The sequence below is a fragment of the Leptodactylus fuscus genome, chromosome 6, assembly GCF_031893055.1.
Source record: "Leptodactylus fuscus isolate aLepFus1 chromosome 6, aLepFus1.hap2, whole genome shotgun sequence".
NCBI classification, from domain to species: domain Eukaryota; kingdom Metazoa; phylum Chordata; class Amphibia; order Anura; family Leptodactylidae; genus Leptodactylus; species Leptodactylus fuscus.
In genome coordinates, this window is record NC_134270.1 from 41673328 (window position 1) to 41745416 (window position 72089).

Genomic DNA, 72089 nt, shown 5'->3' on the forward strand with positions numbered 1-72089 from the left:
AATCAATACCTGTTTCCTTCCAGCTCACATACATATTTGATCATGTGAGTCCAGTCAAAAGCTTCTGGATCCTTCTTCAGCCATTTTTGTAATTCAGCAAGGTTCTCTTCAAGGAGATCTGAGGCAATGATTTTATCAAACACTTCACAAGCAGAGAGGAGTGGATAAATGGTGGGTCCGGTTCCAAAATCAAGCAGAGTCTCTCCTCTTACTCCACCTTTAAAGATAACACAGAACTTAAAGGGGACATGTCTGCAGAAAACAACTTATTTTTTTATCTAGTTTTATGTTAAACATATTTTTAAAAAACGTTTGGTGAGGGTTTTAAAAATAAATGTCCATGTTATTATCTATATTTAAAAAATTCCAAAAAAATCCTGCAGTTCTGACTCTGGCCACAAAACCAAATATTACGCTGAAACTTCCTCTTTTCTGTAGGAGGTTTCTTTGCAGCAGCCACTTCAGTTTTCAGCACACCAATGATCAATTCACAGCTATCATGTATATGCAGATAAGACACAGAATCCAACAATAACAATAGAGGCTATCACTGTTTATCTACTGCCATCATGGTGCAATGACCTCTACAGGGGCCACAGAGTAGGTCTAGACTTCACCCATGGAAGTCTAGTGTCATAGACCGCTGTGTCTATGGGCCATGGTTCATCTCCAGGAGATGGGAAGTCACAAACTATTTTAGGCTTAAAGGCAAGAGTTTTAATTTCAGGAGTTTTAAGATTTTTTTATTAAATATAGGTAATGATATGAAACATTAAACTCGCTTGTGTCAATCTAGAAGCATCTGGAACTGAACATACAGGAATACTAGATGGGTATAGATCATGTCCTCCCAGTCAGCAGTAAATTATCTGAGTAGTAATTATTATATCCAGTGTAATTGTCTTACATATAATTGGACCTTTTAATACATTGATATTACTAAATAAGAAATGTTACCTTTAGTGAAAGTTTCATGTAGATGTTGCATTACAAATTCTGCAAATTCTCCAAAATGTCCTTCTTCTGCATCATAGAATGCAGTTAAGAAATCTTTGGCATTGAATGCATTATGGCAGTATTGCTGAAAGGTCACAGGGGTGGCCATGATATTCTCTCCTTAGAATTATTCTCAGATTCTCTTTTAGATACTTCAGACCTTATGTACTAAACCCTGTACTAAACACAAATCACATACATTATAGCAATAGACGGAATTCTTGAATAGAAGCACAGAAAAGCAGAACATAACAGGAGCAAAGTATTAGAACAGCAGCAGAGTACTGGCCATAGAGCATCCAAGGTGGTGGATTTCCTAGTGGTGGTGTCAAAGTTGGAGACTGTGAAATTAAAGGAATTTTCTGGGCTAAAATTATTAATGATCTCTCCAACGAATAGGCGCTCAATGTCAGACTGGTGGGGGTTTGACAGACAACATTGCCACTGGTCGGCCATTCTCAGCAGCTGATTCTCTGTGTATTGGCTGAACTGAGTCACTACAGTTTATATCAGGGGTCCTCAAACTTTTCAAACAAGTGGAGGACCGAAATATAAAAAAATGTAAGATTATATACTCCACAGTAGCGCCCCACCACCACAGTATTATATGCTCCTCAGTACGCCCCACACACCCCACTGTATTATATTCTCCTCAGTACGGCCCCCACTGTATTATATACTCCTCAGTACACCCCCCACCCCACTGTATTAAATGCTCCTCATTACGCTCCCCACTGTATTATATGCTCCTCAGTACGCCCCTCCACCCCACTGTATTATATGCTCCTCACCCCCCCCCCCCACTGTATTATATACTCTTCAGTACAAACACACACAAACACAATCACACACTCTATTATACTTACCCATCCTTCTCCTTCAGACTGCAAGCGCGATGACATCATCACGCCTGCGTCGAGGCAGAGGTCACTCTCTCATACCTCCCAACTTTTGAAGAACTGAAAGAGGGACAAAATTTAACCCCGCCCACTTTTGTATGGACTCCGCCCACTCGTTAATTTTTCATGTTCCCGTACACAGTATAATCCTCCTACAGTCACCCGTAAATTATTATATGTCCCCCCTCTCTCTCTCCCCCAGTTTCATATACACCCTTCATCTGCCCCCAGTTTCATGTCCCCCTTCCATCTCTGCCCCCAGATTCATGTCCCCCCTCCATCTCTGCCCCCCAGATTCATGTCCCCCATCTCTGCCCCCAGATTCATGTCCCCACATCTCTGCCCCCAGTGTCATGCCGTCCTCTCCATCTCTGCCCCCAGTGTCATGCCGTCCTCTCCATCTCTGCCCCCAGTGTCATGCCGTCGTCTCCCCCAGATTCACGTTCCACCTCCACATTAAACTTACCTTCTCCTCCGCTCCCTCGCCGCTCTCTGCGCGCCTCTCTCGCTGACACATATGCAGCTGAAGCGAGGTGCTGACCTGTGTCAGGTCCTCACTTCGCCGCTGCCGCCGGCTACTGGCTTGTAGACGCGATGTATCACATCGCGTCTACAAGCCGGGAGCCGGCGGCAGCGGCGAAGCGAGGAGCTGACACAGGTCAGCTCCTCGCTTCAGCCGCATATGTGTCAGCGAGAGAGGCGCGCAGCCACATCGCGTCTACAAGCCAGGAGCCGGCGACAGCGGCGAAGCGAGGTGCTGACACAGGTCAGCTCCTCACTTCAGCCGCATATGTGTCAGCGAGAGAGGCGCGCAGCGGCGAAGCGAGGAGCTGACCTGTGTCATTTGGCCGGGCCCCTGACGCCAGTAGCAGTAATACTGGCCTATCGGCGGCCCTGCTGGGGTACACCACTATGTAACAGAGGACCCAGCACTGAACCCTGGAGTACACCACTATATAACATCTATCTATCTCCTATCTATTTATCTGCCCTTCCATATCTATCTATCTATCTGTCTATCTATCTATCTATCTATCTATCTATCTATCTATCTATCTATCTATCATCATGAATCCGTATCTCTTACCTCTGCTCCTCTTGTTTCTCCAGTCAGTGTATATTTATTAGTAAACTAGTTTGACTTGACTTTAATAGTGAAATATTTCTTTGCCTTTTCTGATTTGCTGAAACAAACACGTGATATATTATGTAACAAAAGCACATACATTACGTTTTCTCAGAATCCTAGCTAATATATATGTTTCTACAAGTTTCTAAACTGTGGCCAAACATTCAGAACCTTAAACATGTTACCTAACAACTTATAAAATAGTTAATTATTCATTCTAGAGCGTTCCTTCGTCAGGCTCTACAACAAATGTGATTCAACAATAATAGGTTAATCTGTGCACTATGTAGAAATGTATACAAAATGAATATATGCTATGTATATAGTAAATATATAAATGTATAACGTAATAGATAGGATACTAACAGGAGGACCCTGCTTCGCACGGGTATATTACAGTTTATGTTTGTGTAGTGGTCCCAATTTTGCACTGGTGTATTTTGTATGTGGTTTGTGTGTATGTCCATAAGCGTCATGTGATTATGTGTATCTCATTTTGGATATCAGTGAAAAACCTGTGATCAGTTGTTATGGATACCTGGAGTAAAGCTGTATCTAATCCTTCCCCATGCAGTACTGTGTTTAGACGCAAGTATCTAATCCTTGTTGGTGTGGTACTGTGTGCAGATGTGTGTATCTAATCCTCCCCCATGTGGCATTGTGTGAAGAGGCACGTATCTAATCCTCCGGTAAATGAAACTGTGTGCAGACGTGCATATCTAATCTTACAGCATGTGGTACTATGTGCAGACGCGTGTATCTAATCCTCTGGCGTGTGGTACTGTGTGCAGACAGGTGTATCTAATCCCTTGCGTGAGGTACTGTGTGCAGATGCGCGTATCTAATCCTCCCCCGTGTGGTACTGTGTGCTGAGATGCGTATCTAATTATCTGGCATGTGGTACTGTGTGCAGATGCATGTATCTAATCCTCCAAAGTGTGGTCCTGTATTCAGACGTATGTATCTAATCCTCCCCTGTGTGGTATTGTGTGAAGAGGCGCGTATCTAATCCTTTGGCGTGTGGAACTGTGTGTAGACGCGCGTATCTAATCCTACAGCATGTGGTACTGTGTGCAGATGTGTGTATCTAATCTTATGGCGTGTATAACTGTGTGCAGACGTGCGTATCTAATCCTCTGGAGTGTGGAACTGTATGTAGATGCATGTATCTAATCCTACGGCATATGGGACTCTGTGCAGACGTGTGTATCTAATCCTATGGCGTGTACAACTGTGTGAAGACACGTGTATCTAATCCTCCCCTGTGTGGTATTGTGTGAAGAGATGCGTATCTAATCCTTTGGCATGTGGTACTGTGTGTAGACGCGCGTATCCAATCCCCCGGCATGTGGTACTGAGTGTAGACGCGCGTATCTAATCCTCCCCCGTGTGGTACTGTGTGCAGACACGTGTATCTAATCCTCCCCCGTGTGATACTGTGTGCGGAAACGCATATCTAATTCTCTGGCTTGTGGTACTGTGTCCAGAGGCATGTATATAATCTTCCAAAGTGTGGTACTGTGTGCACACACACGTATCTAATCCTCCCTTGTGTGGTATTGTGTGAAGAGGCGCATATCTAATCCTTCGGTGTGTGGAACTATGTGTAGACGCGTGTATCTAATCCTATGGCATGTGGTACTGTGTGTAGACGCGCGTATCTAATCCTCCCCCGTGTGATACTGTGTGCTGAGACGCGTATCTAATTCTCTGGCTTGTGGTACTGTGTGCAGAGGCATGCATCTAATCCTCCAAACTGTGGTACTGTGTTCACACACACGTATCTAATCCTCCCCTGTGTGGTATTGTGTGAAGAGGCGCGTATCTAATCCTACTGCATGTGGTACTGTGTGCAGACGCGTGTATCTAATCCTATGGCGTGTACAACTGTGTGCAGACGCGCGTATCTAATCCTCTGGAGTGTGGAACTGTATGTAAACACGTGTATCTAATCCTACGGCATGTGGTACTCTGTGCAGACGTGTGTATCTAATCCTATGGCGTGTACAAATGTGTGCAGATGCGCGTATCTAATCCTCTGGAGTGTGGAACTGTGTGTAGATGCGCGTATCTAATCCTACGGCAAGTGGTACTGTGTGCAGACACGCGTATCTAATGCTACAACATCTGGTACTGTGTGTAGACGCGCGTATCTAATCCTACGGCATGTGTTACTGTGTGCAGACGCGTGTATCTAATCCTATGGCGTGTACAACTGTGTGAAGACATGTGTATCTAATCCTCCCCTGTGTGGTATTGTGTGAAGAGGCGCGTATCTAATCCTATGGCGTGTGGAACTGTGTGTAGATGCGCGTATCCAATCCCCCGGCATGTGGTACTGTGTGCAGACGCGCGTATCTAATCCTATGGCAAGTGGTACTGTGTGCAGACACGCGTATCTAATCCTCCCCCGTGTGGTACTGTGTGCAGATGCGCGTATCTAATCCTCCCCCGTGTGATACTGTGTGCGGAGACGCGTATCTAATTCTCTGGCTTGTGGTACTGTGTGCAGAGGCATGTATCTAATCCTCCAAAGTGTGGTACTGTGTGCACACACACGTATTTAATCCTCCCTTGTGTAGTATTGTGTGAAGAGGCGCGTATCTAATCCTTCGGCGTGTGGAACTGTGTGTAGACGCGTGTATCTAATCCTACTGCATGTGGTACTGTGTGCAGACACGTGTATCTAATCCTATGGTGTGTACAACTGTGTGCAGATGCGCGTATCTAATCCTCTGGAGTGTGGAACTATGTGTAGACGTGTGTATCTAATCCTACGGCATGTGGTACTCTGTGCAGACGCGTGTATCTAATCCTATGGTGTGTACAAATGTGTGCAGTTGCGCGTATCTAATCCTCTGGAGTGTGGAACTGTGTGTAGACGCCTGTATCTAATCCTTCGGCATGTGGAACCGTGTGCAGATGCGCGTATCAAATCCTTCAGTGTGTAGAACTGTGTGCAGAAGTGCGTATTTAATCCTCTGGTTTGTGGGACTGTGTGCAGATGTGTGTATCTAATCCTGTGGCGTGTGATACTGTGTGCTGATCTGTGTATCTAATCCTCTGATGCGTGTATCTCAGTTTGGAGATCAGTGTTGTGTTGTGCATGTGGAGTGACAGTGTGTATTGCAGTTGGAATATGAGTGAAGGACTTGCAGGTTTGTATTGGCTAAGGGGGGCATTGTGTTTGGAATGATGTATCTCAGCAACGGTACGTCCGAGCGAGTTGGAGTCTCATCTTAAACCTTCCCGGATACCTTAAGTATCTCAGTACCAAATTTGGTGAAGATCGGTCCAGTCGTTTGGTTTGCATTAGAGAACAGAGACAGACAGACAGAGACAAGAATTCTTTTTTATAATATAGAGATATAATCATTGCCTGGTATAAATAGGTACATGGATAAATGTAGAGATTTCTTCATGGAGCAGGTAAGGCAGAGTTCACACTACCGTTGGATTCCATTATGAAGGTGTCCGTTTAAAATGAAATAAACGGATACTTATCATAACAGACACAGTAACTAATGGCTTACAGCCCATTGGCCACAGACGTCAATGTTAAAAAAATAAAGGACACTTGCTGTCCGTTTTTTCTAACGGACAGAAAAGTCCTGGATGTAGGATTTTTTTTTCTGCTGGAAGGAAACGGACTTGGGTGTGTAAAAAGACAAAAACGGACAAGATAAAATCCTTTTGAAATTAATGGAAATTTTAATAGATTTCTGACGGTTCAGCTAGTGTCCGTTGCTAAAATCTTGAAACGGACACTGCTGACGGTCACCAACAGTAGTGTGAACGCCCCCTAACTCCTTCTTTTGATGTTACGTAACTAGTTAAGAATAAGTCCACTTTATGTTACAGTAATAAGGCAAGGTATGAATCACAGTGATATGCTATGGTAGGTATGTATAAGGGTGCATTCACACTGAGTAAACGCTAGCTTATTCTGAACGTAAAACACGTTCAGAATAAGCGGCGTCTAAAGCAGCTCCATTCATTTCTATGGGAGCGGGGATACGAGCGCTCCCCATAGAAATGAATGGGCTGCTTCTTTCACTCCGTGCAGTCCCATTGAAGTGAATGGGGAGTGCCGGCGTATACGCTCCGGCATGAGCAGAGCTTGCCGTATACGCCGGCACTCCCCATTCACTTCAATGGGACTGCACGGAGTGAAAGAAGCAGCCCATTCATTTCTATGGGGAGCGCTCGTATCCCCGCTCCCATAGAAATGAATGGAGCTGCTTTAGACGCCGCTTATTCTGAACGTGTTTTACGTTCAGAATAAGCTAGCGTTTACTCAGTGTGAATGCACCCTAAGGCTGTATTCACACAGAGTAACGCCAGGCGTTTTTTGTGTGCTTTTTGCACATAGCGCCGCGTTAACGCCGCGTAGCGCCGCGTTAACGCCGAGTATACGCGGCGTTAACGCGGCGCTATTTTGCGGTGGCGTTGACCGGCGTTAACGCAGCGCTATGTGCAAAAAACACACAAAAAACGCCTGGCGTTACTCTGTGTGAATACAGCCTTAGATTGTGAAATATGGCATTCTTATCATATATCTACAGAGATAGAACATAGCAGTGTCTGGACAGGGGGAGGGTTCAAGTTCATTGTTAATAATACAGTACATAGTGAATGAAATTGAAGCACGTGTCAACTAGAGATGAGCGAGGGGTATATATGTTGAAAACCCCTCCCACCACTCTACGTCACGTAGGAGGCGCGACCAATGAACAGATCACGCATCACCGTGACATGTATTACACACCCATTCAGGTGTCATGGCAACGGAAATAACAACAACAATTGCAGCGCGAAGATCACGTATAACAACCTGGCCAGACCCCACATCGCGGATCAAGGTAAGTACGGGGGCCACACAGAGTAAGGGGTAATGAACGTAAACAGAACCGGCAATCTAAGAGAGATAACCCTAACAGAAGAACTCCGAAGTCAGCCATGAACACGGCAGATTGTCCAACGCAAGACAATGGGATACAGAATAACACTATAGCTATTACAACTATAAAACACCTGCTACAAAGTATGCCACCACAAACTAGCAGGATTACTAAAATAAATACAGCCATAGCGTAATATAAAAGTAAATATTATATAAGGCCAATAACGCAGGGATAAAGAAGGCGAAAAAATGTGTAAAAAGAGTAGCTAAATTAGAATTAGTAGTTATCAAAGCTTGGATATAACCAGAGTAGGATTTGCCCCACAGGAGAATAGATGGAAAATATTGCTAATAACCTAGATCAAATAACTAGTACACAAGTCCAGATGGATTAGAGAAAAGAGGCATAAGAAATATATTTATTTAATCCTCTAGGTTGTACTGTATCAATCAAAAAAATCCAGTGAATTTCGTGTTGAAGTACTTTCCTGTCAAAATCTCCCCTTCTGGGAGACTTGAATACTTTCTCAATTCCCTGAAAGCACAATTGATTACTATCTCCGCCATGTTGTTCCCTAATGTGGCGCGAGATAGAGGTAGACTCTTTCCTCTGTATATCCGTATATGTTCTCTGATCCTCCTGCGGAACTCCCTTGTTGTTTTTCCAACATACTGGAGTCCGCAGGAGCAGGTCACAAGATATACCACACCAGTGGTCCTACAATTAATGAAGCTACCAATTTTATAGCGCCGTTTAGAATTTGTTGATACAACTACGTCCCCTTTTTGAATCGATGTGCATGCTTTGCAGCTACCACAGGGGAACGTACCTACAATCCCCCTGCTACTATTATCCAGCCATGTGTTGTTTCCTTCCAAAGGAGCTAAATGGCTTTGTACCAATTTATCCTTTAAATTCGGGCCACGTGGATATGTAATAGACGGCGTGGCATTAATGAATGATCCTATGATGGGATCCGTTTTGAGGATACTCCAAGATTCCTCTAGGATCTTTCTAACGGAATCTACCTCACCATCATATGTAGCTATGACCCGAATTGTGTTGTCCTGCGACGTTTGTGTTCGTGGATTGAGCAACTGTGAACGACTCATACTGAACGCATGCTGGTATGAATTTCTCAATGGTCGTTCTGGATAACCTCTTCTAGAAAAATGACCTTTTAGGTCTTGAGACATGACCTTAAATTCAGATAAATTGGAGCAATTTCTCCTAATACGCATATATTGTCCCTTACGGATCCCCGCTTTCAGGGGCCTGGGATGCCAGCTGTCCCACTAGAGCAGGGCATTTGTGGCCGTGTCTTTACGATGAACCACCGTCCTAAGACGGCCAGTCGGTTCCTTGGAGATCACAAGATCTAAAAATGTGATCTTTTCCTGTTGGATCTCTGATGTTAAAAAGAGCCCAACATCATTTGTGTTAAGTGTCCGCACAAAGTTGGTAAACTCCTCTCTGGGCCCATCACACAGAATGAAAATATCATCTATGAAACAGGCCCAGAGTAGCACATGCTGGGTCCAGTGCTCCATTGACTTGCAGAACACATATTCCCTCTCCCACCAAACCAGGAAGAGATTAGCATACGATGGGGCACAGGGGCTCCCCATCGCAACTCCCCTGAGCTGGTGGAAGAGGCGGCCATCAAATAAAAATGTCCAACTTTGTGCAGAGACTGATCTTACCCCTAAGAAATCCGATCTCACGACTTTACTAGTTGAAGCAGCGAAGGCCATAATTCCTTATTATTGGCTCCAACCCATCACACCTCCTATTGATCATTGGATTGAGAAAACTCAACAGATAGCCCGTTTCGAGGAACTATTGAGCTGGTCCAGAAGTGCCCATGACAGATTTAAAAAGATTTGGTCTCCATGGATATCTTGCTATGGCACTAGACTGACCTCAGATGCGTGATCATGGGGATCCGCTTACCTGAACCCACACCCCTCTTTCCTATGCTTCCTTCTCCATCCTATCTCCTATTCTATTCCCTCTTCTCCTCCCCCCATCCTTTTTTCCCCTTTTTATCTTTCTATTTCCCTCTTGTCTCTCCTTACTCTATGTCTCAACTTATTATTTTTCCTTTGCATTTGTACACCCTTACACTTGCACATCTACACTTACAGCTGGTAATATGACTGTTCCTAGATCATGTCTCCTATCTATTGATTACAATCTTGGCCTCTTCTAGGCCTGGATATCTTTGTTTCACTAGTCCTCAGAGTTGCCTCTATATTCGAACTTGACGAGTTGCTTCAATATGTATTATTATTGTATTCTTTTGCTGTTATACATCTGAGTTTATAAGATGTAACTAATTTGTCACATACTGTTCTCTTGAATTCTGATATGTTTGTATAAAATGTTGTAAAATTTCAATAAAACAAGACTTAAAAAAAAAAAAAAACAGTCTGAATTCATTGTCTCAGTAGCGCATGTTCTGTTTGTTGCCACATCCACTCAAATGAAAATAACATTTACTGTATCACTGAAAAAAAAACAATTGTGTTTGAGAAGCGCCTCACATGCGCTCCTCCGAGAATTGAAGTCAGGTTCAGAGAGTTCCTGCACAATTGCCATCATGTACGTAATGAAGGTCATCGTGAAGAATTCGCCTCACTGAATGATCAGAAAGTCCAAGGACAGACGCATGTTACAGGGATTGCAAAAATGAAGCTTTCACTGCCTCAATGTTCTCAGGTGATCTGATGGACAAAAGGACTCCAGTTCTTTGTCTTGTCGCACTGGCGGTTTGTCTGAACCATGTAACAATTGATTTCCGGTCCCGGACAGGGTCCAACGGAGCTACATTGAAGCGATTTCGGAAGGCATGCTGGTTTGCAATCACAGAACTATAACGGGGTCTGTGTGCTTGCTGCAGTGTGGGGCAAGCACACAGACCCTGTTATAGTTCTGTGATTGCAAACCAGCATGCCTTCCGAAATCGCTTCAATGTAGCTCCGTTGGACCCTGTCCGGGACCGGACCCTGGAGTACACCACTATATAACAGAGGACCCAGCACTGAACCCTGGGGTACACCACTATATAACAGAGGACCCAGCACTGAGCCCTGGGGTACACCACTATATAACAGAGGACCCAGCACTGAGCCCTGGGGTACACCACTATATAACAGAGGACCCAGCACTGAGCCCTGGGGTACACCACTATATAACAGAGGACCCAGCACTAAAACCTGGGGTACACCACTATATAACAGAGGACCCAGCACTAAAACCTGGGGTATACTACAATATACATGTAGAAAAAGATGTCCAGCAGCTCTCCGATAAAATATAACTTTTAATGGTAATATGAGGAAGGAACATCGTGTTCCGAAACGCGTCTGCGTTTTTTAGGGGGATTATTATTTTCCTTTTTTCTGTGTTATGTCATTTTTTGTCATTTTATGACATATTACCATTAAAAGTTATATTTTATTGGAGAGCTGCCGGACATCTTTTTCTACATGTATATTTGAACACTCGACACTCTTGGAATAGAGTGTCTGTGCCGTGCACCCCGGACTATATGTGACACAGCCGATGGAATCAAGCATTTTGTGGGTGAGCTGAACTTTTTCTTTTTTGATATTTTTTACACTACTATATAACAGAGGACCCAGCACTGAGTCCTGGGGTACACCACTATATAACAGAGGACCCAGCACTGAACCCTGGGGTACACCACTATATAACAGAGGACCTAGCACTGAACCCTGGGGTACACCACTATATAACAGAGGACCCAACGCTGAACCCTGGGGTACACCACTATATAACAGAGGACCTAGCACTGAACCCTGGGGTACACCACTATATAACAGAGGACCCAGCACTGAACCTTGGGGTACACCACTATATAACAGAGGACCCAGCACTGAACCCTGGGGTACACCACTATATAACAGAGGACCTAGCACTGAACCCTGGGGTACACCACTATATAACAGAGGACCCAACGCTGAACCCTGGGGTACACCACTATATAACAGAGGACCTAGCACTGAACCCTGGGGTACACCACTATATAACAGAGGACCCAACGCTGAACCCTGGGGTACACCACTATATAACAGAGGACCCAACGCTGAACCCTGGGGTACACCACTATATAACAGAGGACCTAGCACTGAACCCTGGAGTACACCACTATATAACAGAGGACCTAGCACTGAACCCTGGAGTACACCACTATATAACAGAGGACCCAGCACTGAACCCTGGGGTATACCACTATATAACAGAGGACCTAGCACTGAACCCTGGGGTACACCACTATATAACAGAGGACCCAGCACTGAGCCCTGGAGTACACCACTATATAACAGAGGACCCAGCACTGAACCCTGGGGTACACCCCTATATAACAGAGGAACCAGCACTGAGCCCTGGGGTATACCCCTATATAACAGAGGACCCAGCACTGAGCCCTGGAATACACCACTATATAACAGAGGACCCAGCACTAAAACCTGGGGTATACTACTATATAACAGAGGACCTAGCACTGAACCCTGGGGTACACCACTATATAACAGAGGACCCAGCGCTGAGCCCTGGGGTACACCACTATATAACAGAGAACCCAGCACTGAGCCCTGGGGTACACCCTTATATAACAGAGGACCCAGCACTGAACCCTGGGGTACACCACTATATAACAGAGGACCCAGCACTGAACCCTGGGGTACACCACTATATAACAGAGGACCCAGCACTGAACCCTGGGGTACACCACTATATAACAGAGGACCTAGCACTGAACCCTGGGGTACACCACTATATAACAGAGGACCCAACGCTGAACCCTGGGGTACACCACTATATAACAGAGGACCTAGCACTGAACCCTGGGGTACACCACTATATAACAGAGGACCCAACGCTGAACCCTGGGGTACACCACTATATAACAGAGGACCCAACGCTGAACCCTGGGGTACACCACTATATAACAGAGGACCTAGCACTGAACCCTGGAGTACACCACTATATAACAGAGGACCTAGCACTGAACCCTGGAGTACACCACTATATAACAGAGGACCCAGCACTGAACCCTGGGGTATACCACTATATAACAGAGGACCTAGCACTGAACCCTGGGGTACACCACTATATAACAGAGGACCCAGCACTGAGCCCTGGAGTACACCACTATATAACAGAGGACCCAGCACTGAACCCTGGGGTACACCCCTATATAACAGAGGAACCAGCACTGAGCCCTGGGGTACACCCCTATATAACAGAGGACCCAGCACTGAGCCCTGGAATACACCACTATATAACAGAGGACCCAGCACTAAAACCTGGGGTATACTACTATATAACAGAGGACCTAGCACTGAACCCTGGGGTACACCACTATATAACAGAGGACCCAACGCTGAACCCTGGGGTACACCACTATATAACAGAGGACCTAGCACTGAACCCTGGAGTATACCACTATATAACAGAGGACCTAGCACTGAACCCTGGGGTACACCACTATATAACAGAGGACCCAGCACTGAGCCCTGGAGTACACCCCTATATAACAGAGGACCCAGCACTGAGCCCTGGAGTACACCACTATATAACAGAAGACCTAGCACTGAGCCCTGGGGTACACCCCTATATAACAGAGGACCCAGCACTGAGCCCTGTAGTACACCACTATATAACAGAGGACCCAGCACTGAGCCCTGGGGTACACCACTATATAACAGAGGACCTAGCACTGAACCCTGGGGTACACCACTATATAACAGAGGACCTAGCACTGAACCCTGGGGTACACCACTATATAACAGAGGACCCAACGCTGAACCCTGGGGTACACCACTATATAACAGAAGACCTAGCACTGAGCCCTGGGGTACACCCCTATATAACAGAGGACCTAGCACTGAACCCTGGGGTACACCCCTATATAACAGAGGACCCAGCACTGAGCCCTGGAGTACACCACTATATAACAGAAGACCTAGCACTGAGCCCTGGGGTACACCCCTATATAACAGAGGACCCAGCACTGAGCCCTGTAGTACACCACTATATAACAGAGGACCCAGCACTGAACCCTGGGGTACACCACTATATAACAGAGGACCTAGCACTGAACCCTTGGGTACACCACTATATAACAGAGGACCTTGCACTGAGCCCTGGAGTACACCACTATATAACAGAGGACCCAGCACTGAACCCTGGGGTACACCCCTATATAACAGAGGACCCAGCACTGAGCCCTGGAGTACACCACTATATAACAGAGGACCCAGCACTGAACCCTGGGGTACACCCCTATATAACAGAGGACCCAGCACTGAGCCCTGGAGTACACCACTATATAACAGAAGACCTAGCACTGAGCCCTGGGGTACACCCCTATATAACAGAGGACCCAGCACTGAGCCCTGTAGTACACCACTATATAACAGAGGACCCAGCACTGAGCCCTGGGGTACACCCCTATATAACAGAGGACCTAGCACTGAACCCTTGGGTACACCACTATATAACAGAGGACCTTGCACTGAGCCCTGGAGTACACCACTATATAACAGAAGACCCAGCACTGAACCCTGGGGTACACCCCTATATAACAGAGGACCCAGCACTGATCCCTGGAGTACACCACTATATAACAGAGGACCCAGCACTGAACCCTGGGGTACACCCCTATATAACAGAGGACCCAGCACTGAACCCTGGGGTACACCACTATATAACAGAGGACCTAGCACTGAACCCTGGGGTACACCACTATATAACAGAGGACCCAACGCTGAACCCTGGGGTACACCACTATATAACAGAGGACCTAGCACTGAACCCTGGGGTACACCACTATATAACAGAGGACCCAACGCTGAACCCTGGGGTACACCACTATATAACAGAGGACCCAACGCTGAACCCTGGGGTACACCTCTATATAACAGAGGACCTAGCACTGAACCCTGGAGTACACCACTATATAACAGAGGACCTAGCACTGAACCCTGGAGTACACCACTATATAACAGAGGACCCAGCACTGAGCCCTGGAGTACACCACTATATAACAGAGGACCCAACGCTGAACCCTGGGGTACACCTCTATATAACAGAGGACCTAGCACTGAACCCTGGAGTACACCACTATATAACAGAGGACCTAGCACTGAACCCTGGGGTATACCACTATATAACAGAGGACCTAGCACTGAACCCTGGGGTACACCACTATATAACAGAGGACCCAGCACTGAGCCCTGGAGTACACCACTATATAACAGAGGACCCAGCACTGAACCCTGGGGTACACCCCTATATAACAGAGGAACCAGCACTGAGCCCTGGGGTACACCCCTATATAACAGAGGACCCAGCACTGAGCCCTGGAGTACACCACTATATAACAGAGGACCCAGCACTGAACCCTGGGGTACACCCCTATATAACAGAGGACCCAGCACTGAGCCCTGGAGTACACCACTATATAACAGAAGACCTAGCACTGAGCCCTGGGGTACACCCCTATATAACAGAGGACCCAGCACTGAGCCCTGTAGTACACCACTATATAACAGAGGACCCAGCACTGAGCCCTGGGGTACACCACTATATAACAGAGGACCTAGCACTGAACCCTGGGGTACACCACTATATAACAGAGGACCTAGCACTGAACCCTGGGGTACACCACTATATAACAGAGGACCCAACGCTGAACCCTGGGGTACACCACTATATAACAGAGGCCCTAGCACTGAACCCTGGAGTACACCACTATATAACAGAGGACCTAGCACTGAACCCTGGAGTACACCACTATATAACAGAGGACCCAGCACTGAACACTGGGGTACACCACTATATAACAGAGGACCTAGCACTGAACCCTTGGGTACACCACTATATAACAGAGGACCTTGCACTGAGCCCTGGAGTACACCACTATATAACAGAGGACCCAGCACTGAACCCTGGGGTACACCCCTATATAACAGAGGACCCAGCACTGAGCCCTGGAGTACACCACTATATAACAGAAGACCTAGCACTGAGCCCTGGGGTACACCCCTATATAACAGAGGACCCAGCACTGAGCCCTGTAGTACACCACTATATAACAGAGGACCCAGCACTGAGCCCTGGGGTACACCCCTATATAACAGAGGATCTAGCACTGAGCCCTGTAGTACACCACTATATAACATCTATCTATCTATCTATCTATCTATCTATCTATCTATCTATCTATCTATCTATCTATCTATCTATCATGAATCTGTATCTCTTATCTCGGCTCCTCTTCTTTCCCCAGTCAGTGTAAATTTATTAGTAAACTAGTTTATGACTTGACTTTAATAGTGAAATATTTCTTTGCCTTTTCTGATTTGCTGAAACAAACACGTGATATATTATATAACAAAAGCACATACATTACGTTTTCTCAGAAACCTAGCTAATATACAGGGTGGCCATAATATAACCTCAGGTGTTTGGAGTCGTGTGCAGGCTGACCCAATGGACGGAATTGCCTGAAAATTTGTATGTGTACTAATCAAGGCATGGGGAAACGGACGGCATGAAGAAAAAAAAAAATTAATACCAAAACTCCCCACCAGGGGATAATGTGGCTCTGTACAGTGAGTGTGCGGCGCAAAATCCGTCTGTCAATACTTGGGGATGTCCCATTTGGACCACCAACTAGCATGACTGTTCAATGTGGCCGCCATCATGCATAGTGAGCATGGTCATCCTATGCAGAACGTGCTTGACGCTTGCGTGTAACATCTCTGGTGAGTTGCTGCGCACTTCCAACGTGATCCGGTCTTTGAGGTCAGGCAGGGTTTCAACATTCCCCCGATAAACATGCTCCTTCAAGTGTCCCCACAACCAGAAATCACAAGGAGTGAGATCCGGAGAGCGCGGTGGCCACGCTGTAGGGAATGAGCGGCTCAAAATCCTGTCATGGGGAAAATGTGCACGAAGAGCGTTCTTCACAGGATTTGTGATGTGAGGAGGGGCTCCATCCTGCATGAAGTTGATCGTCTGCAGACACTGCCACTGTTGGAGTTGGGGAACGACCACTGTTTCCAGCATTGTCCGGTACCTCGCTGCTGTGACGGAACAGGTGGCAACCCCAGTTGGGCCTAAATCTTTGAAAAAGAAGGGTCCGATCATGAACAATGAGGTGAACCCACACCAAACGGTCACCTTGGGCAAATGCAGCAGAACCCCCTCGAGCGCACGCGGGTTTTCGGTGGCCCATATGCAACAGTTCTGTGTGTTGACCGTTCCATTCAGGTAAAAATGCGCTTCGTCGCTCCACAGGATATTCCATGGCCAATTGGTATCCACTTCCACTCTGGCCAGAAACATTCATGCACATGTCATGCGGGTGTCATTGTCACAAGGAAGCAGTTGGTGATGAAGGCTAATTTTGTATGCGTATGCCCGCAAGACTTTTCACACAACTTTCCACACGGTACTGTATGGGAGGCCCAATTGCCTGGAAACACTGCATGCACTGCAGTTACCGCTATGACTACTGGTGCTCTGTTCCTCAACAGCTGCAGCAATATCCTCCACAACCTTGGTGCGTACAGGTCGTCGGCCGTGGCCTGGTTGCACGCTCAGTAACCCAGTTGCCTCAAAACGTTTCATCATTTGTCACAGCGGCATTACAGACTTTGGGCCGGCACCTGTATGCAGGTCTTTCAAATGACGAAAAGCTCTCAAGGCAGCTGTGGCGTTCCCAGCATTCTCATAAAAAACCTCACTAGATGCGCACGATCTGGCAAAGAGACAAGCATCGTGACGACTGAGTGAGACAGAGTAGAGAATATGGGACGTTTATTGTACAGCGCCACATTATCCCCTGGTGGGGAGTTTTGGTATTAAAATTTTTTTTCATGACATCCGTTTCCTATGCCTTGATTAACACACATACAAATTTTCAGGCAATTCCGTCCATTGGGTCAGCCTGCACACGACTCCAAACACCTGAGGTTATTTTATGGCCACCCTGTATACATGCTTCTACAAGTTTCTAAACTGTGGCCAAACATTCAGAACCTTAAACATGTTACCTAATAACTAGAGATGAGCGAACGCCGTTCGATCGAATAGGTATTCGATCGAATATCATGGCGTTCGATGTATTCGTTCACAATCGAATACAAGGCCGCATACGCAGTAAAAATTTGTGTCCCCTCCCATCTTCCCTGGTGCGTTTTTTGCACCAATAACTGTGCAGGGCAGGTGGGACAGGAACTAGAACAACGGAGGAACTGAAAAATAAAACGTATACAGTCATTGGCTGGTTTAATCAGGTGACCTCCACTTTATAAGAATAGTGGGTGTCAGTTTCGGTTCAGATGCGACTGTGAAATAGACAGGGATAGACGTTCTGCCAGGGTTAGCTAGGAATTAGAATTATTTAGGCTATTGAGGTTATTGAGTCTTACACCAACAGCTCTTATAAGAGCTAAACTTAGATCTACCACTGCTTGAAGATTGTATATACACTATCTGTATATACAATCTTTTTGCAAATTATTTTCCCAAAAGCCCTTGTTAGGGCTCCAATTCCATACCACCTTTTCCCCCAAACTACCTTTCCCATCTCCTGTCCTACACCTGTTGTAAGCAAGGTGTATACTTGCTATACAGTACACTTGTATACATCTAGAAATGCGTAAGGCTAGCGCAAAGGGACGAGGACGGGGGCGTGAAAATGCAGCTGGGGTCAAGGCCGCGGTCAAGCTACTACAGATGCAATGCCTACTAGTGAGGGGCAGCCAGCATTGCGCTCATCCACAATCCCTGGCTTGATGGCAACATTAAGCAGGGTGCAGGGTACAACGCTGACGAGGTCCGAGCACCAGGAACAGGTGTTACAATAGCTAGCGGATTATGCTTCCAGCTGCATTTCCACCAGCCAGTCAGCCACTACCTCCAGTTGTGTTCCTACCCAAGAGTCTGCCCCTCCTTCCTCCCAACATGCAGTCCAGACCACCAACCAGGACACCTCCACATCTGCCTCTGCCACTTTGGTGAATTCACCCTCATCTTCCCCTTTTCCTGCCTCTGCTCCTTCGCCTGCACCATCATGCTCCTCTTCCCAGCAACTCTCCATCTCCCAGGCATTTGATCGCAGGCAGAAGTACAGCGCAAGCCACCCACATGCCCAAGCCTTGGCCCTGGAGATGTTGCGTTTAGGCTTGTGGAAACTCAGGCCTTCTGTGACATGATGGCAGCTGCAGCACCTCGCTATGCCATCCATAGCTGTCACTACTTCTCCAGGTGTGCCATCCCTGCCTTGAACCAGCACTGGTCCCATAATATCAGGTGGGCCCTGAGTTCAGCACTTTGCACTAAGGTCCACTTGACCACCGACACGTGGACAAGTGCATGCATCTCACTCACGGCACGCTGGGTGAATGTAGTGGAGGCTTTGACTGGGTCACAAACTGGGGTGGCCTACCTCCTCTCCCCGCCCAAGATTCCTGGCAGAGGCTATCACAAACCCTCCTCCTCCACCTCCACCATAACATCGACCCCAGCTGTGAGCTGGAAATGCTGCAGCACTGGCATGGGGAGATGTCCGCAGGCCGTGCTGAAGCTCATCAGCTTGGGTGACGGAAAACACACAGCCGCTGGCCCTTTACTCCTTGGAGGTGCGGTCCTGCCCTGTCACCAGCGTTCTATCTGAAAGGGTCTTCAGCGCAGCTGGTGGCATTATCACCGATAAGCGCAGCCATCTGTCAGCTGACAGTGCTGACCGGCTGACACTGATCAAAATGAACAGCCAATGGATTGACCCAGGATTTGCATCTCTACCAATGTAAAGCACCCCAACATGAAGTTCCATGTTTCTGCTCCAGCTCACCAGTTCATCCTCCTCTTCCACCATCACCATTGAAAAATGTCATTTAAAATCACCCCATTAAGGCTCACCTCAAGGGCCTAATATTATGCTTTGACAAGGCTCTATTCATCCATAGAGTATAATATTATGCTCCTAAAAGGCTCAATTCATCCAGTAGGAGTATAATATTATGCTCCTACAATCCTCAATTCATCCCAAGAGCCTAAGGCTGCATTCACACAGAGTAACGCCAGGCGTCATTTGTGTGTAATTTGTGTGTCTTTTACGGCCGTCATAAAACGTTTACATAGAGTTCTATAGGAAAAGACGGCCGTAATTTACTGCCGTCATTTACGGCCGTCTTTTCCTATAGAACTCTATGTAAACGTTTTATGACGGCCGTAAAAGACACACAAATTACACACAAATGACGCCTGGCGTTACTCTGTGTGAATGCAGCCTAATACTCTGCTACTACAAGGCTCAATTCACCTTAAGGGCCTCAATCTCTACTGCTACAAGGCTCAACTCACCTCAAGGGCCTAAAACTCTGCTGGTACAAGGCTCAAATCACTTCAAGGGCCTAAAACGTTGCTGGTACAAGGCTCAACTCACCTCAAGGGCCTCAATCTCTGCTGGTACAAGGCTCACCTCACCCCAAGGGCCTGAAGTTAAGTTTGGGAGGGCTCACCCCAAGGGCCCAAAAAGTAATTTTTGTATGGCCTTTTGTAAGGGCCTCTAACTTAAAGGGATTCTACCATTAAAACATGTTTTTTTTATAATGACCACATCGGAATAGCCTTAAGAAAGGCTATTCGTCTCCTACCTTTTGATGTGGTCTCCGCCACGCCGGTCATCCGAAATACTGTTTTTTCCCGGTATGCTAATGAGTGTCCGGCAGCAATGAGGGCGGGTCCCAGCACTCATACGCCGATGGAGGCATCCCCACTACTGCCAGAACTGGGCAATCCAGCCACGCTTTCTTCCTGATCTGCCTCCTCCCCTTCTGTGTCCTCTTCTTTCGTCGTCATGGGTGACACATGCGCAGTCGGCTCTGGCAGCGAGACCCTGTTAGAGCCGACTGCGCATAACGGCCGGCGACCATATATGCGAGGCCTCAATTGCGTGCATACGCAGTATGCTGCGCGAAGTATTTGCCAAACAGAGTGTACTGCGCATGCTCAGTAAGGTCCGTACAACCCTCCGACGCCTGGATGAGTTCACAGGGGACATGTCATTTTGGCTGCACAGTGAATGCCGTAAAACCAAAGCCCGTAAGAAAGTTGCAGAAATGCATTTTTTCTTCAAATCCACCCCATTCTGAATTTTTTCCAGCTTCCCAGTACGTAATACAGAATAATTAATGGTGGCATCTTGAAGAAAAAAAATTCCCGCAAAGATTAAGACCTCATATGGCTCTGGGAGCGGAGAAATAAAAATGTTATTGGGTTTAAAAGGAGGAGAGTCAAAAATGAAAAATAAAAATCAAAAAATGCCATCGGCGGGAAGGGGTTAAAGTCTGGAGTTGTCCGTGCACCCTGAAGAGATCACCACATAGGGAACATCGTCTCCTTACATAGGTGAGCCACAGAATTGTTTTTTCCCTTTTGTACTCAGGCTCTATTTCTTGTGGTCTAGTTCGTGGGGGCTGCTGGACTGTGGGCTCCCAGAATAATTTTGGAACCCCAGACTGACACTGAAAATGTATATCCAAGTATATACACTGTCTGCCAATAAGTATTTGGACACCTGTGGTAGAATAGAAAAACAACATTTATTTATATTCAATAGTTGGTAGAGCATCCATGAGTGGCAATTACATCCTCAACCCTCCGGGGGCATGCTTTCCACAAGTCTTTGTATGACGGCTAGTGGTATCTTATTCCATTCAGCTTCGAGAAGACAGGCAAGTTCTTTCACCGATTTTAGACGGCTGCAGCTTCAGGGGTCTGCCAACTCGGAGCACATTCCGAAAATCACCGTTCACCTTCCACTTCATAATCACATAGGCCACTGTCGATATTGGGTAATTCAGTTCGCTTGCCATGTCCCTTAAGGATCGACCATTTCTGAAATATCCCACAATTACCCCTCTCTCAAAATTGGATAACTCTGCACTTCATGGCATCTTGCATGCGACTAATGCCAATGCTGTTTCCTACACAATATTTAATGGCGGAAGGCGTGACGTACATCACGACCGCAGATATCTTCATTTGCATGAGTGTCCATATACTTATTGGTAGACAGTGTATAGAACACTAATTGTTCCCTGTAAGCAGGGCCGCCATCAGGAATTTTGGGGCCCCATACAGCCTAAGTGTCTGCCCCCCCCCCCCCGCCATTCCCCCCCCCACCATTTTAAAACTACTTTATTTTGTGACATACCAATTATGTATTACCTCCCAACTTTTGAAGAGCACAAAGAGGGAGAAAATGTGCGGCGCGCTCTGCATGCCACAACAAATTTAGCCCCGCCCACTTTTCTGTTGACTCCACCCATTCATTTTTCATGTGCTCCCACACAGTATAATCCTCCTACAGTCACCCGTAAATTATATACCCCCCTCCATCTCTCCCCCAGTTTCATATACACCCTTCCTCTGCCCCCAGTTTCATGTCCCCCCTCCATCTCTGTCCCCAGTTTCATGCTGTTCTCCCCCTTTCAACTGCCCACAGTTTCATGTCCCCCCGTCTCTGCCCCATTGTCATGCCGTTCCCCCCCTCATCTGCCCCAGTGTCATGCTATTCTCCCCCCTTCATTTTCCTCAGTGTCATGCCATTCTGCCCCAGTGTCATGCCATTCCCCCCCTTCATCTGCCCCAGTGTCATGCCATTCTCCCCCCCCACTTCATCTGCCCCAGTGTCATGCCATTCTCTCCCCACCCCCTTCATCTGTCCCAGTATCATGCCATGCTCTCCCCACCCCCTTCATCTTCCACAGTGCCCTGCCGTTCCCCCCTCCCCTTCATTTGCCCCCGTTTCATGGGCCCCTTCACTTACCTCTTCCATCGCATCCCCTGCCGCTCCTCTCTCACGCCACTGAAATAATTTAGGCGCGATGTGATGACGTCATCGCGCCTACAGACGGCCAGCAGCGTTTAAAGCAGGAGCTGAGCTGTCACAGCTCCTGCTTTAATTGCGTAAGTATTCAGCTCATCGGCGTCCGACGGACGCCGATGAGCTGAAATCGGGACCGGCAAGTGCTGGGGTGGGCAAGTGTCGGGGGCCCCAAGGGGCTCTGTGGGCCCTGGCCCCTGGCACTTGCCCGACTATGCCCTGCGCTGACGCCGGCCCTGAATGACTGGTGTGGGCGCCAGGGAGCCGGCACACGGTGGCGGGCCAAAACCGGGCCCCCACCAGTTTTCAGTTTGGCCGGGCCCCTGACGCCAGTACCAGTAATTCTGGCCTATCGGCGGCCCTGCCTGTAAGTAATATGACTGTCTTTCCCCAGAGAGGTTTTAGTTACCTTGCAGTCCCACAGAATGTATCTGGGTAAGTTATATTCCAACATGTCTTGGACGGATCTGGGTATAGTAAATGGTGACCTGTGTGTGAAGAGGGTCATATCACTTTTCAGCAATGGTTCCTTCCTTGCCTATTGTGTATAGTCTGATAGAGAGTGATAGTAATGTTGGTGATGTTTGTTAAATGTTAAGTTACAATTTTATTACACAACCTATAAGTTATAGCTGACTAACAAAGCGGTCATGTCATGGTGGCCATACAAGCACAGGAGATGGGAGGATGAGTAAGTATGGTGAAATGAGAAATGCCCCAGCTATGAATTGTTCCTCCTCTTGCATATAGTTGACAACATTGTCACTCTTCACACAATTGGGTGGGACTGGTTGAGGACTGAGTGTCGCTAGGGACATGGTTTTTTTTTTAATTATTTTTTGGGGTTACTGTAGTTGTGTGACTTTACAATTTGCGGTACTGTGTTTGAGACAACTGGACTGAAAGCTATGCAGCTGATAACATGAAATGTTGACTACTTTGTCTGTGATCCACCATGGTCCTGTCACAGAAATTCAAAATGTAAAAGGTCCAGCAAAGACTTCTTCCATAAAATTTAACTTTTAATAAATTTTAAAAAAATTCACAAAAATTCTTCAGCAAGCATTATGCATAGATGAAATTGTGCAGTGAGCCACATGAGTGACTAGCTAGCATTGGCTGTCTTCAGGAGCGTGAGTTGAAAGTATCTTTGGTTAATATCTGCAAGTTGAACCTGAATTTCCCTTCCCCAACCCCTTCTACATAGACTTTATTATGGTTCTGTCACAACTACAAACCAAGTAGATCACAAGTCCCTCCAAAGTTCAACTGCACATGTCTCTAAGGGAATGTTCACACGGTTCATACTGCTTGTATTCTTATTCATCTTCTGCACTTCCCCTCCCCCGGGTGTCTCTGCAGTAGAATGCTGTTGCTCTGCATGCATGTGAATGAGTCTAATCAGTGGGGAATCTCGAGCCGTGGACCCCGCTGCTAAGCCAGCCATGGAACATGTGGATAAATGGAGTCGGACACATTTATCCACATGCTCTAATATCTGCCCCATATTGAAAGTAATGGGAGGCAGAATCAAGAAGGAATCTCCCACTGATTATGCGGCAGAAATCAGCAGCAGACTCAACAGTGTGGACTGGGCCTAAGGTTGCTGATAGTAGATATAATTATGAGCTCTATTATTGATAATGTTGACAAGCAGAGAATTCTTTTTACATGGCTATTTATTACAACATCTTATATATAGAAAAAAATAAAACTTAGGTTGCATTCACACTACTGATACGCTGCCTCATTCTGAACATTAAAACACATTCAGAATCAGCGCGTATAAAGCAGATCCCATTCATTTCAAAGGGGAGCGCTCGTATGCCAGCTCCCATGCATTTCAATGGGAGCCGGCATACGAGCGCTCCCCATTGAAATGAATGGGCTGCTTTTTTTCACTACGAGCGCTCCCATTGAAGTGAATGGGAAGCACTCGCGTGTACAGCTCGGAATGAGCAGAGCTAGCCGTACACGCGAGAACTTCCCATTCACTTCAATGGGAGCGCTCGTAGTGAAAAAAGCAGCCCATTCATTTCAATGGGGAGCGCTCGTATGCCGGCTCCCATTGAAATGAATGGGATCTGCTTTATACGCGCTGATTCTGAACGTGTTTTAACGTTCAGAATCAGGCAGCGTATCAGTAGTGTGAATGCACCCTTAGGGGGCATTCACACAGAGTAACACCGGGCGTGTATTACAGCCGTACACGCCGGCGCTACGGCAGGCTGCCGAACACTTCCCATTCACTTCAATGGGAGCGCTCGTAAACGCCGCTGTTACGAGCGCTCCCATTGAAGTGAATGGGAAGTGTTCGGGAGCCTGTCGTAGCACCGGCGTGTACGGCTGTAATACACGCCCGGCGTTACTCCGTGTGAATGCCCCCTTAGACTTCACCCTAAAGCACTTGTTTGACAGAAGAGTAGTCTAAAGCATGCAGATATATAGCAGCATTTACACAAAATGGTGTCTTACATTGGTTTACGGGCATGAATAAAATATTTGCCTGTTAAATCAAAAACATCCACCCTGGATTTATCAACACGCGGCACATACACGGCCTTCTCAATATGATAACCAGCTTCTTTGAAGGCCATCTCCAGATCTTCCTCGTTTGCGGTCATTACACTGAAACGCTTTTTACCGACATGAGTATAACTACCATTCAGTCCACTCATAATCATAAGGTGACCTCCAGGTTTTATCAAATCCTGGAAATTTTTCAGAACATTACAGTATGACGTTATATCTGTACATGGCATTTCAAGACAGAGACAAGACAGGAGACAATCGACTGGTGGCACAATGCCCGGATCATAAGGGTTTCTCTTCAGAGCATCACATATCAGGACTTCTTTCACCTTACTGCGGAGTTTCTCAGCTTTTTTTTCACAATCCTCCCTATAAACATACAAGAATAAAATTAATCTTCTTATTATATGGTTCTAAAATGATAGCTGAATATATGAAGACAACCTCTGTCCATATGTGCCATTAAAGTGGTGGGTTTTCTGCTTGGGATCTTTCCTGATGAGAAGATGACTCTGTATGAATAACTCCCTATCTGGCAAGCTCGGGACATCTTTGTATTAAATGGTTGGCCATTGCTTGTATAGCCACCATGTAATACTACACTTAATAACTGCTGAAGAGAGAAGGTCTGACAAACCATGGCAAATCCAAAAGAGGCGGTCAGGCTACTGCAGATGAGATGAAGCATTATACATGACCATTGAAATGAATGGTGGTCCATATAATGGAAGGACAGGCCAAGGTCCCGCAGCTGAACTGTACTTGGAGAGCTGCTCTGTGTTCTGGCTCTGTGGGAGATTTATCATGACTGGAGTTTCCTATGCCAGTCTTGATATGCTGTACACTGGAGTGAGTGGTGTCTAATTTATCAAAAGATTTCTAGATCCTTCCTCTGGATCTCCATGTTAGGTTTATAGGTTATAGGATTTGATGAACTTGCATTTTTATCCAACCTTATCACCTATGTCACGATGTTGCATATGTTCTCTAGGCTCCAGCCAGGGGCGTAACTACCATAGAGGCAGTGGAGGCGGCTGCCACCGGGCCCGGGCCATTAGGGCGCCCAGTGACAGCCGCTACCGCTGCATTTTTTTAAATTTTTTTTTTAAATAGGCCGTTACGGGCCCTATTCACTTGCCGATCCTGGCTGGGCCAGGATTGGTAAGTTACACCGCGGGCCCCACAAATACTATCATTATACTCGGGGGTCTTTGCAGACCCCTGAGTAGAATGATCGGCGGAACGGGAGAGGTAAGAAACATAACAAACACTGTTACTTACCTCTCCATGATCCTGCCAGGCCTGCTTTTTGACGTCTCTGGCGTCACATGAAACCAGCCTGCGTCCCGGGTCATGTGACATCTGACGTCATTTCATAAGGACGCCAGCGGAGAAGGCAACAGAGAAGACAGCGTGGGAGGACGACAGCCGGAGACAGGTAAGAAACAGTAATTTTTTATGTTTTTATTCCACCGGGTCTCCAATTATTATACACTGGGGTCTAAAAAGTATAGTATAATAATTGTTTATGGGTGTCCACTATGGGGTATAATACTGTGTGCAAGGGCCAGTAAGGGACATAATACTGTGTGTCGAGGTATTCAACGTCGGTGTCGGTTGGGGGGGGGGGCATGTCAAAAGTTCACCACGGGGCCCCACCATTCCTAGTTACGCCACTGGCTCCAGCAGTACAAAAGTGACACAGAGGGGTGAATAAATATGTCCTATTAGATGGGGTCCTTAGTGGTGGATCCTCCTCTATGATCCTCACATGTCCTAATAAAGCACATGGATAGAAACCTAATATCACAGAGTTCTTAACTGTTTTTTGTTGGACCAATATAGCGGCATGGTATGTTAATCCTAGCTGTAAAGACAATCTTAGATAGTCTAAACCAGGGATTCCCAAAGTGGTGCAGCTGGACCCCCAGGGAACTCAGCCGTGACGCAAATTTCCATTGTTAGATCTAATCTTCACATTTTTTGATGAGTTTTGGGAATATGGTAGAAATGTAGCAGCAGGGGGTCCACCGAAATCTGTAAAATTTTGAAAATGGTCTATGAGAAAAAAAGTTTGGGAACCTCTGGTCTAAACCTCCACATCTCACCAATGGCCTTAGCTATTGTATTATGTTTTCCTTATGATTTTTTTGCTGCAGCTCTTTTGGATTAGATTGGCTGCTGTGTATTAGCACTAGCTCTGCACAGAACTCACTGCATACTGAGATGATATATAGGGTCTTACAAGATGTAATGTATGCATGCATATTATGTGTTATGTATAAAGTTGGGGTCAGCTGAGAAAATGAATCAATACCTGTTTCCTTCCAGCTCACATACATATTTGATAATGTGAGTCCAGTCAAAAGCTTCTGGATCCTTCTTCAACCATTTTTGTAATTCAGCAAGGTTTTGTTCAAGGAGATCTGAGACAATGATTTTATCAAACACTTCACAAGCAGAGAGGAGTTGATAAATGGAGGGTCCGGTTCCAAAATCAAGCAGTGTCTCTCCTCTTACTCCACCTTTAAAGATAACAGTACTTAAATAGGAAAGGGGCAGCAGAAAATGACATATTTTTTAATATCTAGTATTATGTTAAACATATTTTAAAAAAACTTTTGGTTAGGGTTTAAAAAAAAAAAAAAAAAGCTAATAACTATATTTAAAAACCCCAAAACAAACCTGCCGTTCTGACTCTGCCACCAAACCAAATAATATGCTTAGACTTCCTATGTGCATGTGCTTACAATGTAAGCAGCCATTTTCTTGCGGCCCAGGAATGCCCGAGGCCTAGAAAATTGAAAACCCCGAACGGAAGAAGACGCGCAGAGAGGCAGGTTCCTGAAGAAGATGGAGGTGTCGCTGGAGAGTTCTCTCGCAGCATTGGGGCTGCCCCCATGCTGTTTGAACACTGAGGCCCGCCCCCAGTGCTGCGAGAGAACTCATAAAGATGAAAAATGGAATATCGACCGAATGGCGGCGCAGAGAAGTCATCTAAAGGTAGGAGAAGAATAGCCTTTCCTAAGCCTATTACGACATGTTATCGAGAGAGAAAAAAAAAAAATCCAATGATAGGATCCCTTTAAGTAGTATTAGGAGACTAAGTTACCCCTGTTACACCTGTGTGTAAAGAACATTTTCATTATATGCTTGGATCTGAAGGGCCATCTTTATTTATCGATTTATTTCCTTTATTATTCCTCAGTTTGCCCTATTGGAGGGCACCAGAATTTGGACAGACTTTATTTTATTATGTAGACTATATTATTTGCTTTTATACTGTAATAGAGATGGTTCAAATAACAGAAGTTTTCCCCAAAAATAACCCAATTTTGTGAAGGGGTTGTCTAGTTTCAGCAGGTAGATGTTACTGTTTTGATAATGAAAATTTACACAATTTTCAAGTGATATTTGGTCTATGGTCATGTAATAGACACATCGGACACAGCTCATTACAGTCATACAGCTCAGTAACTAGACATCAGCCTGTACTCCAGGGTCTCCTTCACATGACCATGGACTGATTTTTTCCACTAAGGCTGCATTCACATTGATTAACGCTGGCGTTTTTTGTGCTTATTTTTGTACATAGCGCCGCATTAACGCCGAGTTAACGCCACGTATACGCCACGTTAACGCCGGGCAACGCCACCGCAAAATAGCGTGGCACAAACGCGGCGTATATGCGGCGCTATGTGCAAAAATAAGCACAAAAAACGCCAGCGTTACTCAGTGTGAATGCAGCCTAAAAGTACACAAAGGACAACAGCGAGCAGAGCTCTGAGGAACGGTTACTGTTGGGGGAAGTGCCAGACAGCAGTTCCCCAGTGCTGTAGATGAACCCTGGAGGAAGGAGCACAAGAGACAGTGAGCCCTGGTATGAACCCCCCCCCCCTTCCCCCACTGTCCCTTCCTGCTTGCCAGTCCTGGACGACAGGCCCTTCCTAAATATGTGACACACAAAACGCGGACAAGACAAACCATAACAAGGGAGGTCAACTAGCCTGGGGTCAGTAACAGTTGAGCGATGCAGTGTAAAAATCGATATCCAAGAGAGTAGTCAATAGGGAAAGCCAGAGGTCAAGAATCAGAATACAAAAATAAAAGAGCAAGAGAAAAGCCAACACGCACAGGCAATAGCAAGCACCAATGTGAATGTGAACCAAGAATAAATAGGGAGGAAGACCCTGCCCTGGACGTGATAGGAAGGCCGGCTGTCAATCACAGGGCAAGACTAAAATTAGAGGAGCAGAGGGAAATGAAGGTGAAGGAGATGGGTGTGGTGGGAAATCAATTGCCAAGGTGAAGGAATAGGACAGTTTTCAGACAATTCAAAACAAACCCAAAAGAATAAATCACAGCCGGACACCTCTCCTGCGCCACAGCATGCGACCGGATGATGACGCCAAAGATTTTACAGTTACAGAAAGTATATCAATGGTAACTCCTGCACAGAGGACTTTCACCACAGCTGGTTTCAATGTTAAAACAATGGTCAGCAGATGAACCCCCTTGATTATAATGGGGCCCTTTGGACTCTGCGTGTTATTGCCATTTTAGAGGTCCACCTTTCTATTGTTCTGGTCCTCCAATGAACCAGGACAGTCGGAAGGCCTATGCTAGTGTCATCCTAGAATCACCTTGATCTGAATATACAGGAATACTAGATGGGTATAGATCATGTCCTCCCAGTCAGCAGTAAATTATCTGAGTAGTAATTATTATATCCAGTGTAATTGTCTTACATGTAATTGGACATTTTAATACATTGATATTACTAAATAAGAAATGTTACCTTTAGTGAAAGTTTCATGTAGATGTTGCATTACAAATTCTGCCCATTCTCTCAAATGTCCTTCTTCTGCATGATAGTAAGACCTTAAGTAATCTTTGGCATTGAATTCCTTATGGTAGTCTTGCTGAGAGGTCACAGAGTTCGCCATGATATTCTATCCTTAGAATTATCCTCAGATTTTCTGTTAGATACTTCAGATGTAGAACTTCTGTTTTAAACCCTGTGCTAAACACAAATCACATACATTATAGCAATGGATGGAATACTTGAATAGAGGCACAGAAAAGCAGAATGTGGCTGGAGCACATTATAACTAGATCTACTTACTAGCAGGACGACCCAGCTTTTTATGGGTATATTTAATTTTTTGTTTGCATAAGCATCAATTGATCATGTATATTTTAGTATGGATATCATTGAAAAACCTGCCATCAATTGTTACCTGGAGTAAAGCTCTGCTACATCTCTACATATGCACACACAGTTTTGCTAAATCTCTCCATTTGCACAGCTTAACCAGCTCTGCTACATCTCTGCATACCCAGCTTTGCTACATCTCTGCATGGCCATCTCTGCTACATCTCTGCATTTCCCAGCCCTACTACATCTCTGCATACCCAGCTCCGTTACATCCCTGCATAGGCACAGCATACCCAGCTCTGCTACATCTCTGCATACGCACAGCATACCCATCACTGCTACATTTCTGCATATGCACAGCATACCCAGCCCTGCTACATCTCTGCATACCCACATGGCCCTGCTATGGGTGTAGTGTATAAAAATGGAAGGGTTGTTATGGAAACCTGGAGTATAGCTGTGTGTGAAAGTTGGCACGCTATGCCTGTGATTGTTCCGGGCATCTCAGCAGCTTGCTGGGATGCCATATAATGAGCGTGTTGTTGGCATCAATGGTCCACCTGGTCCAATGTTTTGAAAGCTCTAAGAGCTGCTTGACGCCTAACTTGCTGAATCTTTCTCAGCTCCACTTGATTGTCTACTCCTCAATTCCTGTATTTCCCTCCCTCCCCCCCCCCCCTCTGGCTGAACAGGACACAGAAGAGTCTGCAGATCAGAGAATGATCAGTGTTATCTGTGTGTTTACATAGTGATAACAGAGCAGCTTTATCAGCATGAAGTGCAAATAGGTGAAATCTCCTGCAGTGTAACATAGTATATGAACATAAATTCATAACAGTCATGAAGCCATGTCATTTACCAGGATAAAAAGTAGCCTGTGTGTTAATCGAGGTTACAAACTATAGTAAAATAATGAAAACATGAAAAGCCCTACACACGTGGTGTTTTTCTGCGTTTTACTTTTCTTTTTTTAAAACATTTCATGGCATTTTTTGTTTTTTGGAGTTTTTGTCAAGATGCAATGTACTCAGTCTTGGGTTTTTTCAGGCATTTTCCTATGATAAAATTGACTGAGAAATTCTGTGTGCCCAAAATATGCCAAGATAAACACCCCCCCCCCCCCCCACACACACACACACTAAAAACAGACCATTGTAAAACATTAAAGGGGTTGTCCCATCACAAGGATCCTATCTATACTGCTTGTTAATGTGCATTTAAAGGGGCTCTATCACTGGGAAAAGTCATTTTTATCTAATCACATCCTTGCATAGGCTTTAGAAATGCTACTACACGTTTACCTTTAGTATGTAGATTGCCTCAGTGGTGTCTGAATAAGGCCATTTTTATTCATATGCTAATGAGCTTCCAGCCAGCTCAGGAAGTTCCCAGCAGCCTCCTCTCTCCTATTATCGCCTATGTGTGTGAGGCAAACAGGAAGCTGAGTCATCAGCAGCAGCAGCAGCAGCAGCAGTCTCCCATAGAAAACAATAGGAGAGGAGTGCACCATGTATCGTGCACCAGTCTAATTAGCATATGAATAAAAATGGACTTATTCAGAAACCACTGAGGCAATCTACATACTAACGGTAGGTGTGGAATAGACTTTCTAAAGGCTATGCAAGGATGTGATTAGTTAAAAATGACTTTTCCTAGTGATAGAGCCCGACTTTTCCTAAATACACTGCTTCAGCAAAACTGCTTTGTTTGTCCACTATCTTACTTTATTCAATTCTTTGTGGCCACAGCCCTGACTTAGCTGCTCATGAGTCAAGTGATGTATCTGCTGCTCTCAGGGGGGAGAGAGGAGGGGCTAAGTGCAGGGAGCGAGCCTGTGTCTGTAGCTATTCCTGTGTCTACACCACGTGACCTAGCTTCCTGTTAGCAGATAGAGGAGAGGAGCTGCTTTCATTTCTTCTGTTCTCCCAGTTATCAGGTTAGCTGATCCAATTGTGTTCATTATGGCAGAGACAGGCGGTCTCTGTATGTAACACAGAATGGAGTTGCTGCTGCCTGTACTTCATAGTCCAATATGGGTGGGCGGAGCTACACACAAATTTGGGGGTGGAGCTAAACGGCAGGTTGCATGTGAAACCCCGCCCACCAAATGATGCAAGAAACCAGGAAGAAAGATTTTACAGCAGTAAAGACTGGTGAGTATGCGAGGTGGGAATACCCCTTTAATTAACACTGGAATTTTTTATCATTTTTAAAGAAAAATGCTATGCAAAAATATGTGAGAAAGTAGCACAATGGTAACCCTCATATTGTGGCTAATAGTCTTCCAGTATTTTTATCTACCGTATCTATCTAATATCTATCTATCTTTCTAAAATCTATCTATAATCTATCTTACTCACTAATACATATCTATCATCTATCGATTATCTAGTTATCTTCTATATAATATCTATCTATATAATATCTATCATCTATCTATCTCACTAATACCTATTTATCTATCTATCTATCTATCTATCTATCTATCTATCTATCTATCTATCTATCTATCTATCATGCACCGAAATTGCTCGTCCTATTAATGCACCATCTTGTGGATGTTTTGTGAACTGCACCTGGCTATACTTTCCATTGTAATTTAGGTCTGTGATTGCATCATCCTAGTGTGCTAATGTAAAGGAGTGTCCAGTATGATCAGGTGACCTTCAAAACCAATCAAGCTCCCTTGATTGGGCTGGAGGAGGAAGGGAGTTCCCGCCCTCTCTAGATGGGGTTGGAAACCCTGTTCCTTTGTGTGCAGGGCTAGACATGTGGAGTTGAAAATGGCAGCCAAGCATCAGGGCACTTCAACCAGAGATGTCTTTTCCTCTGTGCTCAAGATCCTCCTCAGAGTGTTTTCCTCTGAAGCTCCAAGTCTGCAAGTACTAAAGTATACTGACCTGTTATCCATACATCTGGGAACGCTGCACATATCTCTATACAAGTAAGTCTTTGGGACAAATCTATATTTAAGGAGCCCATAGCTAGTCTGACAGAATTTGAGGGTCTCTTGCTGTCAACACCCCCCATTTCCTCTTCTACATATGTGTACCCAGTTTGTTGAGGACTAACCCCCCGGATACAGGCCATCTTTACAAGTATATCCAAGTTTAATTACCCAAGCAACTACTAGTTAATCAAGCCCAAAGTATTCCTTCTCCAAGCTCCATCACTTGCTTAACTGGACACTACCTGCAGGGTCACAAAATTGTATGTGAAGAATTACTCCATCATCTGTATATTTGTATTACCTTGTACTGCTAGTAAAAGAGCAACGACTACCCCTGAGACCTGGTTGTCTGTTGTCATTGTCAGGTACGACGTGGGGGCGGGTAGTCAGGGACATCAAAAAGGAGGCTTTGTGCACATTTGGGATCCAGGGCCTCTCTACAAGCCGGCCACATCTGACATATTACCCGTGATATCAGTCCTGGCCCTCATCACAGCCTATCACCAGGATAGGCTATGATTCGTTAGTGGGCGGAGCCACATGGGACTGTGTGCTTGCTGCAAGCTGCTGGCAATGGAGGCTGCTGGATGATAGAGAGAAGAGACAGCATGTGTGAGCAAGAGGGAGGACTAGCGGCAGTTAAACTGAATGCACATGGAGGGGGAACATTAAAGGGGTATTCCCACGTCGCATAATCCCGTCTTCACTGCTGTAAAATCTTCTTTCTTCCTGATTTCTTGCATCATTTGGTGGGCGGGGTTTCACATGCAACCTGCCGTTTAGCTCCGCCCCCAAGTTAGTGTGTAGCCCCGCCCACCCATATTGGACTATGAAGTACAGGCAGCAGCAACTCCATTCTGTGTTACATACAGAGACTGCCTGTCTCTGCCATAATGAACACAATTGAATTAGCTAGCCTGATAACTGGGAGAACAGAAGAAATGAAAGCAACTCCTCTCCCCTATCTGCTAACAGGAAGCGAGGTCACATGTGTGGTGTAGACACAGGAATAGCTACAGACACAGGCTCGCTCCCGTGCAGTTAGCCCCTCCTCCCTCCCCCCTGAGAGCAGCAGATACATCACTTGACTTTTGAGCAGATAAGTCAGGGCTGTGTCAACAATGACTTGAATAAAGTAAGATAGTGGACAAACAAAGCAGTTTTGCTGAAGCAATGTATTTAGGAAAAGTCTTACATCCACATTAACAAGCAGTATAGATAGGATCCTTGTGGTGGGACAACCCCTTTAAACTAGGGGGCAGATGGAGGAGGATATTAAACCATGGGGAGTAGCTGGAGGGGGACATGTCTGCCTCTAGTTGCCCCGTTTAATGTCCCCCTCCAGCTGCGCCAGTTTAATGTCCCCTCTAGTTTCTACTGGTTTATACTGGGACACCAGGAGAGGGACTTAATACTGTGGGACATTTGGAGGGAAACGTTATAATGTGGGGGGGGGGTATAATGTTAGGGTGACTGTAGGAGAATTTTACTTTGTGGGGCACATGGAAAAATGATTGAGAATGGGCGAAGTCAGAGAAGTGGGTGGAGCTAAATTTGCCACGATGCGCATGGCCCTCTAGAACCGTTACAATTTCTCATGTGGCCCCATGGGAAAATTAATTTCCCACACCTGCACTAGAGCCACCGTAGTTTCAGCCCACAACCTGGTATCATCACCAGGCTATCTTGTAGTTAGTCCTTTTCACTTCAGGCGTGGACCCTGCCACACCATCCTAAACCTCTCCAAGACTCCGGGCCTTTAGTAGCATCGTTGGTATGTAATAGCTATACCCAGCACTCTACCTTCATGTATCTATGCACAGGGCCGCCATCAGGAATTTTGGGGCCCCATACAGTCTAAGTGTCGGGCCCCCCCCCCACACACACACACACATGCACACCATTTTAAAACTACTTTATTTTGCGACATTGCCCCCTGTACCTATAAATGATGTCCCCTGGCGCCTGCAGCAGTCATTGTGCCCAGTGAGCAGCGCCGAGCTCCAGCTCCTCGCATGGGTGCAGTACTACCCGCTCGCCGGCTTCAATACGGGTAGTACTGCGCCTGTGCGAGGAGCTGGAGCTCGGCGCTGCTCACTGGGCACAATGACTGCTGCAGGCGCCAGGGGACATCATTTATAGGTACAGGGGGCAATGTCGCAAAATAAAGTAGTTTTAAAATGGTGTGTGTGTGTGTGGGGGGGGGGGGCAGACACTTAGACTAAAAAGGGGAAAAACTAAAAGAGGGGCCCTCATATCCTGACATACCAACACCATCATATTCAGGCATTTCAGTAGTCAGGGCTGCACTTCCAGCGGCATTGATATAGTCTCAAAAGATCAGGAATACAAAAAAAATTGTAAAGATATATATAGTTGTGAAACTGCTATATATGTACCGCTATACTGGGGAGAATTATTACCGCTATACAGACAATTACCAAACAATACACATCATGTATAGACCAACAACACCTCTATACAGGGACCAGATAGTACACGACCTCCACACTGTGACAACCTCCACTACATTGCATAGTGAATCAAAGACAATAGCCAAGCACTACACAGACTTCTAACCTAATAAACATCACATCAACTAAAGGGTTTTCTTGCCCCAAATTGATTCTTTTATACTGATAACCTATCTACAGGACAACTCATTGGCATGTCAGTATATAATCTATCTACAGAACGGCTCATCAGAATGTCAGTATATAATCTGACAGGGTTCGACACCCGAACCCCACACAGATCAGCTGTACTAGCAGCTTCCTGGTGCCAGATGCTGCTTGTAGACAGGATGCCTCAACGCTACTATTCAAGCGCTGAAAAACCCAGAAACACCACTTTACAGAGGATGGCGCTGCTGTGCCACTCCTATTACTTGAATAGTAGCAGTGCTGCATCCTGTCCACTATAAGCTGTCAGCACATGGAGGCCGCTAGAACAGACAGACCCGACAGATCACATACTGAAGTCCTGTCCTGTGGATAGATCATCAGTATCAAAAATCAGTTTGCGGCTAGAAAACTCCTTTTAAAATAGTAAATTAATAAAACCCATTTTGCCCATATGCAATAGAAATCACCACCTTTAGTATCACATGAGTTATTATAGCTCCCCCTTATAAATAATAGTTCCCGATTATGAATAATAGTTCCCCCTTAGAAATAATAGTTTGTCTTTATAAATAATACCCCCTCCTCTATCAGGAATAGCTTCCCATTATAAGTAATAGATCCTTCTTACAAATAACCCCCTTATAAATAATAATTTCATCAGCTTCATTAATAATAATAATCCCTCGATATGAACTATAATTCCCCAGCTGACCTTATTATTAATAGTTCCTCCTTATAAATAGCCCCTCATATATATATATATATATATATATATATATATATATATATATATATATATATATTAGTTCCCATAACCTTATTAAGGGGGCATTCACATGGAGTAACACGGCACTGATTCTGCACTATAACTCGCGTTAGAATCAGCGCTGCAAAACAGAATCCCATTGAGTTCAATGGATTCCGTTTAACGCGCGTAACACATTGAAGGCGATGGGTTAAAAGGCCTCCCATTGATTTCAATGTGTTACGCGCGTTAAAACGGAACCCATTGGACTCAATGGGATTCTGTTTTGCAGCGCTGATTCTAACGCGAGTTATCGTGCCAGATTCAGCGCTGCGTAACTTCGTGTGAATGCCCCCTAATAATAGTCCCTTCTTTTATATATAGCTCCCTTATTAATATTCCCCACCCGCCTTATTATTATTAGTTCCCTGTAATAAATAATAGTTCCAGTAGCCTTACTAATATAAGACCCTCCTTATTAATAATAATAATAATAATATTAATAAGGCTGGGGGAACTATTAGTAATGAGGGGGGCTAATAGTTCCCCCAGCTAGTAAGTAATATACAGTCCTATGAAAAAGTTTGGGCACCCCTATTAATCTTAATCATTTTTAGTTCTAAATATTTTGGTGTTTATAACAGCCATTTCAGTTTGATATATCTAATAACTGATGGACACAGTAATATTTCAGGATTGAAATGAGGTTTATTGTACTAACAGAAAATGTGCAATATGCATTAAACCAAAATTTGACCGGTGCAAAAGTATGGGCACCTCAACAGAAAAGTGACATTAATATTTAGTACATCCTCCTTTTGCAAAGATAACAGCCTCTAGTCGCTTCCTGTAGCTTTTAATCAGTTCCTGGATCCTGAATAAAGGTATTTTGGACAAACAATTCAAGTTCAGTTAAGTTAGATGGTCGCCGAGCATGGACAGCCCGCTTCAAATCATCCCACAGATGTTCAATGATATTCAGGTCTGGGGACTGGGATGGCCATTCCAGAACATTGTAATTGTTCCTCTGCATGAATGCCTGAGTGGATGTGGAGCGGTGTTTTGGATCATTGTCTTGCTGAAATATCCATCCCCGGAGTAACTTCAACTTCGTCACTGATTCTTGAACATTATTCTCAAGAATCTGCTGATACTGAGTGGAATCCATGCGACCCTCAACTTTAACAAGATTCCCGGTGCCGGCATTGGCCACACAGCCCCAAAGCATGATGGAACCTCCACCAAATTTTACAGTGGGTAGCATGTGTTTTTCTTGGAATGCTGTTTCTTTTTGGACGCCATGCATAACGCCTTTTTTTATAACCAAACAACTCCATTTTTGTTTCCAAAATGAAGCTGCCTTGTCCAAATGTGCTTTTTCATACCTCAGGCAGCTCTATTTGTGGCGTACGTGCAGAAACGGCTTCTTTCTCATCACTCTCCCATACAGCTTCTATTTGTGCAAAGTGCGCTGTATAGTTGACCGATGCACAGTGACACCATCTGCAGCAAGATGATGCTGCAGCTCTTTGGAGGTGGTCTGTGGATTGTCCTTGACTGTTCTCACCATTCTTCTTCTCTGCCTTTCTGATATTTTTCTTGGCCTGCCACTTCTGGGCTTAACAAGAACTGTCCCTGTGGTCTTCCATTTCCTTACTATGTTCCTCACAGTGGAAACTGACAGGTTAAATCTCTGAGACGACTTTTTGTATCCTTCCCCTGAACAACTATGTTGAACAATCTTTGTTTTCAGATCATTTGAGAGTTGTTTTGAGTAGCCCATGATGCCACTCTTCAGAGGAGATTCAAATAGGAGATCAACTTGCAATTGGCCACCTTAAATACCTTTTCTTATGATTGGATACACCTGGCTATGAAGTTCAAAGCTCACTGAGGTTACAAAACCAATTTTGTGCTTCAGTAAGTCAGTAAAAAGTAGTTAGGGGAATTCAAATCAATAAAATGATAAGGGTGCCCATACTTTTGCACCGGTCAAATTTTGGTTTAATGCATATTGCACATTTTCTGTTAGTACAATAAACCTCATTTCAATCCTGAAATATTACTGTGTCCATCAGTTATTAGATATATCAAACTGAAATGGCTGTTGCAAACACCAAAATATTTAGAACAAAAAATGATTAAGATTAATAGGGGTGTCCAAACTTTTTCATAGGACTGTATGTGCAGTGTAAATGTGATTTTATTCACCAACAAGTGGTCAGTCAGTAGAGCGAGTAACATTTCACTCAGTGTATGATCTTCATCAGACTCTACAACAAATGTGATTCAACAATAATAGGTTAATCTGTGCACTATGTAGAAATGTATACAAAATGAATATATGCTACAGTATGTATATAGTAAATATATAAAGTAATATATAGGATATATAGACATAAGTACTTAAGCTATATTGTATATAATCATTGCCTGGTATAAATAGGTTCATGGATAAATGTAGAGATTTCTTCATGGCGCAGGTAACTCTTTCTTTTGTCATTAGGCAAGCAGTGTAGGATAAGTCCACTTTATGTCACAGTAATAAGGCAAGGTATGGATCAGTGATATACATGCTATGGTAGGTAAAAGATTGTGAAATATGGCATTATTATTATACCTCCACAGAGATAGAACATGACAGTATTTGCACAGGGGGAGGTTTCAAGTTCATTGTTAATAATACATAATGAATGAAATTGAAGCACGTGTCACCTAAACTACTTCATAACATAGATAGAAGCAGTGGTCAACATAAATAATAATCAGTTGTTATGGATACCTGGAGTAAAGCTGTGTGAATGTGACCTTGTGTAACAGTGTCATCCACAGCGTCCAGCCCTTTAAAACTGACATACAACAGTGAAGTAAAATGGCTGGGTTACTATGGAAACCTGAAATAACTCTAATCTGTGGTATTCTGTGCAGAGCCGCATATCTAATCCTCCAGCATGTGGTACTGTGTGCTGAGGTATGTATCTAATCCTCCGACATGTGGTACTGTGTGCAGAGGCGCATATCTAATCCTCCCCCATGTGGTATTGTGTGAAATGATGCGTATCTAATCCTCCAGCGTGTGGAATTGTGTAGAGAGGAGCGTATTTAATCCTCCAGCGTGTGGAATTGTGTAGAGAGGTGCGTATCTAATCCTCCGGCGTGTGGAACTGTGTGCAGACACACATATCTAATCCTTCAGTTTATAGAACTGTGTGCAGAAACACGTATCTAATCCTCCGGCGTGTGGTACTGTGTGCTAAGACCATATCTAATCCTCCCCTGTGTAGTTTTGTGCTCAGTGGCGGGTATCTAATCCTCCGGCTTGTGGTACTTTGTGCAGAAGCATGTATGAAATCCTCCAGCGTGTGGAAATGTGTGCAGAGGCGCAAATCTAACCCTCCCCCATGTGCTACTGTATGCAGTGGCGCGTATCTAATCCTCCGCTGTGTGGAACTGTCTGCAGATGCGCATATCTAATCCTCCGACGTGTGGTACTGTGTGTAGAGGCACGTATCTAATCCTCCCCCTTGTAATATTGAGCGCAGTGGCGCGTATATAATCCTCCAGTGTGTGCTATTGTGTGAAGACACGCGTATCTAATCTTCCTGCGTGTTGAACTGTGTGTATACAAGCATATCTAATCCTCTTGCGTGTGGTACTGTGTGCTGAGGCATGTATCTAATCCTCTGGCATGTGGTACTGTGTACAGACGTTCGTATCTCATCCTCCCACGTGGAGTATTGTTTACAGACGCGTGTATCTAATCCTCTGGCGTGTGGTATTGTACACAGATGCACGCATCTAATCTCCCGGTGTGTGGTACTGTGTGTAGACACATGTATCTAATCTTCCAGCATGTGGAAATGTGTGTAGACGTGCGTATCTAATCCTTCTGCGTGTGGAACTGTGTGCAGACGTACGTATCTAATCCTCTGGCATGTGATACTGTGTGCTGACCTGTGTATCTAAGCCTCTGATGCGTGTATCTCAGTTTGGATATCAGTATTCAATTGTGCATGTGGAGTCACCATGTGTATGGCAGTTGGAATATGAGTGAAAGACTTGCAGGTTTGTATTGGCTAATGGGGGGGGGGTCATTGTTTTGGGAATGCTACATCTCAGCAATGGTATGTCCTTCCCGGACACCTGAAGTATCTGTGTGCCAATTTGGTTAAGATCAGTCCAGTAGTTTGGTCACACATAAAGAACAGACAGACGCTCTTCACTCTACATCAATGAACTGGCTACAGCCCTAGAGGCATCACCAACTCCAGGCCTCACCCTGAACGACCGGAGGTGAAGTTCCTGCTGTACACTGACGACCTCCTACTCCTGTCCCCCACCAAGAATGACCTCTAAAAAAACCTGTCAGTGCTGGAAAAATTCAACACCACTTCGGCTCTACCCATCAACCACAAGAAAACCAAAATCATGGTACTCCAGAAGAAAGGCCACAACAAAGCCCCCACCCCACAATTCACACTGAACGGCTCCACACTAGAGAAAACCAGTAGCTACACCTACCTGGGGCTAGAGCTCAACCAATCAGGAAGCTTAAAAACAGCAATAGAAACCCTGAAAGCAAAAGCCTGCAGAACCTTCTACGCCATCAGAAGACAACTGTACCACCTCAAACCACCGTTGAGGGTCTGGCTGAAGATATTTGACACAGTCATTGCTCCAATCCTTCTATATGGTAGTGAGGTTTGGGGCCCAGCCACCTACCCAGACCAGCCAAAATGGGACTGTAGCCCAACAGAGACCTTGCACCTGGAGTTCTGCAAATACCTGCTCCATGTCCAGCGCAACACCTCCAACATGGCCTGCAGGGCAGAGCTAGGCAGGCTCCCCTATGGCTCACCATACAGAAGATGGCACTAGCTTTCCAGACACACATTCAGGGCATCAACCCTGACTCCAACCACCACCATGCCTGGCTGAGCCACAGAGACCTGAGCAAACCCGACACCCCCCAACCAAACAACAGCCAACCACCAAACCAAAAACACCAACAGATGATGACCATGGCCGAAATAAAGGCGACCAGAGGCAAACAGAGCAGTACATCGAAGAATGGAGAAACGAAATAAATAACTCCAAGAAACTCACCATGTACCAGTCACTGCAAAGGGACTACACCATGGCCACCTACCTGGAGAGAATACGCCACCCCAAACACAGACAAGCCCTGAGCCGGTACAGACTGAGCGCCCACAACCTAGAGATCAAAACATGGCGGCACAGGCAGTCCTACAAACCACGGGAGAACAGACTGTGCCAACACTATGACCAAGGAGCCCAAGAAATACGAGACCCACTTCATGCTATACTGCACCAAATACTCAGCTGTACCCACCCCCCTCCACCACCCCCAACCTCCTTTTTGCTTTGGCAACACCAAATGTCTTATTCTTTGGTAATTCTCATTTGTATCTTGACAGACAGAAATCTAATGAGGAGGGAGGCTTAAGTGGCGGAACCTGCAGCTGAATTAGTTGTGGAATCCGCGGCAAAATCAAGCAGGATGCTTCTTTTCTCCGCGTCTCCAATCCCTCGTGGATCAAACACACAGAGCAGTCTCAGCTTGGTTTTTAGCATGGTTTTTCCACAAAATTATTGTTAAAAATGTCATGGTCAGATGTTGCATGTTATTTATTTAACAGTGTTGGGGGCACAAGACCCCCAGAGCATATGTTGTTGTAGTTTCAAATTAAATAACAGGCCTGAATAGGCCTGGAGAATCACAAAGACACAGATGGTGGTGTATCAAAATGGATTCTGTTTAATGGTGGCTTAAACAGTATATATCACATGGCATAGACAAAACAGGATTGGCTAGTATAATTAGCATAACATCTATTGGTGGAGAAGTTTGTAACAATAGCCCTGATGCATATCTATTGGATAAGAAACTGGAGAGAGGTGTCAGTTGTAGAAGACACATGGCCTCAAAGTCTGAAATGGAGTCTGTGAGCTCATGGTATGGTGACCGCATGGTGTCCACATGATCTCACAAAATGGCAGCTAACAGCACATGTCTCAAATACAAAATGGAGGTTACACAAGCTGACATCCTCCACACTTCCCTCCTTGCACAATCAGTTAATTACCCCTCTCCTCCCCCTTTATCTTAAAAAGGGTCTTTCGTCTTTGATCTTTTCCCAACAATGCCCCTGGTCCCAGCCAATCTGTCTCCGTTCTTTGTAAGATAGCATCACCCAATACACAGAGCATAGTGTCTACATAACCAGTCTGGCAAGTTCCAAACTGCTCATCTCTAGACAGATAGAACAATCTCAGCCCCCACCTCTATACATAATTTTTCATAAGATATTGTTAGCCCCTCCCCACAACAGTAAAATATGAAAGACCCTACATACATTGCATTTTTTTTTTCTTGGCATTTTTTCTTTCCTTTTTAAAAATTTTTATGGTGTTTTCTGTGTTTTTTTTTCAAGATGCAGTATGCTCAGGGTCTTAGGTTTTGGGGGGAATTTTCCTATTGATACTATCCTACTAATATTATAAATGTGAAAGTTTGAATGTTTGTGTGTTTGGATATTTGTTCCTCAATCACACAAAAACAGCTGAACGGATTTGAATAAAATTCAGCACATAGATTGTAACCTCAATTAAAACATAGGCTACTTTTTATCTCGGTAAATGACATGGCTTAACTGTTATGAATTTATTTACACCTTTAAACCAAATTGGTAGTTTGTCAATTTTAAACATGCTGGGAAAAAGAAAATCTAAATTTGTCGCAAACAACGAGAGCTATGAAGGTAGCTAGAAGTCACAGACTTCTCTTCTAGCGGAGCTAAGGGGGATCATTGATGCCAACAACACATGCATTACATGGCATCGCAGCGAGCTTCCAGAACAATTACAGGCATGGTGTGAAGAACAACTTCAGTGCCAGGCCAATGTGAGAGCTGCCAAAATGCCGGAGCAGGCAGATCATCAACGCCAACAACATGCTCATTATATGGCATCCCAGCGAGTTGCAACAATCACGGGCACAGCACGAGGAATGTGTTCAGCGACAGGCCAGCTTGACAGCTGTTGAAACGCCGGAGCAGGTTTATCATCAACACCAACAACATGCTCATTATATGGCTTCCCAGCGAGCTGCGTAGATGCCGAAACAATCACAGGTACGGTGTGAAGAACAAGTTCAGTAGCAGGACAGCTTAAGAGCTACCAAAACGCCAGAGCAGGCAAACCATCGACGGCAGCAATTTGCTGAATATGCTCATTATATGGCATCCCAGCGAGCTGCGGAGATGCCGGAACAATCTCAGGCATGATGCGAGGAACAACTTCAGTGCCAGGCCAACTTGAAATGCCGGAGCATTCGGATCATTAACTCCAAAAACACGCTCATTATATGGCTTCCCAGCAAGCTGACGGAAAAATCACAGGCATGGAGTGAGAAACCAGATCAGCAGCAGGACAGCTTAAGAGCTGCCAAAACGCCGGAGTAGGCACACCATCGACGGCAGCAATTTGCTGAATATAGGCAGATCATAGATGCCAACAACCTGCAGACGAAGGCTAGGATCACTATAATAAAAGAATATGTGAGAAATTCTGTGTACCCAAAAATTGCCAATGAAAAAAAAGCACATGGTACATGTACTGTGTATGTTTCTACATGTTTCTCAACTGTGGCCACACATTCAAAACCTTGAACAATTTTTTACGTGAAAGTTACATAATAACCTGGAAAATAGTTAACTGTTTATTCTACTAAGGTGGTTTGAGATTAAACAAGTTAACTCAAAAATTGGTACACTGTACTCCATGTTTCTGCCATTGTATGTTTGATTATTTTGTACTTCTCAAAAAAAGTTTTAAAACAAACAAAAATCTCAGTTAGGCTAAGTCCCCACATAGCGGAAGTCAGTGAAAAAGCGCTGCGGGAAAAACCATGATAGAAATGCATTGTGGTTTTTCCTGCAGTGCTTTTCACAGAACCTCTGCGGACTTTCTACTCCTATTACACCTATAGGGAAACCTCCAGCATTTCTGTACGTATTATTGACATACTGCGATTTCCAAGAAAACAACAGTTTTGGGATTCGATGTATTTCCACTGCGTGTATTTTTCTGCGTTGTGTGGATGGGATTTTCTAGAATCCCATCCGTTTGCAGGGACCGTAAAATGCCACCACGTCGGGCCCCAGGCCTATGAAGCCCTGTGCAATGTATTTCTTACTCTGATTGCCAAAACAATTCGGGCAAGTGTGAACCCTGACGTCCGCCTCAGGACATACACACACACACACACACATTATATATATATATATATATATATATATATATATATATATACACATATACATATATATACACACAGACACATTTTCATGCCAAACAGACAGGTTACATAGTGGCTAGTCAATCCTAGAATTTGTAAATAAGTATATTATAGTAAAAGCTGGCTTGATTAAAAACAGGTGGAGGCACCTCACTCCAAGACTCCGATCTGAGCTTGGCAACTAAGGCTTCACAAAACAAACCCATCATATTCAAAGCAATAAGGAGTAGACAACTAAATGTGAAAAAAAAGGTCAGCTTTCCTTCCAACAGTGGATAATGGGTGTGAAAATAAGGAAGCCGTCAGCTCCTATTTATGGGAAGTGGCTACAGGAATCAGGTGACAGGAAACAGCTGATAAAGACACTGGGCTTCATACATACTAGCGTAGCGCTACAGAGGGGATGTGTAGGTGAACACTCCCGGACATATGGAGACGTGAACACATGCTCCTTAGCTTATGACAACAAACACAATCAAATATACATAAATAAAGTTTGTTGATTTGTCCGGGTGAGCGCGGTTCTTCTGTTCTCCCCTCGAGTGAGAAGGTCCACCCCCAATATCGTTGCCTTGACGTCTCCCAGACGTATATCCAGCTACTGCCCACGTTTACCTGTGCCATCCATTCCTAAGATACACTATAGAGGTGGTTGTGTCTCACACAACCCCACCAGGTGAGAGAGCATTTGTTTCTGCTTACCCTGACTTTTTGATTCAAAAGATACTACACCAAGGCTGGCTTGGTGCCTCTATTCTTTTTTGCATCCTCACCAGGTCACATGTCAGTTTATTACGGTATTTCCTTTAGTACATAGAGCAGTAGGTGATATGTATTACAGCAAAACAGGTCCCTTTAAGTGTGTGTCATGTATCACGATATATCATGGCTTACATGTTGGGCTATGATACAGTTTTATGATGGTGCAGTCACTGTTATAAATCTGTAATGGTGATCATGTATATGATGGCTTATGGTGGTGATATCTGCTGTATTGTAGACATCACATGACATCACAGGGCACATGACATCACCGACATTCCATGATGTCACAATGGGTGTAGAATGTCTACAGTTCTTAACCTGAGCCATCTTGTGTCACTTGACAGATAGGAGAAAACAGTGGATGGAGCAACACGGTGGCTCAGTGGTTAGCACTGCAGCCTTATTCCTGGAGAGTTCGAATCCCGCCAGGAACAACATCTGTAAGGAGTTTGTATGTTCTTCCCGTGTTTGCGTGGATTTCCTCCCATACTACAACGACATACTGATAGGAAAAAAAAATGTATATTGTGATCCCTATATGGGGCTCACAATTTACATTAAAAAAAAAAGAAGAGGACGTTGGATTCGTTGGACGACGCTGGAGTAGGCAGCAGGCCAAATATGATCCAGGGAGATATCCGATCATCATTTCTGGGGTCAGGAAGGAATTTTTGGCCCCCCTGAGGTATCAATCTCCAGGTGGGTTTGTTTCACCTTCCTCTGGATCTTCGGGTCCAGCGGCTTTCATCTCAGGACAAGGGTAGGACTGGTCAAAGTGAACAGAAAGTTCTTTGCCATCCATCATGCCTGACCTCCTGACCTCTCAGTCACTGACCATTATTTAATTTATAGTGCCAGTAATAATTTAATTACAATGTTGCCAATTAAAAAAATAATCTGTCTGTGTTGCTTGTCTTTTTTCCGGATTGTTCCTTACATAATAGCACTAGATGTGGCTGCTGATACTGCCTATAATAAAGTGTAGGTTTACATCACTCTGGTCACTGGGATATTACAATGTCAAATCCTGTCGTAGGTTACATTGCATAAACCACAGGGTTCAGTGTTATAGGGTTTGGTACCCCTGATGGGGAGAACACTGTGCATGCATCCTTCAGTCAGCAAGAGCAACTGAACACAAGAGAGACAGAGGGTCTTACATAAAAATAGGGAATACACTACGGGCCCTATAACAAAACCTGGAAAGGGGCCCACCGGGGTGAACCTAGTCTCTCTGCTGCCTGAGGCGGACTTTAGAACCCCCCCCCCCCAAAAAAAAAAAAAATCCTATTAATATTATAAATGTGAAAGTTTGTGAGTTTGGATGTTTGTGGGTTTGTGTGTTTGGATGTTTGCTCCTCAATCACGCAAAACCCGCTCCACCGATTTGGCTGAAATTTTCCACAAACATAGTTACTACACTGGATTGCGCAGTAGGCTACTTTTCGTCACAATAGCGCACATACATTTTTCCCAGGACCCCCACAAAACCCAAACTCACATCACTATCTCTGCAATCTCACACACTTTGGACCATAGCAAGCCACAAAATTCATATTACCCTCTACAGCAGAGATCGGCAACCCCTGGCACACGTGCCAAGAGTGGCACTCCTGCCATATTTCACTGGCACGCCAGCAGCACAGGACCTGCAAGAGTTACATGAAGTCGGAGCGTCCCTTCAGTGCTCTGCTAGAGCTGAGGCCTTTTCTCACTGCCCTCCAATGAGAGGGGTGCAGGAAACCCAGGGGGTGGAGCTTAATCGCTCAAGTCTCTGCCTGCTATAGTGATAGCTCCTGCCGTCTGCATCCTGCAAAGGTTCCCCAAGGAGGAGAGGAAGCTGCTAGCAAAGTGAAAGTAAAAAGCACACAGGTCCCTTTCTTTAGTTCCTATTCTCATTAATGTCAGGCATTTGGGGTTATTAGTTTAGTGTTAGTAACTCCATGTGCCTCACATTAATAGGAATAAACCCCATCATGTCCCTCATATTAACCCCTGTGTGCCCCATATAAAGGTTACTAATTTGTGAGACATATGGAGGTACTAATAAAAGACCTCAATAATGAAGATACTTAATTACCTCCAAGTCTCTCACATATCAGTAACTCTTACACAAGAGTTAATGTGAGGGACATAATAGGGTTAATTGCTATTAATAAGAGGCACATGGAGTTAATAAACTTTCATGCGCAGGGCCAGACTTTTATCTACAATTGTGGATACAACTATGGTCCTGTACATTTCAATGGGCCCATACACATAGATCCTGTTTTTGCGGCTGTGTGTCCGGGACAAATTGAGCTCTAAAATATAGAGCAGGTCCTATATTTGTCCTATACCTTCCCTACACCTGTCCCTATTTGCAGTCCTGACAATTTATTTTTAATCTATAGGTCAGTGAAAACCATATCCGTGCCATTTGTGTGCAGGAGGCCTGAGGCTGAAGCACCACGTTGCGTTAACACAGCGTTTTTGTTGCAAATTTTGCTGCGGTTTTATGAGGCAAAGTCAAGAATGAATTGAGTAGAAGAGAGAATATACTTCTTGTATATTCCCATTCCTTTTGTAGCCATTCATGGCTTTGGATCAAAAAAATGCAGCAAAATCTGCAACAAAAAAAAAATGCGTTTCCACAACGTGGAGCCTTAGCCTTAGGGTGCATTCACACTGAGTAACGCCGGGCGTGTATGACAGCCATACACGCCGGCGCTACAGCAGGCTGCCGAACACTTCCCATTCACTTCAATGGGAGCGCTCCTAACGCCGCTGTTACGAGCGCTCCCATTGAATTGAATGGGAAGTGTTCGGCAGCCTGCCGAAGCGTCGGCGTGTACTCAGTGTGAATGCCCCCTTAAGGTGTTTCTTTTTGGGTAGTGACATTGTGTACCCAGGTGCTCCTAATGCTAAATCCAGTTCCTGGGCACCAGCACTGTCAGGGCCCGTGCACGCGAGTGTATTTTTGCATCTTACACGTGTATGGAATACACGTGTAAAAATTACACTCCCTTTGACTTCAATGAAATCTTTTATATGTGTAAAAAAATGCGCCAAAAATTTTCATTGAAGTCAATGGGAGTGTTATTTTTACACGTGTATTCCATACACGTGTAAAATGCAAAAATACACTCGCGTTAACTCCGTGTGCACGGGCCCTCATTTTGGTGTAAGTGTACACCTATTAATTCCCGGATGTGGTTTAGCTGTTACCGCGCCACCAGGAATTAAATGTGGCTGAAATTAATCGAAATTTCACTTACAGAAAAGTGCAGGTACTGGCGACCGGGGATGTAGCATCCAGGTACATAGTGTGTCACCCCTGTACAGATGTTACCTCACTCTGCTACCAGTCACATATGTTATCACTAATTGTGGGTTACATATGTGCTTACATTGCTACTAATGGAAAAGTACAGGTGTATCAAGGCAAATAACAATAAACACATGTGACTGGGAGCACAGTAAGGCTTAGTTCACACATGGAGCGTAATGGCGGATTTGGCACCAAGAATGACGTGGGGAGCCGCGTCACTCTCGGGTCAAAACCCGCCTGCCACGACAGTCGGGGCTTCCCCTTCCAGAGTAGGCTCAAATGAATGGGCCTACTCCGGAGGTTGCTGCCGCCTGAAGAAAGGGCAGCCCTCCCTGTCGGTCTCCATAGACGACCATTGTGAGGGGCCGGATGCACCATAATCAGCCCCCTCTGTGCCCATGTTAACAAGCCCTATGACAGCACCTCTATGTTACGGTTTGTTCTATTTGACTTTAGTGTAGGTGTCATCAGCCTAAAAATTATTGTGCGGCACTTGAGGACCTCATCTTTGATTTTTTAAATTTAAATCGGCACACCGAACAAAAAAGGTTGCCTACCCCTGCCCTACAGCCTAGCCCCTAACCCCACACAATCACATTTACATATACTTTACCACTTTCCCCCTCACCTTAATGATACTCCAGGAGGCTACCTCTTTAACCCTCCGGAGCAGCCATGTTTGCCGACCCCCACCGCTCTGACGATCCATGACACTGCCCACCCAGCCACTCCACTGTGTTGCCAGGAGCATGCGCATCTTAGGCACCTACAGAACGTGTTTCCAGCACGCCACCATTTTGCGCCTCCAGCGTAGGCCGCAACACCCGAACTACTCTCTCCAGCCCGCCACATTCCCCGACGGCACTCTCACCTCACTGCTGTTTCGTCTTCACGATCCATCCACCTTCCCTAGGTCTCCACGCCAACGACACTGGTAAGTTCCGATAGCATGTTTGCATTGGGACTACTTCTGGCCTGTATATTCCGATGTATCGTTTCAACACACCACGAACACGTAACGGTCGATAATAATGTCACCAATCTGCCTTACTGCCCACCTTAGAATTACCCGGCGTCCCTTCACATAAACTAGAACTCAAGATTGGCGTCCCTGTTCTACTGATGCGTAATCTCGGTGCACCCCGATTGTGTAATGGCACGAGGCTACGTGTCACGCAACTAGGAACAAATATCATTGAAATCACTATTCTTACAGGAGCAGCTACAGGTGGCAGTGTGTTAACCCCACGCAGTCCAATTATACCAAATAATTTCCCATTTCAATTCAAACGACTACAATTTCCCCTTAAGTTGGCTTTTACAATGACCATTAATAAATCCCAAGGACAAACGCTGAAAGTAGCAGGAATACATTTGGCCACACCAGGCTTCTCACATGGACAACTTCATGTTGCTTGCTCAAGAGTATCCTGTGCCCAAAACTTACATGTACTGGCGGAAAATAACAAATCATACAATGTTGTATATCGAAGTATATTAACCTGAAATACCACTGAAAGTCACTATGTAAGTTTCTCACAACACCGTATAGCGGCTGAAATACAGATTACATTCAACACAAAAGTCTCACGTATTCTCTGACTTACAGCAAAAACAAGATACAAAGTTACATTTCATATCCCATACCTTATACACACTACGAAAACCTTACCCGCGCCTGTATTCACCCACTTCTACAATCACCGCAGACGAAGTCGCGGGTACCAGCTAGTAAATAAATAAATTTGAGTTTACACACATTAACTTAACATGCTCCTCTGGTCACACAATAGATGTACTATAATTCATGCCAGAGATCTCAAAGGTCAGTGCTGTGGAGGGGAGACCAAAACTTACTTATAGCTCCATTGTAAAGTTATTTAGTAACGTTATGCTACACACAGGCACAAAAAAAATCTGACCTAACATGGACCCAAGATTTGCCAGACTTTTCTCTCTGACTTTTTTAAGCGGAATAGGGAACGGAATTCCTGAGCGGAATACAGGCGCAGGTGTGAACCTAGCCTGACTGTCATTGTGACCAGGAGTATCCTGATCATATTGAAGTGTTACTTGGGGGAGGGCAGGAACTGCTGGCCATTCATAAGAATAGCTGGGCAGCTCCTGAAATGCAAATAAACAGGGGCCGCCTGGCAATTCAAATTTTTAGCTGGCAGCAAGATGACATTGATAACAAAATACTTTTTTTTTGTGAATAAGGGGTTCTCCAATTCTTTTAAATAGATGTCCCTTCTCTTTAAGTGTGTGTGGGAGGGTGTCACATTCCCTTGGTCCTCTAGGTTCAATGGCGGCTGCTTGGTCCTTTTCGATTACCCATCCTTCCAGATGTTAGCACATGATCACTCTGTAAGTGCCAGGAGACGGCTGTAGCCAATTACTGACCATAGAGGTCACTGCCATAATATTGCTAAGGCCAATAACTGATAGATGGGTAATAGAACGGAATAAGCAGCCGCTTTTATTCCCCTCTACTATTTGCAGCAAAGGGACATCTTTTTACATAAGATTGAGAACCCCTTTACAGCTCAGGCCGAAAGTTGCAGGAATGCATTTTTTTTGTTGCAGATTTTTCTGCGTTTATAATTTTTTTTTATTTATTTTTTTTTAAGCCAAAGAGAGGCTTGAAAATGAGTGGAAGGTCTTAGAAGTTTTCCTTCTCTTAAATCCACTCCTGACTTTGGCTCCAAAAAACGCATCAAAATCTGCGGCTAAAAAAAAAGCTATGTTTCCACAACGTGTGGCCTCAGTCTGAGGCCAGGGCCCCATGTGGAGTAAACTCTGCAGTTTGCTGCAGCAGAATTGCCATGGCAAAAACTGCAGCGTTTTACAGTGCCTGCAAAGTGGATGGGATTCTAGCGAAATAAGTTTATGCCAGGAGAAATATTTATCCTCTATCCTTAGTATAGAGGATAAATACCTGATTGATAGGGGTCTGACTGCTGAGATCCCCACTGATTCTGAGAATGAGTTGGGTTTATGATAATTATCCCCATTATGAATTCAGCCTGACTGCAGCCAGCTTTAGGCTCCGTTCTCATGTGCTACACGCGAAAGCCGGCATCCATTGAAATCAATGGGATCTGTTTTGAAGCGCCACGCTCTGACACCTGTATACGTATCTAAATGAGCGGCGCATTACTCCGTGAGAACGGAGCCTTAGTGTCGGAGTGTCACTTCATGGATATACAGACCCACACTCCTCTTCGATGGCAGTGGCAAAGGTAGATGAGCTACAGTAGTCAGCTATCTATGGTGCTCCCATTGCAGACAATTGGAGTGTGGGTTTTATATCCACTAAGTGATACACCTATATTCAGGATAGCTGTAGTCAGGCTGATTTCATAACGGAGAGAAAAAGACCCCCGTCCTCAGGATCAGTGAGGGTCTCAGCGGTCAGACCACAATCAATCCACTATTTATCCTTTATCCTAAGCAGAGGATAAATACATTTTATAGTATTACTTGTATTCATATTAACAGTAGAGATTAGCAAACAGTAAAATATTCGATATTCGTTAGTCGTTTTGAATAGCTGCTCAATATTCGATCGAATATCGAACCCCATTATAGTCTATGGGGAAAAATGCTTCATTTCAGGGGAACCCATCATTCGACTCAGGAGGGTCACCTGCAATGCAACTGGGACAGCAGGGGAAGCATGTCTGGGGGCATCTAACAAGCCCAAGTCACAGTTTTACCCCACTATCACAGCCTATCAACTACACATTTTCCACACTCAAAAAAACCTCTATCAAAGTGGGAAAATACCTGGAAACCTTCTTTACTCCCCAATTGGATGGACAGAAACCCAAATTATACTCTAATGAAACCTTAACAAGCACCCCTTTAAGTCACGTTGCCCATGACAACCACAGATGGAATAGGCAATGGGAAATCCAACAGTACCCACCCTTAACTGTCATTGTGGATGTGTGTGTGTGTGATGTGGTAAGACCTTCCAAAATTCACTTTTATGGCCCTTAACGTGAGCCCTTCAAAATTAAGTTACAGGCCCTTAAGCTGAGCTACCAGCAGAGATTGAGGCCCTTTAGGTGACTTCAGCCTCTTACCAGCAGAGTTTTAGGCCCTTAGAATGAGTAGAGCCTTGCACTGGCAGTGTTTGTGGCCCTTGGAGTGAGTTGAGCCTCTAACCAGCAGAGTTGGGGGGGAATCAGGGTCGATTGAGACTCTAACCAGCAGAGTTTGGGGGAATGAGGGTGGATTGAGACTCTAACCAGCAGAGTTTGGGGTAATTAGGGTGGATTGAGACTCTAACCAGCAGAGTTTGGGGGAATTAGGGTGGATTGAGACTCTAACCAGCAGAGTTGGGGGATATCAGGGTGGATTGAGATTCTAACCAGCAGAGTTGGGGGATATCAGGGTGGATTGAGATTCTAACCAGCAGAGTTGGGGGGAATGAAGGTGGATTGAGACTCTAACCAGCAGAGTTGAAGGGGAAATCAGGGTGGATTGAGCCTAGTAGGAGCATAATTGTGCAACGCTGATGGTGCAGGAGGAGGAATTGTAGAGGGTGAGCACACACATGAAACTTCATGTCGGCGTGCTTGACACAGGTGGACATGAAAATGATGGGTCTATCCAGTGGCTGTTCATTTTGATCAGCGTCAGCCGGTCAGCACTGTCAGCCGGCTGCGCTTATCCGTAATAATGCCACCAGCTGCGCTAAAGACCCTTTCCGAAAGCACGCTGGCGGCAGGGCAGGAAAGGACCTCCAATGCGTACAGCGCAAGTTCCAGCCACAAATCCAACTTGGAGACCCAATAAGTATAGGGCGCAGAGGGATCGGACAGGGCTGGGGTCGGCCAGGTACTCCCGCAACATGCACCTATACGTGTCCCTCCTGTTGACACTAGGCCCCTCAGTGGCAGTAGTTTGGCGAGTGGGTGCCATTAATGTGTTCCAGACCTTGGAGAGTGTGCCCCTGCTGGGTTTGGACCGGATCGCAGTTGTTCACCTGTTGGAGGAACTCTCCTGTGTGCCACCAACGAGAGTTGATAGAAACATCTCCATCATATTCTGCACCAGTTGCTTGTGGCAATGACTCATGTGACTGGCCCTCCCCTCTACCAGAATAAAATTAGAAACATTATTTTATACCGGGGGTCGAGGATTGCAAAAATCCAGGAGTCGTTGCTCTCCAGGATTTTGACAATGCGTTTGTCAGTTGAAAAGCACTCCAACATGTATTCAGCCATGTGTGCCAGAGTGCTACTTGGCATGACTTGGCTGCCCCCAGCGGAATGGTCACTCTCCATTTCCTCCTCCTTCTCCATTTTGCCCCATCCGCGCTGCAGCAATGGGACGCACTGAACTTCCCCGCTAGCCTCCTGTGTCACAATGAGATCTGCCACTTCGTCATCCTCCTCCTCCTCTTCCTCCCTCAATATATGCTGTGAAGTAGACAGGAGTGTGCCCTGACTATCCTGCTGGGATGGTTGTGCTCCTATGCCCGACTCCTCAGCATCCAATGCATTGTCCCTGATGGCGATGAGGGATTCTCGCATCACACACAGGAGCGGGATTGTGACACTCACGAGTGCGTCGTCACAGCTGACCCTCATGGTTGACTCCTCAAAGACAAGCAAGATCTCGCATAAGTCTGCCATCCATGGCCACTCATGGTGCAGAAACTGCGGGAGCTGATTCTGAGGAACCCTTGGGTTTTATAGATGGTACTCCATCAAGGGTCTCTGCTGCTCACACACTCTACTCAACATGTGGTATGTCGCGTTCCAGTGTGTGGGGATGTCACGCTTCAGCCGGTGTTCTGGCAGATGGTGGCGTTGCTGGAGGCTTCGGAGGCTAGCAGCGGCTACTGGAGTCCTGTGAAAGTGGGTGCACAAGCGCAGCACTTTCACCAGTAGCTTGGGTACATTTGGGTACGTTTTTAAAAAATGTTGCACCACTAAATTGAACACGTGGGCCAGGCTTGGAACGTGTTGGAGGTTGGCAAGCTCCAGAGCCGCTACCAGGTTCCAGCCGTTATCACACACGACCATGCCTGGGCCCAGGTGCAGTGGCGAAAACCATGTTGCCGTCTCATCAAGGAGGGCATCCCTCACCTCGGAGGCAGTGTGCTGTCTGTCCCCCAAGTTGATGAGCTTCAAAACGGCCTGCTGATCCTCCCCACGCCAGTGCTGCAGCGTTTCCAGCAGGTAGCTGGGGTCGATGTGATGGTAGAGGAGGAGGGTGGTGGTTCAGAGCCCCTGCCAGGGATGTTGGGTGGGGAAATGAGGTAGACCACCCCAGATTGTGACCCGGTCCCAGCCTCAACTACATTCACCCAGTGTGCCATCAGTGAAATGCATCGTCCCTGTCCGCATGCACTTGTCCACGCGTCGGTGGTCAAGTGGACCTTTGTGCAAATCTCAGAACTTAGGGCCCGCCCGTTGTTGCGTGACACGTGCTGGTGCAAGGCGGGGACAGCACAGCAAGAGAAGTAGTGATGGCTAGGGACGGCATAGCGAGGTGCCGCACTTGCCATCAGGTCACGGAAGGCCTGAGTTTCCACAAGCCGGAACGGCAACATCTCCTGGGCCAGGAGTTTGGAGATTTGCACGTTTAACGCTTGTGCATGGGGGTGGGTAGCGCTGTATTTTTGCCTGCGCTCAAAAGTCTGGGAGATGGTGGGTTGCTGTGAAGAGGCGCATGATGGTACAACAGAAGGAGCTAAGAAAGGAGAAGGAGCTGAGGCAGGAAAAGGGGAGGATGAGGGAGAAGTCTCCAAATTGGTGGAGGCAGATGTGGAAGTTTCCTGGCTGCTGGTCTGGACTGCAGCGCCAGCACTGGCAACAGTGCGAGAGGCAGTGGCGGCAACACCAGACGACAATTGTACGACAATTGTACGTTTGCTCTCTGCCACTGAGCCCAGTGCTTGCTTTCCAAATGACGGCGCATGCCAGTGGTTGTAAGGTTGCTCTATTCAGAGCGCCTACTCAGTTTGGAGTTGCAGAGTGTGCAAATCGCAGTATATTTGTCTGCCGCACATACATTAAAAAAATTCCACACCACTGAAGACTGTGGCCTCGATGTGCCCTCGAGTTTTTCTAGGCTGGCTACAAGAGGGAACATTTTCGGCCCTGTTGACTGTGGCCTGGCTTCGGTGAAGCAGCTGTCCTCTGCCTCTAGCCACCCTCTTTGGTGCTGCACTTCCCTCCACACCTACACTGCTCTACCCGCTTGACATCCCCCCCTGTCCAGGTCGGGTCAGTGTCTTTGTCGTCCACCACCTCCTCTTCCAATTCCTCCTTCTCCTGCACACCGACGATGGCAACAGGATGCCCTGATGGCAACTGTGTCTCGTCATCATCGTCACTGAGGGCCGATTGCTGGTCAACAACAACAACAACAGGAGATAACGGATGCTCCAGTGTTTGTCCATCAGGACACAGCAACTCATCTGTTACCTCTGGTGATTCAGGACGTAGTGGGACAGAGAGAGGGACAGTGAATGGACCTGAAAACAGCTCCTGGGAGGTGGGAAAGGTGGGATTAGTTTGCTGGGAAGATTGGGCATGTTGTGAGGAAGGAGGACCAGACTGTTGGGTAGGAGGAGGAGTTGAAGTAGAGGCTGACTGGCTGGTGGAGAATGTGCTGGAAGCATTGTCCGCCATCCATTGTAACACCTCTTCCTGGTGCTTGGTCCTGGTTAGGGTTGTACCCTGCACCCTACGTAATGTGGCCATCAAGCCGGAGACTGTGGGGAAGCACAATGCTTGCTGCCGCAGAGCAGTAGGCACAGTAAATGCTGTTGGTTGAGCGCAACCGTGCTCCACATCTGCATTTCCACGCCCCCGTCCTCATCCCCGTCCCCTTGTGCTAGCCTTATGCATTTTTTGATGTAGAGTAATGCCCTTTTTATGGTGTATACACCCCTAATAAAAGCTGGTTTGCACATATATAGCAGGAGATAACTGCTCTGTATTCCTGCAAATTTGTGGGGGACACCCCAAAGAAAAGCTGGTTTGCACATATATAGCAAGAAGTAACTGTTCTGTTTCCCTGTTTTCCACTGTCCGTCGAAAGCTGGACTCCTGTATAGTGTATAGCTCTCAGAAGAGCTGTTGTTGTTCTTCGGTTTTTCCCTGTCTATCTCAAGCTAATGCCTATCTAGCCCTCAGCAGATATGTCTCTCTCCATATGTCTCTCTCCATATCTCTCACCACGAAATTACATGAATATGGCGGCGGCCGTTCTTGTGAATGGGAGGTCACATGTTTTCGCCAGCCAATGGGTTTTTTAATTTTTTTCGTTGTCGTAGTTCCTGTCCCACCTTCCCTGCACAGTTATTTGTGCCTTCGCCAGGGAAGCTGGGAGGGGATACGAATTTTTACTGCGTATGCCGCGTGGTATTCGATTGGGAAAGAATACCTCTAACAGCCTTATATTCAATCGAATACCTATTCGATCGAACGGTGTTCGCTCATCTCTAATTAACAGTACTTGTATTAATTCTTACTTGTGTTATAAACTGGTGAACCAGGAGGCACAGGAAGGACTCCATGCATGCAGCAGGACTACAGTAGTTGGGATGAGAGGAAGGAGCGAGGGAAATTGCAGGAGCCTTACACCAAAATGGTTCTGGGTAGTGTTGTTCTGCCCACTGTACTTAGACTGTGTCAGGTCACTTCACTGATGAGATGACCTGGCTGACGGCAGCAACAGAGAGTGATACAGAGTTGAAGGAGCCACGGGAGCCCAGGTGATTCATCATCCAGGAGGCGGTGCAGCCTTAAGGGAACTTAGTGTGAACTGCAGGAGCTGCTGGTGTGTGTGTGTGCAGTGCTGTGCTGCAGAAGTATCTGTATACACATTGCTCAGCAAACTTGATGTCAGTCCTCTCCCCTGGTGGCTACACTTCTACACCAACACAGGACAGGACCCGCTCAGTGTGTTTTTACAGCGGCCTGTCTTGGGCTGGTGTAGATTAACAATATAGTGTTCCAAATTGCCCCCCAGGTTTCCATGAGTAGCGCCACCTGAGGCAGCCGCCTGGTTAAAGGTGTGTTCCTACAGTGACCCACAGTAACTGACTCATATATCCTAAGTCAATCTATGTAATGGAGATAGTTGGAGTGATTTGTATCAAAAGGTGAAGCATCTAAAACCATCAGAGAATCCCATGTATTCCTGCTATGAGCCAGTGCACACAGTCCCTGCTTATCTCCTGTACTAGGTATATATAAGATGCAAGGTCTTGGTCGCTCTGGGTTCCTAGCAGTTAGGGAGAGCTTATTGGTTGTAGTAATACCAAGTCTTTAGCCCGGAGGATCTTCCATGATAACTCAGTTGGTGTTAGCCACTGGCTAGAGGGCTGTGTAGTGTCTCACCTTCTGCTCTGTAGGTTAGGTAGTGGCCATTAGGATTAACAGGCAGTCCCACATCATATTTATATTTCCATGTCTGGGGATGCATAGGGCGTCTTTTTTTGCGGGTCCAGGTGTACTTTTTAGTTACACCATTTTGGGGAATTTCTATCGCTTTGATCACTTTTTATTCAAATTTTTATCAGAGGTGAATCAGCAAAAAACCTAAATATATATTGGAATATGTGGAATATATATTGTTGTCTCTATAAACTAGACATGCAAGGTGTTCATTCCATGTTTATGAAACACAGGGATGATACAGTGTTGATTCCTCTGTAAGGTTGGGGCACCACGTGGCATAAACACAGAGGAAAAAAACCGTAGCGTTTTACAGCTAGTTTTGCTAGCGAATCCTGTCCACATATTGCAGAAAAATATGCATAAATATTTTACTGGGTAACATTGCTAAGAAACTCTGCATTATATTGTTATATACTGTACACACACTGGGCAGCTGAAACTACACCTTGATGTCAGTCTAACCAGTAACATTCCTCTCTGGGGCCCATCTTCTCTATCTTTATCTGCTACTGTGTGGGCACATACCCCTGGCTCCCAGAGATAACAGGGCTCTAGTACAAGGGAAGAGCCAGGTAGTAGAATATTACGACTATGAATTTGACAACATAACTATATAGATAATACACTGTATTTAATAATATAGTCAACGTGCGGCACTGAATGATAACAGATTTATTTTTTATATTACAGTCATTGGAATGCTGACATTTTCTCATTTTTAAGGTGGACTTCTGGTTTGGGTACAAACTCAATATATTCTAATTCACATGGTGCTAACCTTTCCACAAAAGAGAACTAAAACAATAGATAAAGCTAAATAATTTGTCCATGTACAAGCCCTTTATTATCATCTTTCTATTCTTTTTTTTAATCTTGGAACAGAGACGGAGGTCCAAAACCTTAAAGAGGACCTTTCACCGATTTGGACACAGGCAGTTCTATATACTCCTGGAAAGCCGACAGTGTACTGAATTCAGCGCACTGTCGGCTTTGCCGATCTGTGCCCCAGGTAAAGAGCTATCGGTCCCGGTACCGTAGTTCTTTACACTCAGAATGGTGCTCTTGACAGTCAGTCAGGTACGTCCTTCTCCACAGCAGCGCCTATCGCACTGTGCTGTGTGAGCGGGGAGGAATGCGCCCTCCTGATAATACTCGTCTATGGACGAGCACTGTGAGCAGAGAGAGGAGGCATTCCTTCCCCTCACACTGTACAGCGAGATAGGCGCTGCTGTGAAGAAGGACGTACCTGACTGACTGTCAGGAACGCCCTTCTGACTGTAATCTGTTATCTGTGTGTTTACATAGAGCGATAGGTTTATCAGCAAACTGCAATTAGTTGAGCAGATTGTCCTGCCGGCAGAGCAGTGAGTAAGTGCTTTAATTTTAGATGACCAACTAATGGCAGATGACTGCCAGTTACTAGCGCTAAATTAAAATTGATATTGTATCTCTAAAAAAAATAGCAAGGTATATTATATATGATTAAAAAACTCCATAGTTTATTAGTTAGAGGGAAAACACTTAGTATAGAGCTATATAATGAAACTATATAGGGAGGCTAGATGAATAAAGGGACCAGACAAAAATTGAAAAAAAAAAATAATGAAAAAATTAAAAAAGAATAATAAAAAAATAAATATAATCTAACAATGAAAAAATAGAGTCATAAATACTTTGGTGTGTCAAGCCTCCCAGGCCTGCATACTAAATGAAAGTCTCCAAAAGAACAAATTGATGGATCAATTATACAGCGTTGCGTCAACCAGTATTAGTCGGCGCACCCAATGTGCTGGAAATGTGAACAGAGCTTTAGGCAACTTAAACACGACGGTGCATGTTGCACCACCCATACTTCCACGGCTCCATTCATTGGAACCAGTGATCACAGTCCACAAAATGGACAGGAATAAGGCCTATCCTGAGTTTTGCTCACAACTTGCGACCCCATACACTAGGCTGTGAAAATACTCTGTCGTGCCTATGGCGCCATAGAAATGAATGGGTCATGAAAAACACAGCTAGCACATTGACTGTGCGCCTGGTTGTTTGCATGAAGCCTTACTGTATAATAAGAATGGAGATGCACACACTATCGGCCATGTGTAACATATTTATACTTTAGGCTCTTTACATTTCTCTCCTGACATGACTTTAATGTTAATGTTTTTGATCTGTTTTTATATGTGACTTTCAATGCTGAGTTTTTTTCCTAAATTTTCTATTAATTAGCAAGATCTCATGATACAGAATACATGTAATATATTTGACTGCAGTATAACTGGCACTGGCATGTGCCGCATGACTTATCCTGGCATGTGCCGCAATAGAATCCCAGCATGCGGCTACAAACCTGGAAAAGAAACGTCAGTTGGTGCCAGTCAGCGATTGCTCTTTTAGAGATTAGACCGGCTCCCTATTGCTCCCTATTGCTCCCACTTGCGAGAAAGCGACAGTTTTTTTTACTACAGATTCCTGATCGATACCTGCGGATTAAGAAGAGAACCGCTAATAGCGAGTCACCAGAGGTAAGATATCATCACTTTATTGTGAAATCCGGATTTATGTCCCCTCTAATGTGGCAGTGAGGGGCCCCCTGTAATTAGATAATAGAAATGATTTACACAGTGTGAGATATAGTAGATGGCTTGGATGTACATGGGTAAGCCTGGGAGACTACAGGGAAAACATAACTGAATTGGGTGCTCATAGTGTAATTGTGGGGAATATTGGAGGCTTATTGATGATATAGAGAAACATGGAGGATCATTCCAGTCATTCCTGATATAATAACTGTTACAGAGATTGTATGGGATTAGGAAAAGTCTCTTTTATTAGACACACTGTTACTCCCTATCCAGTACATGGAGCTGAGCTGAGATAACAGACAAACCATTAGCTGATATTGTTCACAAAAAAGCAGATCCTTTTGGTTAACATTTCATGTCTGTCACTAATAAAAGTTTATATTGTTTATGAGACATCTTTAAAGGGAGTCTGTGATCTGAATAATCAATGTTAAGCTACCACAGGACCTTGTAGGTCCCATCCCCCTCACCAAGCTACTACCTCCATATTGGTGAATTGACCGGTGTTGTGGTGTTAGATTTTCCTAAGTTTATGCTTAAACTTCTCTGTAAGGTCTTGTTAAGTCATATTACCAAGTATTTGTGTACAATTTTCTTTCTCTTTACATTTCCTTGGAGGAAGAGAAGATGAAGCGGAAGAGGAAGAGACAACATATGAAGTATGAAGAGGAGTCGTAAGTGCAATAGTATTTATCACTGTATTACAAAGATTTGTCAATGGTGGCCTGTCCTTAGAATAGGTCATCAATATCAGATCAGTAAGAGTCCGCCATCTGACACCAGCACCTATCATCTAATTTCCACACAGAGCCAGTAGAAGATGGCTTCATCCACTATGTAGTGGCCTTGTAGTTCTATGGCAGCTCAGCTCCCATTCACTTATAGCACAGACACTACACAGTTTAAAAAAAGATGACAAATTGCGAGCTTTGTCTATTTGTCATCTTTTTTTAAGTTAGTCATTAATAAAGGCATCAACTACTGAGGACTTCTCTCAAAGAAATTTTTCATATCCACTGACTAACACGGTACAAAAGCATTTTTTCTTATACAGTTTAAGGAGCCATCTACTTGCAACTCTGTAGCCATATCATCTGATCCATGTGGGAAAGGGGGTGGTCAGGTGTTGGAGCTACTGATTTAATATTAATGACCTAACCTAAGGATAGCACATCAATATCTAATCTTGGACAGCCACTTTAATACGAGATTTACCCATGAGGAGACCAGGGTGAATGCTGCCCTTTGTTATTAAGTGTCTGCACCTTACACATACTATACTGCAAAAACCAGACTTATGTACAGGTTCACCTATTTTGTCACTTGGGGTTTGTAGGGTTCTAAACTACAGAGCCATATGCACTCCTTGTACCTATGAATGGGCCCTTTATACAATGGAAGATTATTCTCCTAGATGAATGCAGTGTATTTAAGAGAAAAAAATCGTAAAATGGCATCTGATGACACATGGCTCTGTATACAATCTCTCAGATATCATAAGAATAAATAGTAAAAACCTCTATACACCATAATATTAATTCATAGCCATGTTGTGGCCCACTATAGTCCCATACATGTCCTTTTTTACCATATTATGCAACTTGGATAAACCGTAATGGGTCACATGGGTATTAATATCTGTTTCTTCTCTCACAGTTCACGGCCTGACCCCGAGGAGGAATCCAAGAAGCAGAAGATGGATGACAGCGTACAGAGAGAACAGAATACTTTCTTTAAACTCCTGGGTAAGATACTCCTTCCAGCCTGTGGCGAACCCCAAAAATTTCCAGTTCAGTTGAACCTGAAATTTTTCGAACATTTGTTGGGGCCACAAGGGGGTTCTATACTGTGTGGAGGGGCCAATATGGGATATTATACTATTTGAAGGGGCCACTCTTTAACATTATACTGTGTGGAAGGGCTACTATAGTACATTATACCACGTGGAAGGGCCGCTATGGGACATTATACTATGTGGGCGAGGCGACTATGGGACATTATACCATGTGAGGGGGCCACTATGGGACATTATAGTGTGTGGTGAGGTCACTATGGGACATTATACTGTGTGGAGAGGCCGCTATGGGACATTATATTATGTTGGGGAGGGCCACTATGAGACATTATACTGTGAGGAGGGGCCACTATGGGACATTATAGTGTGTAGTGGGGTCACTATGGGACATTATACTATGTGGGCGAGGCGACTATGGGACATTATACCATGTGAGGGGGCCACTATGGGACATTATAGTGTGTGGTGAGGTCACTGTGGGACATTATACTGTGTGGAGAGGCCGCTATGGGACATTATACTATGTTGGGGAGGGCCACTATGGGACATTATACTGTGAGGAGGGGCCACTATGGGACATTATAGTGTGTGGTGGGGTCACTATGGGACATTATACTGTGTGGAGAGGCCACTATGAGACATTATACCAAATAGGGAAGCACTATGGGACAATATACCATGTGGGGGGCCACTATGGGACATTATACTGTGTGAAGGGACCACTATGGTTCATTATAATGTGTATGGAGGCCACTATGGAAAAATTATACTGTGTGAAGAGGCCACTATATCACATTATACTGTGTGGAAGGGCCACTATGGAACATTATTCCGTATGACGGTTTATTTTCTCATAAAAACAGAGACAGTTTTCCAGTAAAAAATGCATGCATTTTTTGTGCAAAACCGCACCATGTGAATGCAACTTTACAGTGAAGTGAAAGTACCAGTGGCCTAAGACTGTATGCAGCTATGGCTACATTCAGATACATAGTATGTCACCACTCTAAGGATGCTGCCACACAGTGCTCCTGGACATATACATTTACCACCAATTGGGGGCTATACATGGACTTTCATTGCTTATAATGGGAAAGTACAGGTGCATCCCGGGAAATAGCAGTAAGCGCATGCGTCCAGAAGCATCTCATGGCAGCACTTCTGTGTTATGGATTGTGGTATATGACTTTAGTATAGGGGTCGTCAGTAGAGATGAGCGAGTAGTACTCGATCGAGTACTACTACTACTATTCTAAATACTCGTACTCGATGGAGTACCACTCGCTGTTCAAATGTAAAAGTTCGATGCAGAACCAGCATTGATTGGCAAAATGCTATACAGTCGGCCAATCAATGCTGGTTCTTCTCCTACCTTCAGAAGTCTTCTCCATGCGTCTTCCGGCTCTTCATTCACTCTGCTAGGCATCGGGCCTGGGCAGAGCCGACTGCGCATGTCCGCTTGTAGTGCGGGCATGCGCAGTCGGCTCTGCCCAGGCCCGATGCCTGGCAGAGTAAATGAAGAGCCGGAAGATGCCGCGGGGACCCTGCAAGGAGAAGACTGCACGGAGGATCCAGCCCGACCCTCACTCGTGGACTTGGTAAGTATAATTTGATCGAACGTTGCCTACCCCTGAAACGAGCATTTTCCCCCCATAGACTATAATAGGGTTCGATATTTGATTCGGGTAGTCGAATATTGAGGGGCTACTCGAAACGAATATCGAACCTCAAACATTTTACTGTTCGCTCATCTCTAGTCGTCAGCCTTACAATTATTATGCGGCACCCAAAGTACCTCATCTTTGTATTTTTAATCTAAAATGACACACCATACAAAAAAAGCTGCCAACCCCTGGTCTAAAGAGACTATTGGATAGTGGGATGGCCGCAGGCTACTATTATAAGGCTGGGAAGGACTGAACCATGACCTTTCCCACCCTGATAATTTCAGGCTTCTGCTACTTGTCATATCTGGCTGAAAAACTGCTTGGACCCCCATGTCATTTATATTAATTATTAATTAAATTAAATATTTGTTTATTTTTTAACCCCTTAAGGACCAGGCCATTTTTTTGGTTTTGCATTTTCGTTTTTCCCTCCTCACATTTCAAGAGCCATAACTTTTTCATTTTTCAGTTCACAGAGTCACATGATAGCTTATTGTTTGCGGGACAAATTGTACTTTGTAATGGCACCATTCAATATGCTGTGCAATGTACTGGGAAGCTGGAAATAAATTCAGAATGAGACGCAATTGGAGAAAAAATGCATTTGCGCCATTTTCTTATGGGTTTAATTTTTACAGCATTCACTGTTTGGTACAAATGACATGTTACCTGTGTTCTACGTGTCAGTACAAACGCGGTGATACCAAATTTATATAGTATTTGAAATTTTTTGATACTTTTAAAAAAATGATAAACTTTGCAAAATAGAAAAAAAAATTTGTGTCATCATGTTCTAACACCTGTAACTTTTTCATATTTCCATGTATGGAGCTGGTTGTGGTGTCTTTTTATGCGGGACAAGATGACGTTTCTATTGATACCATTTGGGGAAAGATCCGATGGTTTGATCACTTTTTATTCAATTTTTTATAGGAGGCAAAGTGTTGAAAAAAACGCTTTTTGGCTGTTTTTATTTTTTTTGCCGCTACGCCGTTCGCAGTAGGGGATAAATGTTTTAATATTCTAATAGTTCAGGCATTTTGGAGCGCAGGGATACCTAATATGTTTATGTTTAATGTTCTTTAATTACTTTTATAGCTGATCTAGGGAAAGGGGGGTGATTTGAACTTTTATATTTTTTTTATTTTTTTAATACTTTTAAAAACTTTTTTTTTTCTTCTGTTACATTTATGATCAGACCCCTTAGGTACCTTGAAACCTAGGGAGTCTGATCGCTCATACTATTCACTGCAATACTACAGTATTGCAGTGAATAGGAAAATCGCAGCACTTCTATTAGACGATGCCTCTGGCCTCTGGCATCGTCTAATAGATCTAGTGCAGAGACAAGCCTGGAAGCCTTTAATAGGCTTCCGGCTGTCATAGCAACCGATCACCGCCCTCTTGTGACGTTCAGGAGGGCGGCGATCGGCGAAACATGGCGGCGCCCATGCCGCCGGCGCCGTTTACACACTGCGGTCACGTTTGACCGCAGTGTGTAAAGGGTTAACAGCAGCGATCGGCTCGGGCACCGACCGCTGCTGTTAGTGGCAGGTCCTGGCTGTATTATACAGCCGGCATCTGCCGTGTATGGAGCGAGCTCAGCGTGTGAGCTCGCTCCATACATCCCCATGCGACCCATGACGTACAGTTACGTCAAGGGTCGCTAAGGGGTTAAACAATGACATGGGGTAGGTATTCTTTTGAGCAGCTATGATAGGCTGTAAGGCCCAACTTTCTGACAGTAAAGAGATATTTGTGCCAAAACTCATGACTAATATCTAATATCTCCAGTGCCTGGCACATACCGAGAAGGCCAACAGTGTACTGAATTCAGCTGTCGGCTTTTTAGCGGTATGTACTACCGCACATCTCTGAGGACATGAAAGGTTCTCTTTAAAAAATCTTATTTTGCACATGTGAATATTTCCGAGGATTATATTGAGGTTGTTCTTTTTTCTACAATTTCTCTTATTGACGTATTGTAATAAATATCATTTGAAGCCAAAACCCCCGCTGTTCTTCAGGAAAGTTACTGTTCACCCTGAAGAACTGCTGTGGAGTTTATTATGTTTATTTATTAAGTTTATTATTATTACGATTATTATTATTACAATGTGTTATATTATGGAGATTTAGTATACTTATATACAGAATATAGTATAGTATATAGAATACAATGTTTCAGTAAAAGTATACACAATGATAAAGCAGTTTGTTCCTTTGCTGTAGATATAAATGTGTTCTGAACATATCAGAAGGTATGATGATATACATTAACCTATTATCTTATTTTTGTTACTTTGATAGACGACGAGGACATCAAATTATTTCTAGACAGGGACAGATGTCTTAAGATCTCGGACAAGGTATTGTTATATAGAGGGAAAGAATAGAAAATATTCCTGAGCTCTGCAAACTATGACCTGATGCTATACAAAGAAATAGAACCTTAATCTATGGGGCAATTAGGTTGTAACTAGATATCAGTATACACCAGAATATACTGAGCTCATCTATCTGTACTGCATACTATTATGTATTAGGAAATCTATGACAAACTACTAACTCTCATTTTATCCCACTAGTATCTCCTGGCGATGGTCCTGATCTACTTCAGAAGAGCCAAACTACGTGTAGAGGAATATCGCCAATATTTCTTTCCTTCTCTGTAAGTATCTATTATTATTATTATTATGAACCCAATCTGTACCTATGGTATGTGTTTCAGAGAAGACAGTTGACAAATTCCCTTTATAGCATACCTCCCAACCGTCCCGATTTCCGCGGGACAGTCACGATTTGGGTGACATGTCCCGCGGTCCCGGTTGGAGGGAGGTATGTCCCGATTTCAACTCAGATCTGCGTCTAGAGGACGCAGATCTGAGTTGAACACATATGCGGCTGAAGCAAGGAGCTGACACAGGTCAGCTCCTCGCTTCGCCGCTGCCCGCCTCTCTCCCTGACACATGCGGCTGAAGCTGCTCGCGTGCTCGCTTCGCCGCTGCGTCTCTCTCTCGCTGACACATATGCGGCTGAAGCGAGGAGCTGACCTGTGTCAGCTCCTCGCTTCGCTGCTGATGCCGGCTCCTGGCTTGTAGACGCGATGTACAAGCCAGGAGCCGGCGGCAGCGGCGAAGCGAGGAGCTGACACAGGTCAGCTCCTCGCTTCAGCCGCATGTGTCAGCGAGAGAGAGACGCAGCGGCGAAGCGAGCACGTGAGCAGCTTCAGCCGCATGTGTCAGGGAGAGAGGCGGGCAGCGGCGAAGCGAGGAGCTGACCTGTGTCAGCTCCTTCCTTCAGCCGCATGTGTCAGTGAGAGAGGTGGGCAGAGAGCGGCGAGGGAGCGGAGGAGAAGGTAAGTTTAATGTGGAGGTGGAACGTGAATCTGGGGGCAGATGAAGGAGAGGACGGCATGACACTGGGGGCAGAGATGGAGAGGATGGCATGACACTGGGGGCAGAGATGGAGAGGACATGAATCTGGGGGCAGAGATGTGGGACATGAATCTGGGGGCAGAGATGTGGGGACATGAATCTGGGGGCAGATATGGAGGGACATGAATCTGGGGGCAGATATGGAGGGACATGAATCTGGGGGCAGAGATGGAGTGGACATGAAACTGGGGGCAGAGATGGGGGACATGAATCTGGGGGCAGAGATGGAGAGGACATGAATCTGGGGGCAGAGATGTGGGGACATGAATCTGGGGGCAGATATGGAGGGACATGAATCTGGGGGCAGACATGGAGTGGACATGAAACTGGGGGCAGAGATGGGGGACATGAATCTGGGGGCAGAGATGGAGAGGACATGAATCTGAGGGCAGAGATGGGGGACATGAATCTGGGAGCAGAGATGGGGGACATGAATCTGGGGGCAGAGATGGAGAGGACATGAATTTGGGGGCAGAGATGGAGAGGACATGAATTTGGGGGCAGAGATGGAGGGACATGAATCTGGGGGCAGAAATGGAGGGACATGAATCTGGGGGCAGAGATGTGGGACATGAATCTGGGGCAGAGATGGAGAGGACATGAATCTGGGGGCAGAGATGGAGAGGACATGAATCTGGGGGCAGAGATGGAGGGACATGAATCTGGGGGCAGAGATGTGGGGACATGAATCTGGGGGCAGAGATGGAGAGGACATGAATCTGAGGGAAGAGATGGGGGACATGAATCTGGGGGCAGAGATGGAGTGGACATGAAACTGGGGGCAGAGATGGGGGACATGAATCTGGGGGCAGAGATGGGGGACATGAATCTGGGGGCAGAGATGGAGGGGACATGAATCTGAGGGCAGAGATGTGGGACATGAATCTGGGGGCAGAGATGGAGAGGACATGAATCTGAGGGCAGAGATGGGGGACATGAATCTGGGGGCAGAGATGGGGGACATGAATCTGGGGGCAGAGATGGAGGGACATGAATATGGGGGCAGAGATGGGGGACATGAATCTGGGGGCAGAGATGGAGAGGACATGAATCTGAGGGCAGAGATGGGGGACATGAATCTGAGGGCAGAGATGGGGGACATGAATCTGGGGGCAGAGATAGGGGACATGAATCTGGGGGCAGAGATGGAGGGACATGAATCTGGGGGCAGAGATGTGGGGACATGAATCTGGGGGCAGAGATGGAGGGACATGAATCTGGGGGCAGAGATGGAGGGACATGAATCTGGGGGCAGAGATGGAAGAGGGACATGAAACTGGGGGCAGATGAAGGGTGTATATGAAACTGGGGGAGAGATAGAGGGGGGACATATAATTTACGGGTGACTGTAGGAGGATTATACTGTGTGCGGGCAAATGAAAAATTAATGAGTGGGCGGAGTCAACACAAAAGTAGGCGGGGCTAAATTTGCCGCAGCGCGCTACGCGCGCCGCATATTTTGTCCCTCTTTCGGTTCTTCAAAAGTTGGGAGGTATGCTTTATAGGCTTATAACAGCCATTAATTGTACATCCATAGATCGGCGTGCTATTAATGTAGTGCGCACAGCACTGTATGCTAATAACATAGCATGCCATTCATACACTACTACATAACAGCAGTATATTAGCAATAACATCCTGACACCAGAACATGTCACCACACCCTATCTCTGGCTAGTGACTGGCTGCAGTGGTCACATCTTCCTGTGTTAGGACATCATTGCTGCAGCACAGCAGAGACCAGTGGGGTCCATAGCAGCATTGCAACTGGAGCAGGAGGGGATCGATAAGGTAAGTACGTCTTGTGTTATTTGTTACAAAACTGAGTTGTTTTTTAAATTATTTTAATTGCCTTGGACCTCCTTTAACATTAGTGATATCACCACCTTCTTCTCCTCATTATCTTCTTTTCACATGTTCTATAATTTCTTTGCCCTACTATTTATTTCTTCCAGGTTTTTAGCTAACCAGTTTGAAGAGGATCTGGAATTTCAACGGGAGATCTACGCCTGGACCCCTGGACGGACATTAAAGATGAAGAGGATCCAGCTGCTTCACCTTCGTGACCTAATGCTCATCAAGATGGACTTCAGAGCTTGGGTAGAAAAGGAAACCTGCGATCTGGTGTGTAGCATAAAATAGAAAGATATAAACTTTGAACTAAAGCTTGTGATGATTATAATAATTCTATATTATGTTAAATTCTAGATCATGGCACAAGACCCCGACCACTGGGCATGGAAGAGAGAGAGAGAAGACCATCACAGCCTGGCTATACGCTGGTTCAGGAGGGATTTTACAGAATTCAGCATAAGAGGCCCATGGACCACCCTTCCAACCTGCTCTCTTTGTAACCCCATTCTAGATTCGAGCAAGGAAGAAGAGGCAGAAGACACTCATCATCAGACAGAGGAGGAACCTGGAACATCAGCTACAATCATCTCAGGTAAGTGTATCCATTGTGTGATAGAGAACTTCAAGTAAGGGGCCATTCACGTGACGTTTTTGTTGTCCGTTAAGCAGATCTGTTCAACAAATATGATTTTTAAATAGTAAAAATGGATAGAAATACAAATATTCATCTGTTTTTACATTAAAAAACATATCAGTTTGATTGAACAGAGCCATGAATACTGGTGTGTAGTCATGGACAAATCTCAAAAGATTTCTTTTGACAAATATTTGTGAGGGTCACCCCTCCCCCACATGGGTTCCAAAAGTGCTATTATTATACTCTTGGGTCACCTCAGACAACAAAATATAATAAGACCAAGGGGGTGAATGAAAATAACAAACAGTCCATTTGCATCTTATTCTGGCCTCATCCGGTCGCTGGATGACATTACGTGCCCCTGGGTCCCAGATGAGACTTGTGTTTTGGCCTCAGTGGTGACATGGGGCATTCTGACATCACACACCATGTGACCGATGAGGGCCAATCACAGGCCTCAGTGGTGACTTGGAGGTGCATAATATCATCCAGGGACCAAAAGACACCAAAAAAGATGCCAGGAGGCCGCTGGAGAAGTGAGAAATAGCTGATTGTCATTTTCATTCACCTCCCCTGGGCCTCCACATATTATACTCTAGGGTCTGAGAGGTCCACACAGTATATATTTCTATCCGTTGTTCATTTGGAAGGATGATGAAAAGTGAGGTATGCCGCACTTCTCTGTCCATTAAATACAACAGAATATGACGTACTGGAGGTAGAATTGAGGCAGAAGTACAGTATACACTTTCGACATTTGTTTTACAAACAGAAGTCTATGGGGATGTTGAACAACATATTTTGACTTTTTTTGGATTCAAACGTGTCTGCACAACTGAAAGAAAAAAATGTGATGTAAATGTATCCTAACATACAAATCTTAGAAGCCAAACCCTAACAGTTGAATGAGGTTCTGTGGCAATGTTGCAGAGACCCCTACCCCTTTATTCTTCATACTGGAGGGTGGGAACCACATCTATGGGATTGTTATGGCATATTGTAGGACCTGAAATACCTTTTCAATAAGAAGTTGATGTAGAAGATCTTGGTAACATTGCTCCGCTTCTATTCTATAATAAATGTGTTACTAAAGCTTTCTTTCTATCATTTCTACTTAAATGTACAGCAACCAGATCAAGAAGAAGAAGAAGAAGAAGAACTAAGAAGACACGATGGACACGTCCAAAGAGAAGAACAGCACAGGATGGATGAAGACCTAAAGCAAGGAGAGAAGTATCCTCCATGGTCACACACACGCACGCGTTACATCACTATACACAGTCACTGCACATACACACAATCATCACACACATGCATACACATATACACTGATACATGCTCTAGCGGTCGCCTCCCTTAGTATGCCCAGAGGAGGGGCAATACAGTGGCCATGGTTTCCCTGCAGGTTTCCTCCAC

The 72089-nt window shown here is 45.1% G+C and overlaps 1 protein-coding gene and 1 pseudogene across 1 annotated transcript; both read right to left on the reverse strand.

Moving 5' to 3' along the window:
* The window catches only part of LOC142210561 (nicotinamide N-methyltransferase-like), an 11039-nt pseudogene extending 9934 nt beyond the window's left edge, over nt 1–1105 (reverse strand).
* A 24229-nt stretch (nt 1106–25334) lies between these two features.
* LOC142209495 (nicotinamide N-methyltransferase-like) lies at nt 25335–30341 on the reverse strand. Its single transcript, XM_075278492.1, has 3 exons — nt 30194–30341; nt 27713–27920; nt 25335–25764 (listed from the first exon to the last, which is right to left on the reverse strand). The coding sequence occupies exons 1-3, from the start codon at nt 30339–30341 to the stop codon at nt 25335–25337; spliced, it is 786 nt and encodes a 261-aa protein (XP_075134593.1).
* Nucleotides 30342–72089: the final 41748 nt, after the last annotated feature.

What these genes read in the sequence shown, in the direction of transcription:
- LOC142209495 (XM_075278492.1), bottom strand. Translation starts at nt 30,341, where the DNA reads ATGGCGAACTCTGTGACCTCTCAGCAAGACTACCATAAGGAATTCAAT. An exon ending in ACATGAAACTTTCACTAAAG is followed by an intron (nt 27,921 to 30,193) that starts GTAACATTTCTT and finishes TTATCTTTAAAG; the next exon opens with GTGGAGTAAGAGGAGAGACA. An exon ending in TGTGAGCTGGAAGGAAACAG is followed by an intron (nt 25,765 to 27,712) that starts GTATTGATTCAT and finishes GTATGTTTATAG; the next exon opens with GGAGGATTGTGAAAAAAAAG.